The 54,349-nt window shown below is 38.8% G+C and overlaps 7 protein-coding genes and 1 non-coding gene across 10 annotated transcripts; 3 read left to right on the top strand and 5 right to left on the bottom strand.

Annotated features, from left to right (window-relative positions):
- Positions 1-1,027: 1,027 nt before the first annotated feature.
- Positions 1,028-8,457, bottom strand: wee1 (WEE1 G2 checkpoint kinase). Its single transcript, XM_042496042.2, has 10 exons — positions 7,477-8,457; positions 6,208-6,422; positions 5,688-5,754; positions 4,654-4,826; positions 4,163-4,431; positions 3,877-3,966; positions 3,661-3,746; positions 3,391-3,561; positions 2,872-3,017; positions 1,028-2,188 (listed from the first exon to the last, which is right to left on the bottom strand). Exons 1-10 carry the CDS (start codon positions 7,963-7,965, stop codon positions 2,032-2,034), a joined length of 1,863 nt encoding a protein of 620 aa, XP_042351976.1. The 5' UTR covers positions 7,966-8,457; the 3' UTR covers positions 1,028-2,031.
- An 896-nt stretch (positions 8,458-9,353) lies between these two features.
- Positions 9,354-22,666, bottom strand: znf143b (zinc finger protein 143b). Of its 2 annotated transcripts, XM_042496497.2 has the most exons (15): positions 22,226-22,666; positions 20,129-20,244; positions 18,564-18,752; positions 18,327-18,407; positions 17,535-17,731; positions 16,736-16,804; positions 15,874-15,990; positions 15,340-15,415; positions 14,916-15,041; positions 13,743-13,922; positions 13,369-13,596; positions 12,977-13,125; positions 11,874-12,026; positions 11,316-11,444; positions 9,354-9,726 (listed from the first exon to the last, which is right to left on the bottom strand). In XM_042496497.2, exons 2-15 carry the CDS (start codon positions 20,232-20,234, stop codon positions 9,643-9,645), a joined length of 1,884 nt encoding a protein of 627 aa, XP_042352431.1. In that variant the 5' UTR covers positions 20,235-20,244; positions 22,226-22,666; the 3' UTR covers positions 9,354-9,642. The 2 variants fall into 2 exon arrangements, with proteins under 2 accessions (XP_042352431.1, XP_087936340.1); XM_088080214.1 differs by lacking the exon at positions 20,129-20,244.
- Positions 22,667-23,807: 1,141 nt separating this feature from the next.
- LOC121950482 (nuclear receptor-interacting protein 3-like) lies at positions 23,808-29,013 on the top strand. Its single transcript, XM_088080215.1, has 7 exons — positions 23,808-24,778; positions 26,109-26,273; positions 26,501-26,583; positions 26,673-26,812; positions 26,959-27,011; positions 27,235-27,323; positions 28,065-29,013. Exons 1-7 carry the CDS (start codon positions 24,611-24,613, stop codon positions 28,087-28,089), a joined length of 723 nt encoding a protein of 240 aa, XP_087936341.1. The 5' UTR covers positions 23,808-24,610; the 3' UTR covers positions 28,090-29,013.
- Positions 29,014-29,688: 675 nt separating this feature from the next.
- On the top strand, positions 29,689-34,801 carry LOC148189184 (uncharacterized). The gene is made up of 7 exons (XM_088080216.1): positions 29,689-30,236; positions 30,330-30,692; positions 31,312-31,424; positions 31,582-31,717; positions 32,551-32,782; positions 33,467-33,994; positions 34,583-34,801. The coding sequence occupies exons 1-7, from the start codon at positions 30,030-30,032 to the stop codon at positions 34,798-34,800; spliced, it is 1,797 nt and encodes a 598-aa protein (XP_087936342.1). The 5' UTR covers positions 29,689-30,029; the 3' UTR covers position 34,801.
- A 30-nt stretch (positions 34,802-34,831) lies between these two features.
- On the bottom strand, positions 34,832-37,944 carry akip1 (A-kinase interacting protein 1). The gene is made up of 5 exons (XM_042496557.2): positions 37,757-37,944; positions 36,604-36,795; positions 36,440-36,514; positions 36,220-36,360; positions 34,832-35,260 (listed from the first exon to the last, which is right to left on the bottom strand). The coding sequence occupies exons 2-5, from the start codon at positions 36,760-36,762 to the stop codon at positions 35,114-35,116; spliced, it is 522 nt and encodes a 173-aa protein (XP_042352491.2). The 5' UTR covers positions 36,763-36,795; positions 37,757-37,944; the 3' UTR covers positions 34,832-35,113.
- An 857-nt stretch (positions 37,945-38,801) lies between these two features.
- On the bottom strand, positions 38,802-43,641 carry rpl27a (ribosomal protein L27a). Its single transcript, XM_042496048.2, has 5 exons — positions 43,557-43,641; positions 42,828-42,891; positions 42,660-42,735; positions 40,090-40,264; positions 38,802-38,977 (listed from the first exon to the last, which is right to left on the bottom strand). The coding sequence occupies exons 1-5, from the start codon at positions 43,557-43,559 to the stop codon at positions 38,849-38,851; spliced, it is 447 nt and encodes a 148-aa protein (XP_042351982.2). The 5' UTR covers positions 43,560-43,641; the 3' UTR covers positions 38,802-38,848.
- On the bottom strand, positions 40,746-40,874 carry LOC121950819 (small nucleolar RNA SNORA3/SNORA45 family). The gene has a single exon (XR_006106349.1). It is a non-coding gene; the product is annotated as a small nucleolar RNA SNORA3/SNORA45 family (small nucleolar RNA).
- Positions 43,642-44,634: 993 nt separating the features above from the next.
- Positions 44,635-52,006, top strand: LOC121950126 (uncharacterized). 2 transcript variants are annotated; one of them, XM_042496044.2, is made up of 9 exons: positions 44,636-45,440; positions 45,731-45,919; positions 46,088-46,218; positions 46,709-46,886; positions 46,975-47,555; positions 47,683-47,806; positions 48,537-48,611; positions 48,986-49,138; positions 50,551-52,005. In XM_042496044.2, exons 2-9 carry the CDS (start codon positions 45,854-45,856, stop codon positions 50,752-50,754), a joined length of 1,512 nt encoding a protein of 503 aa, XP_042351978.2. In that variant the 5' UTR covers positions 44,636-45,440; positions 45,731-45,853; the 3' UTR covers positions 50,755-52,005. The 2 variants fall into 2 exon arrangements, with proteins under 2 accessions (XP_087935560.1, XP_042351978.2); XM_088079434.1 differs by lacking the exon at positions 48,537-48,611 and having other exon boundaries at positions 44,635-45,440; positions 50,551-52,006.
- Positions 52,007-54,349: the final 2,343 nt, after the last annotated feature.

The following is a 54,349-nucleotide window of genomic DNA, read 5'->3' on the forward strand; positions in this document are numbered from 1 at the left end:
CCTATCAGATAGAGAATTTCGAAACCACAAACAGCTAACATAGTCAAAACCAGAGGAGTCTTGTAAGAGCATTGCATTGTCAGCTGTGTCAATGGACATTTTTTCAATATTTCCGTATCATACTATACAATGACTTTTTTTTCATTTTCAAATAATACTATAGTGGGATGTGAAAATGTAAAAAAAAAAATATAAAATATAAAAGTCACCCCTAACCCATATCTCAGATTTTTTATTTCATATGATATGAGAATTTCTTATATTTTCACAGCATACTATACCATGATATTATTTCATGACATTTCACATCATATTATGCTATGACTTTTTCCAATCAAACTTTCCACATCATACTATACTGTCATTTTACATCATACTGCACTATGACATTTTTATGGCATACTATACTGACATATTTTTTTGAGATTTTAATGCCATATTATATGCCTTTTTTTCTTTCACATTTTCACGTCATAATTTAGTATGACATTCTATTCCCTCAAACTTTTCTTTTTTACATTTTTATGATATCCTTGTGGCATAATATATAAGGACATTTTAATGGAATTTTTCAGGCCATATCATAATATGCCATTTTTTATGGCATAATGTGTTACGATACAATTATATGTAAAATATAATATTTTACAATATTCTCATGGCATAAAAGACTTGTATAGCTTGGTGAGACTTTTCATCACATAATATAGTAATACATTTTTATATTTATCTTGGGATGTATTATTGCATTGTTTGAGGCATACTATACAATGACATTTTTAACATTTTTTCCTATCACAAAAACTGATGACTGTACTTTTTTATACAATGCTAAATAGGGATAATTTATTTTCCCACATCACTTGAGCCTTAGCTTGTAGAAAACCATTTCAAAACCTGTTTTAGATGGGGGACAGTAATGTATTGTGACTGTTCTGACTAAAGCTCTTGATATACTGTAATCTGACAGATTTCCAGTGTTTGACAAGTAAGCTCCTTCAAGACATAATCACACAGGTAACTGAAAAAGGGGTAGGTGGTGAGAATTTATTAAAAGAAAACATGTACAAGTTTCAACAACACAAAGGTTGTTTTAGGTTAGAAGTTACAAGAACAAAAAGATGAGAAAAACATTTTTAAACAGTAACTGAAGATGGGCATCATGGGGAAAAACACAACACGTGAGAACCTCAAGAACAGGACAATGATTGTTCTAATGCTACAGGCAGGGTTGGCAGCACCAATCAACAGGGGAATTCAAAAACACCATGGATCAGTTCTGATCTCACAAATAATGAGTTAGCTCACTGGTTTTGGTACTTCAAACAAAACGGATGACTTTCCTCAAGTGACATGATCCATTCTCCGTCCAAACAGAAGAATTAACATTAAATGGGGGACATGGACACCTGTTCCTTGAAAATAAGAGCCAATGACCTCTAGAGCAATCCAACCTGAAATGGGCCAAACCCTGATACACACAAAACATCAATAGCAGCAGAGTTTTTCTTTTTTTCTTACAAAAATGTGGCAAGTTCCAGATGTTGCCTGCAAAGTGCTCCATTACAAACACAGAAATCGTCAGTTCTCAGACCCTCTGGTACCCAGCATCAGGCTTTTGACAGGCAGTAAGGTGCACATGGCAAGTACATTCACACTGAACAGAGCTTCACTGCGGCTTTGATCCGCTGCCAACCGGCTTCGGCTTTGTCGAAGGAAGTGCAAGGACAGAAACGGAGAGAGAGCCTGACGTATATGCAAAACTTAAGGAATGATAGAGTGTAAAAAGGTACAGTAGCTACCTTTCAGGACTGAGTTTATTTTCCAAAGAAAAATCCATTGGAAAAAAGGGGCTGAACTATGTTGGCAAAGAAAGTCTTTTTCGGATGAGTTCAACAGTCTATACGTTCGACCACCACTGACAGGGTTCTCTCCAAAGCAAAACTAAAGAGGCCGTTTCATCCGAACGGGTTTTGATTGAAAGGTCCATGAGCCTTTGTGTGTCATTTTCTGTCAGTGTGGATTAAAGTCTCAGTAGATGGTGAGGCTGACTGACCTGTTCATCTTCTTGCCGATAAGTCTGGATGTTCTGGGGTTTGACTGGACTGTGGAGCGGGTCAAGATCCTGTCAGTGGTCAAAACCTTCTCCTCTGCTGCAGCTCGAGCTTGCTGGGCCTTCTTTAGCTCCCTGAGAAAGATAAAGATGTTAGTAAATCATGAGACAAGTTGGCTTGAGTCCGTTTCTCTGAATTTAATCTGCAGTCGGGGAACAACTAATGATTGTTTTTTTTTCATTGTACATTAAATATTGATTATTTTCTCAACAGAGAAATGTATAATCAACTTACAAGAGTCCAAGGAAACATCTTCAAATGTCTTATGTTGCAACAACAGTCAGAAGCCCAAAGAAATTCAGTTACAGTAATAGAGGACCAAACAAATCAGAAAGTATTCACATTGGAGAAATTGAAACCGGAGAATTAGTGTTTTTCTTGAATCAAAATGATCAATAGTCAAAAATAATAGCAGATTATTGTTATGTTAAACAACTTATCTGATCATTGCAGCTCTAATCTGCAGATTATTTTTTCTATCAACTGTCAGATCTATAAAATGCCAGAAATGTAAAAAACAAACATCGTAAACACCAAAAGCACAGGGCCAGATATTTAGACATCACATTAAAAAAGAAAGCAAGATAATTAACCAAAGCAATCATTTTCGTTGATTAAAAAAATTCAGTTTAAAACTAAAAAAAAAACAAACAAACAAAAAAAAAACAACAGTACAGATAATTTGATTGATTTGGTTTTACTATCCAATAATAGTAATGATTGCTTTAAAGGTTTTTCTGTGTTGTTGAATACTTACTTTTGAAGCAGTGCGTTCTTGAACTTTTCTGCGTTGAGCTCGACTCGCAGCTGGTCGGCGCTCATTCTAGCAGCAGTGAGGAGCACCGGGTGTTTGATGAGGTCAGAAGTTGATGGTCGTCTACTCGGATCAGGGTGGATCATCAGCTGTAAGAAACGACAAAATATAAGATTATCTCATAAACAAAAAGGAAAAGCTGCTTAAAATGACTTTTTTTGACTTTGCTCTGAACTTATGATGTCTTTGTTTAAATACTAACTTGAGCCACAATTTTAAACTTAAAATGATGAAAATGTCTTATAGATACCTCAACCAAAAAAGGGATTCATTTGCCCCAAGATGAGTACAGCAAAAATAAATAAAAACAAAAATCACAGCTGTAATGTTAAGAGCTAATCTAATGAATTTAAAATATGCAGCATTATGGACATGCATACATCATTTAGCAAAGGACAAAATATTTCTGCTTTTATTTGACAGAAACAAAGACATGGAAAAAACAAACATATTGTCCATTACCTTGAGTAGACTGAGAAACTCAGGAGAAAGCACTTGTGGGATGGCAGAGAGTTTTCCCTGTCGGATATCATGCCATTTGTCTCCGTTGGTGGGAAGAGGCTCAGCTCCTGAGGCACTGACAACAGTCAGAGCAAGAGCAAAGATGTCCGCCTTTGTCAAATTACTGTAGTCCTACACGAGAAAATCAGACCAATGAGGGGAAACGTTAACACCTGTGTGAGGCTCTTATTATTCAAAAGTAGAGGCAGTTAATGACGCAAGATGATAAACCTCTTGTAAGACTTCATTGGCCAGGTATCTGCTGTCACCTTCCTCCACTTGTGGATTGTTTGCACGTGTCACATGACCAAGATCACCTGGAGAGGAAACAAATGCATAATCAAGCCAAGCCATGCATCTACAATTTAGAAAATATTTGTAAAAACAAAAAGAAAAAACAATGACATAACAAAATGATCACAAAAGACGACAGTAGAAACAGCCTACCTATTTTGTAGACAATGCTGGTGGTAAGTCCTTCATCTTCGTCACAGTCATCACAGCTTGTTACAGACTTTCGTGAAATAAAAATGTTGCCTGGGACAAAGACGGTAACATTTCTATTAGTTTATGACCAGAAACAATTACTGCAAAGACTCTTATCTGCTGTAAAACTGCAAACATAGATCAACAATCAAGTCTGTTATCTGTAGAATTTCTTCAGAAGCAGTAGCTAAAGCCCCAAATCATTGGTACTTCCATTGGTACAATTTAAACATCCCAAAGTACTCACTGGGCTTGATGTCCATGTGCACCAGAGACATAGAGTGGATATACTTGAGTCCTCGTGTGACTTGCAGCAGCAGATCTTTCAGCTCTAGCTCTGATAGGTAGCTGAGCCGCCTGTAGTTCTCCGTGATGACGTCAGATAGCGTGCCGCCGTTGCAGTATTCGTTCTGGATGAGCATGTGGTCGTCCTCAGCCCAGGCAGAGTAGTAGCGCACCACGTGGGGATGTTGGCCCAGCACGGCATGGGCATACACCTCCCGCAGGGCATTCTGTCTGTGGAGGAGGGGAACAGACCATTTTAATTAAGCCACGTCTGGGGGAGTTTTGTAGTTGGAATGAGGGACAAAATGTTGCCTTTACTGTAACAAAAGACACTTTGGACTTTAGGGACTTGTTAACTTCAGTTAACAAGTCCCTAAAATCAAAAACAATCACATAATCTTCTTTAAGTGTTTTCTTTTTTTTTTTCTTCAGATTGCTGTATAGTCAACTTACTCATCAACTGATCCTGCCAGAGGTTTCTTTGATCTCTTGATGGCATAAATGCAGCCATCAAGTCTTTTCACACACTTGAACACAGCCCCAAACTCCCCACATCCGATCTTCTCCAGCTCGAGGAACTCTGAGGTGTACCTGGACATCATGTTGCTCTCCATCATGGTGATCCTCTAAAGGAAAAAGAAACATTAATAAAAAAAAAATGTAAAAAAATTCAGTTGCTGAGCATGGCCTCTGAACCTGCGCACTGGTTTTAAATCGGTTTGCATAAAAGTGTACGGAAAAGAATTTTACTAACTATTAATGTGTACCATCTCTGTGTAGTCTGACTGTAACTCATTTGTTATGATGCTTACTCCATACATCCACTTGTGCTTTACTAATGTCTTGTTTACATTAAATACTCCTTACTGAATTTATCTGGATAGCAAAACAAAGTAGAGCTGAAATAATTTGTCAAAAAGTATTTGCTCAACAAGATACCAAATATTTGCTTTTTTTCTGTAAATTTTTGCTGCTTCTGTCTCTTTTATAGCAAAGTTAATTAAATATGTTTGAGTTTGGGACCTTTGCATAGCATTTTTTTGAAATTGTACAAACATAAATAAACATTTTTTTACATTCCTTCTGAGTTTTTTCATTTCAAACAGTAACGTTGTACCTACTTTTAAACAGCATTTCTTAAATATACATCTTTAATGTAATTTCTAAAAGTCTACGTTTTTGTTCCTTATCCATGCAGCAAAACACATTTCTTGTATAAAAAAAAAGATAACAACCCAATAATAATAATGATAATAATTTCATGACATCTTTATGATGACAGGCTTTATGATCAATAAACTAAAAAACAGTCGACCAACAGATGAATAAATAATGCAAATGGTATTAGTTGCAGCCCTAAAGCAAGATTTGGGATGAAACTTCTTGCAAAAAATTGCACAAAGAGTCTAGAAATAAACAAAATGTTCTGTCCATATGCGAATCACTACACATAATTAATGCAAATCAGATGAGCAAGTCTTAGTTACCTTGGATGGCGGCAACACTTCCTCTTCTCCTTCACCATCACTCGCCTCCATGTCTTCTCCACAAGAGCTGTGAAACAGAAGACAATAGAGGTTGTTGGTTAGCATTCTGTGCAGCAGGGGGCAGCACTGGGGGCTTCACAAGCACATGGCAAAGTTCACCAGTAACCAGAAGGTCTTGGTTCACAGCCAAAACCCCCTGGCTTTGGTCAACGGCTGTAACGAATCTGATTATTATAACAATGGGTTTGATCTTTGATCAAGTTAACAGGTAAACTTGTTTTGCACAGCAACTATTAACAGGTTTTGCATTACAGTAATGACAAAGATAAAAAGTTATTTTACAGCAACTAAACAGGAAATGTATAAACTAAATACTGACTGCAGCTTGTCAACTCTCCTGGACATTTTGGAAAAAGTTCTACAACCAGCAGGGATTTTTAGGTACAAGAGAATTTGGGGATTGATCCCTCTCTAAAGATAGAAAGTATTTCTAAAAAAGTTGGACAGATGGACAACATACTCATTCCAGTGTGCTCTCTTCCTGTTGTTTCTTTGCTGTGTGGCAGACTGGATGAGCAGCGAGTCTGGTGTAAAGGGGTTAAAGTTGACCAAAGGGGTCTGCTGTCTCCTGCTGCTGTCTGTGATTGACTTTCCTGAAGGCTCCACATTCTTGAACAGGGCAACTCTCCTGCTGGAAGATCCCGGGCCAGATCCTCTGGCTCTGGACAACAAACTCTGGAAGAAAGAAAAAAGAGACAGATTATCGTTAGTTACATAAGAGCAGCAGAGACAACGAGGTAAAGATTTTAAAAAGCTGACAATCGACTTGATAAAGATTTTGATTTCAAATAAACCTGGTTAAACAATTTCAAAGATTTTCCATGACTTTTAAAAGGACCCATTTCCATGACCGCTCACTACATATAACACAAACAGAACTGTATAGTATGCTCACTCAGAATGTTAGTTTAAAATTGAATTAAACAGCCACCTTTTTTCACTTGTAATTATTAAAACTATGGGCTGTCAATACACTGTCCTGACTTTTCCTAAATGTTCAAGGGTTTTATTAATTCCATAACACTTGACTAAAGAGGTTGTGGGGGTGAGAGGTTGTAACAAAGTTTTAATTTTTGTGCTTAAAAGGCAAAAAACAAAAACAAAAAACAAACATGCCCAGACATGAAACTGCAGGTCACCAAATCATCTGGCTAGCTGACTACAGTGGGAGCATTATGCAACAGTACAGTTGTACATTAAGTGGGTCACTGTGGTTAACCGACACAGCACAACTATCCACTGGAATTCAAAAAGTTGACCCTCTTCCCTTGTGTTTGCTTGCTGCTGCTTATTTTGCTGATTTTCTTTCCAATTAAACACCTGACTGGATCTAAAAAGCATTAAAATCTATGTGAAAACTGTGATTTTACTCTTAAATGTTGCGCTCGAGTGCAGAATGATATGAGCTAATACCTAAAGTTTAAAAGTGTTTAAAACTGCAGCCAAATCAATGTGCAACAGTGATTTTGCTGTAAAATGTTGGGCTCTAAGTTTCTTTCATCACAATCACATAAGCTGATACCTAAAGTTTAAACGTGTTTAAAAAGCAGTCAGGTCAAAGTGCAAACAGCCATTTTACTCGAAAATGTTGTGTTCAAGACTTGTTTGTTGTTGTTTTTTGCAAAATCACATACGATGATACCTCACATTTATGTGCAAAAATTTAAGTAAATTCTGTCCATAATCTCAAATAAACACCGATAAAAGTATTTTATCAATAAATACTAACCTTTGGGGTGTGCGGCGTGTCAAACAGTCTGAGTTTTCTGAAGGTCTTATGTGGAGGTGTGTCGGGGCAGTCTGGGATCGGGGAGCTGGATCCTTCCCCGTCGTCCTGCACATACGACCGCTCCGGTGAACCTCCGTACAGCCGAGACGCCTTCCTCGGTGACGGTGAGCAGTTGGCGAAGAGGACACTGCTCGGTGATCGCAGGTGAGACGGGGAACCAAAACTCTCCTCGTCCCAAAGCTCCACGTCGTCGTCCCCACCGGAATGGTTCAGGGGACTGCTGCCGCCTTCCAGCCGTTTTCCCCCGGTGCCCCGCCGCACTGGCATCGGGGAATCCATCTCCGTGAAGCCAGACTCCCCTCCGGTGCTGTTGTTAACGTCCTCAATGAGTTCGTCTTCCCCGTCGCTGGATGCGAACTGTAGTTTTTGGCGAATTGGTAGACTCTTAGGACAGGGTGATCCGTGTCGATGGCGACTGTAGCTCGACATTTTCAGGATTTAAACCCCGGCGGCGTCGACGGGAAAAACACGCGGTTGGAACCCCCACCACTGTTTGTGGCGTTTGTAATAAAAAAAAACCCAAAAAAACAAGAAGCTAGTCAAAGTCAAACTACCTTATAATAAAGGTATTGGTTCGAATAAAAGTGGCCAAAGGTTTTGTAAAACACTTTAAGGTCCGTTAGCATCCCAGGAAAGTTGTTTGCTAACTCCAACACGCCCCTCCAATGCTGAGAAATGGCACCGTTGGCTAATGTTAGTGTTCTCCGTAAGAGCAACGTCCCGAAGTTGGCGTTAAACTAACAAAAAACACTACAACTACCGGGTCCAGTCGAGTATCAGTGTCCGTATCTACCTTCTTGATGGCTCGCCGACACCGAAACTCATCTTATCGCAATAAAAGCAAACCAATGTTTACAGCAAAGTTTGAATGAGTCAAGAGCTGCCTTCTTCCTATCACGCGCGTGGCAAAGGACTTCCCGCGACCGTTGATCACGTGCCCCCGCACAGCCAATCAGAGCGAGTCTCGAAATTTTGAAAGCTGGGCGTTCCAGAGAGGTTTCGGGAGGAGCTACGTCATCGGTGGCACTGCAACGATCTGGCGCGAACGCGATCCTTTCAAGTCGCTGGAGTCACATAATTACATTAACTTTGAGACAATGCGTCCATTATTAAGACGGCGAGATCAAGAAGCTACCATACATGAAAAGATTAAGGTCCAAACTAAATAAACGCCAATCTGATCAATTTACACAAGACACATTACGTCTACATCAATTATTTTGCAGTAATAAATCTGTTTCGAGTAATTCAAAAGCACAAGTGGTGGAAACTATATTTGCTTAAATACTGCAATGAATAAATGAGTAAAATACCACTTAATGCATAATAAATGATAACGTAATCACTGAATATATAATAGTAAAATGTAGTTTTTAGTCATTAAATTTATGACAGCTGGAGTGTTATTACTGATGCAGTTGATGGATGCAGTTTTCTTTCTTTCTTTATCTTTAAATCATGAAAAATTAAGAGTTCCATCATAAAAACGCACTCAATTGCAAGTAACATCAACATATCAGGCCCCGAATTCACCTGAACAGTGTGGGGGTACATGCCCATAAATGTCCTGAACACAGAAAATAAAAAAATACAGGTGAAGGGCAGAGTCTCTGCAGAAAAGAAAAAGTGATAATTGATGATTGAGAGAGATTACTGATGTATGAGTCCATACATTTTTTAGGAAAATCCTGCATAGTATATCAGGAACTGAATCTATACATGAATCCACACATGTATAAAATTTCTTTCCTGTATGTGCCTAGGGTATGTTGTATGTTCAACACGGATTAAGGTTTTCAAAATCAAGTACAGTCAACTAATCACACACTTTTTCTTTTATTAGAAATAGCATTAGCTGTACACTGCACTGTGCACTGTGCACCATAAACATTAGAAAGCATTTTACCCTCTCCCATCTATTAGGTCGAGGGACAAAATAGCATAGCAGAGCTCCAGTTATCAAAATCCTATTTACACGTAAAAGCTAAATCCTTTTGTGAAAAAGAAACAAAACAGATAAACATGGAGGAAGACCTGTGATTTCTCTTGTTGATGTAGTCCAAATGAGATGGTATTGATCCTAAATCATTGTCCATAATTAGTCCATCAATCATCCAGACCCGGCGACTCCCCTTGCTGTATTCTTGATGCTATTCTGATGGCTTCCTCCAGCGACGGCTGATCACTGAGCTACAGAGAGAAGTAAAACAATGTGCTTAAAACAAACAACATCCTGATAACTACTGTTATCTAAAAACTACTCCTGATTCACTCTGACACCGCTTTAAAAGACAATACCACCTCTGACTGTGACTGCATCTAAAACTTCTGAATTTCATGGATGACTGTGGCAGGACAGTGAAAGGTGGAAAAGGAGGGTTTGCTTTTTATTAACATGACAGAAAGAGCAGAACAAAAGAGTAGTAATATATAAAATTAAAAAATAATTTCACAAATGTCTTTTAAATGTATTTGTTTGTTTGAAGTTGTTGCGTGTCCATCTGTAAACCCGCACATTTTTCATTCTACAATTCTTTTTTTTTTTACCACTGCGTGGTTTTTGTAAATAACAAAATGATCTCTGGTATAATTTTTTCAGACTGGTGCTCAGGCAATGGTCTGGTTCTCCCCTGCCACTTAATTGGATGCTGTCAGACTTATTCAAATAAAGTGCTTTGGGGAAATTAAGTGTTGACTTGTTAGGAATTAATAGCATTTACAGTTGATTTAAGAAATAAAGGGGGGAGAATTGATAGGTGCCTCACTTTTTACAGATCATACTTTTCACTCTTTGGGTATGGGGAGAGGTATCAAGTATTTTGAAGTCAGGAGGCTCAAGTCCAAGTGAAGTCTCAAGTCATTGGTGTTAAAGTCCAAGATGAGTTGCAAGTCTTCTTTGATTTTGTAAAGTCTAAAGTCATCAAACTCGTGACACTGACTCTGATGTATTGAAAATTTATTTAATGTTCCTCCTTTTTTGGTGAAAAGCTTTTGAACTGGTTTTGAAGCAAAAATAAATAAATAAAATGACTTAATTGTCATGATTGCACTGGCTTCCTTTTTGTTTGTTTTATAAAAAGAGTCCCAGTGGTTACCATGAATTTGGATTACATGTAAACTCACACTCCAGTGGTTGTTAGGTTTTGTTTTAGCTTAATACCTTGTCAAATGCACCAGCAGGAAGGCAGCAAAACACCCACACCCCTGAGCCAAAACCCACCTACCAATGATTTTACTTAGTGTTTAGACAAATAGCTCAACAGGGTGGGATCTGGGGAGGGATTATTTTGGGGGGAGGGGTAATTTAAATACCCTCCTGAAACTCCTGTCAGTATCATGTCAACAACAAAACACGGTGCAGTTTTCATTAAAAACAAAAAAGATTAACACAGTCAAGCAGCAAACTGTGGGATGAATACAAAGTTCATGGCCGTGTCCACACATATACACATATCTAAACTTTTTCTGATAAAAAAAAAAATTGTCCACATGACCTTTGTTTTACCAAGTATCTCTGCTAACATTAGAATGCAAAAACAATCCCAAACATTTGCCAGCGTTAGACAGGACCTAAGAATGACCGATGTCTCCAAATTTGGGTGGTGTCTGTCGTGAACTTGCTATCCCAAATAATTAATTTCAAACGTTCCCTACATTTAAACAAAATGGCTAAGATAATGTATCCAGTCGTCTTATTCTATAAAGTGAATTAAAGAAATCACTAATGGATACCCACACAACCACCACACTAATCACTCATATAATGTTGTTCCACTAACCTGCACAGCGATGTGAGTGCCGTTGGAGGTGGCCAGTAATGTAACAGGATGAATGCTGTCCTGCTCTTGGCTGTAGCCCGCCTCCTCTACAGTTTGAAACGTGGCCATGTCGGGTGTCATGATGGCCACCTGAGGGAGACAAAGACAGTGTGAACAAATCAATCGACTGCTTTGGTGTTAAATCACAAATCAATTAGTGTGAGCACACCTGGTACCACGATGAGGGGTCCAGCAGAAACCTGCTGGTCAAACAGCCATTAAAGGCCTAATGTCCAACAACAAAGCTAAAAATGGGCAGACACCTGATGAAGACGATTGTGGTGTGGCTGTCTGCTTCTTAACATTTGAAGTTAACATTTCTGGGTTTATGGACTACATTTATTTTCAAACTTTAGTTACTATGACACAGAAAACTCTTAAAATATTCAGCTAAGTTAATGAAGTAAAGCATTAAAACATGAACACATGAAAGTGCAGTGAAAGCTAGAAAACAATTAAAAAAAATATTCTAAAAACATTTTTGTTCAGCCGGCACGCAAAACTTGGTCAGTTGTTTACCTGTTCATCTGAGCCGTCTGTTGTTACCATAGTAACTGAGTGAGCACCTTGCGTTGCCAATTCGTGGGCTGGGATAGTTATTGTTGTGCCTTCTTGGGTTACCATGGTGATTGTGCCACCCATTGCTTGCAAGTCTGCTTCAGAGATACTGACCTGATGTGAGACACATACAGAGTTAAAAGACTTAAATCTAATGCAGAACAACATGATCATGTTGGGTTTTGACATTTTCTCTTCAAAAATATAGTTTGCTTCATAGTCGCCTTGCCTTAAATCCTTTATTGTTTCAACAGCAGAATACATAATAGGCACAAGAAACCACAGTGTTAGAAAAAAAATTGTACAACATCGGATAGTGACGGAGCAATGGCAGAAGGGTTGACCCAAAAGCTGGGTGGATGGGCTTGCGATGAAATGTCACTTAAGGGGTTAAGTTTTGTTGACAAAAATTAAATGTCACTATAAACAAATATAGGTGATTTTTAAAGGGTATATATATACACACTACAAAACGTGCATGGACATGATGATTAAACAGCTCAAGGGGCTCACTGGTCATTTTATATTCCCCTCTGTAGTATTATTTATCATTTTACTTTGCTTGTTTGCCATTTCTCAAAATTTGTGTCTTTAAAATACTATACAAATAAAGTTTTATTAGTATTGTCAGAGTGCAGGGGCTACTTTTCTGAGTGGGCAACCCCAGAAGTTGTTTCTCTGTTTCCCTTGTCAAAAGGCCTATTGTATTTTTCCACTGGATTTCAGGTTATTGCAGAAAAAAAGCTCTGTGGCAAATAATCGTTTGTGATACTTAAAGTTTTTGTACATTAAGATAATCTTCACAAATGAACACCACTTTATGATGTTTGAAGCCTAAATGCAATCGCCGCAAGTAAAAAAAGCTAACGTAATGTTATAACAAACTACACCACTGTTACCTGACTTTATTGTCCCCCCACTTCCTGAAGTAGTGGGTACATGTTTGCTTTGATGAGGTTTTTTGATAATTTAGCCTTTTAGCCAGCTGGCATGATGTGGCCATTTTACATCTTTGGATCTTTTGTAACGCATTTATTATTTATGATGTCACTGCAATCCGTTACCTGCTGTTGTGTACCATCCTCCTGCGTTACCAAGGCAACATGCTGCTGACAAATCATGTCTGAGGTCTCCACAGGAACCTGCTCCGAACCAGAGTCTTCTGCCTCAACCACCGCTGCTGTGTAGCTGACGTTGGGATCATCAATAGCATCTAAATGGAGATTGACACATATGGTGAGATAATGCTATTCCATGTTATATTGATGTCATACATTTACATTTCATTTATAAATATCAAATTCTTGCATTGACAAAGCTGCAACCAGAGCTGCTTGATAAATTAACAAAACAATTACTGAAATTGTGGTTTGATCTTATCTCATAACATCTTATTGGCCTCAATTAAAATCTGCTTTTTAGAGAAATGCCTCTGTATCATTATATTTTTACTGACCTGTTGGGGGTTCAAAGTAGGCCTCCTGTTCCTCTTCAATGGGTTCTGTATCGTTGTGCGCTGTGCGTTTGTGCATGGCGAGCGTTGAGATCTGCTTGTAGGTTTTCCCACAATGGTTGCAGATGTAAGGTTTGCAGGGTGTATGAACCACATGGTGTTTGTAAAGGCTGGAGTATTCTGTGAAGCGCTTTTCACAGCCAGGCACTGTGCACACATATGGTTTCTCTCCTGCAAAACATTCACACAATTGTGCAAAACTTAATATTTACTACATACTTAACTTAAAGGTCCATACAACTCAAATAGGACACCAGAACACCATTTCATAACTCATTGCAAATTTGTGGAGACAGAGTGTGATGTAAAGGACCCACCAGTGTGTATCCTCATATGATTCTTGTAGTTGGTGGCACTGGCAAATGACCGTCCACAGGTTGGCTCAGAGCAGTAGTATGGCCGCTCCCCGGTGTGTGTTCGGATGTGAACTTTGCGGATGTTGGAGGTGGTAAAGGACCTGCCACAGCCTTCGACTGGACATTTGAAAGGCTTCTCTCCTGCAGACAAGGACAAGGATGTCAAGGTTTAAAAGGACAGTTCACCCCAAAATCAACCAGTGACCAGGACATGATTTCTGGAAAGAGACATTGCTGTTGAGTTTTCAAATGGATTTTCGGGCGTTTTTAGCACAGCGAGCTGAGTGCCATTTAGTTCCGTTATATTTTCAGAGAGGGCAGACATCTCTACAGCCGATATCTCCAACATTCAGTAAATCACACCAAAACAATCTATACTGATAAATACCATAACAGGCAAGTGGAAAAATATGTGTTTTTAGTCCTGGGGTTAACTGTCCTTTTACGGAGTTACCCAGTTTTACATCTCAGTATTTTACCAAAAATATATTGTACTATATCGGTCTATTTAAATTTTTGGTTCAATTCTTGATTTACTAATGCTGTGACCAGTTTTATGTGCTAAAATTAATGATGATGAGTCCTTTTGGACTTAACTATGAGTTGAGTATAAACTCTAAAGGAAATAATCAAATAGGCTTAACATCACACTCACTAGTATATGCCTCCCTATCACATTGAGATTAACTGCAAAAATCCTGCTGTTTTTTTTGTTTTTTGCAAAAAAAAACAGCAGAACCTTGGCATCCTGCTTCTCCTGATGACCATGCGCCAAAAAACCTCTCTAGCATTTTAGTGGCTTTGTGGAGAAATTCAGCTCTACATACTCATCTTCTAAAACCTGGCAACAAATTTTGGATGGTAGGCCCTCCACCCTAATCTGTGTTGTTTAAAAAAGTGGTGGTGCAGGACTCTAGTCTTGTGGTTTTGACCAAAATAACACAGTTTTAGCTGCAAACAATCACTTCTGTATTAAACAAACACCCTTCAGGCCAGGAAGAAGTTATCATTCAGCTCCCAGCGGCAGCAAACAGCAGACAAACCCTGTGCGAGACCTGTAAGTCATAAGACATTTATACACCTTTGCAAGTGAATGTGCACCACAATATATTGGTGCTTGGTATTGTTGGGTACCTGTATGAGTCCTTGTGTGCTTCTGAAGGTCTCCAGAGGTTTTGAAGGACTTGCAGCAGTTCAGCTCTTGACATCGATATGGCTTCTCCCCTGTGTGTGTGCGTGAGTGACTCTTCAGTCCATACCCTTAAAAGTGCCATAAAAACATAAAATGAGAGTCACTGAAAGTCAGTTAAGCCCTTCTACTGATGAATATATTTTAATTTCTGTATTATTGTTTGTTGTAACATAAAAGCACCTCAGACGGATCAGAAGTGTTAATTTGTCATGAAAATATAATAAATATATATTTATAGAGGTGTTCAATCAAAACAGCAGTCAATAAAGAATTCAAAAGTAATTTGTCAATTTTTACATGAAAAATAAATGGCTTAAAAGTCAGTGAGACAGCTCAGAGAAACAACATTTAAGTGTCCGCAGCTACCTGTTGCAAATTTCTTCAAACAGCCGATATAGTCACAGACGTATGGTTTGTCTCCGGTGTGGGAGCGTTCGTGTACCTACAAGACACAAAAACAAAACTGTGTAACAGAGAGGCTGAAAAAGTAAATTAACAACATAGGAAGATACTATGAGAGAATATTGACTTTAAGTAAAAAAAAATGTTGTTCCGTTGTGCTTCTCCCAGATTAAAAACATCTCTCAAATAAGATATTCCTTGTCTCCCTCCGATTAACACAAAGTTATACATGCTTTCATTTTCTCTCGCCTGGACTATTGTAATGCACCTCATGCGGGTATCAGTCAGAGCTCCCTTTACCGACTCCAATTCGTGCAGAAGAATTGCTGCCTTGTTTTTATCTGTTTTTTTGTCTGAAAAGCCCTTTGTAACCTTGTGAAAAGTGCTATATAAATAAAGTTTATTATTATTATTTATGAAACAATCCCACACTTGAGTAAGCACAAGAAAAAAGAATACATATTATTGCACACACAACCACAGAACACCCACACTTACCTTGAGATGGTGGGCAGTGGTGTAAAGTTTTCCACAGCCATCGTATTCACAGCGGAAAGACTTCTCTCCTACATTAGAGCCTCTCCCAGGCCTGTTGTCTTGACCCTGTAACACAATCTGAAAGAAACATGAATTAGACTCCACTGTTCCTTTTGGAGAAGGTTTAAACTACATCTACCACCACGCGGTTGTACGCCTCCGTGCACCAGTAATGTTGCACTTACAATTTACTCTGTCTGTGAAAACATGGAGGCTTCACACACATCTCCCCCCAGCAGCAAAAAATATCTATACAATCAGCACAGTTTCAAGGTGGCCACCCAAGGTTCTTGAGTTATAGCCATGAAAAAATTTTATGAGGTCACTATGACCTTGACCTTTGACCACAAGATTTTGTAGTCAAAGGTCAAGGTGGACAAATTTGAGGAAACTCCCTCAAGGCTATCTTCAGATATGACAATCACGAAAATGAGAAAGATGCAAGGTCACCATTACCTTAACCTTTGACCACCAAAAGCTAATCAGTTTGTAGTTGAGTCCACTCAAATGTTTGTGCCAAATTTGAAGAAACTCCCTTGAGGACTTCTTGAGTTATAGTGTTCACAAGAATGAGACTGACAAGGTCACAATGACCTTCACCTTTGACCACCAAAATCGAATCAGCTCATCACTGAGTCCAAATGAATGTTTGTGTCAAGTTTGAAGAAATTCCCTCAAAGTGTTCTTGAGATAACGATTTCACAAGAATGTGCCAGACGTATGTACGGACAACCCGAAAACATAATGCCTCTGGCCTCAGCTGTTGCCGAGGTGGAGGCATAAAAACATCATGGAGGAAATACTAAAGAAAAGATTCTCTTACCCGCATGTGGACGCCAGTGTCTGCTTCCACTCTGCCAAAGGACCCCAGGGGATTTTCTATATTCTCCACCTGACAGGAAGGAGAAAGGACACTTCTGATTAAAGATGATGCATGGCCAGTCTTGTCTATGTGTATCATTGTGACTTTTTAATGGTCAGGCAGCGCAGCACTACATTGTAATAATAGCAATGTATTTTGTGCAATTTAAGACATGTCTTAGGATTTCTATGAACCTATTTTGAACATCAGTCAAAACAATGCATATCCAAAACTTTTCCAAAACATTCTGTTGATTCCAAACCATTTCCAAACCTGAAAAACAGTTTTTCTTATTTCATAACTTTTCCAGAAATTTCAGGATCGTGGGATCCCTGCGTTGCACATCATACATTCAGAGGAAAATATATCATAATTCAATATACATACATTTAACACATTGTTGACACATTGTTAGGATTAATTTCCTAACTACTATAAACAATAAACAATACAAATTAACATACTGTGTGATGCAAAAGCTGTAAATGGAACATCACAATATTACAAGACAAAAGTAACAGTATCAGTGCAGGAAAAAAAACAGGTAAAAAGATTCAGTTTTATTTACTGTATAGTACAACATAAATATATTACTTCAAAACAAAGTAGGAAAAAATTAATTTAAGTAATTAAAGATATTATGGCAATAAATAAGCAAAACTATGAACTGAGAATTTCAAGCTTGTGCTCTTGATTCTGTCATATATTAAGTTTGCCAGACACATCAATACAATGATGCATTTTTTAATTTTTTTTTTACCTTGGTGGTGTACTGTTCCAGCACACTGATGGTCTCGGGGTCTATGGCTGCGGCCTCAGTCTGCAGGTCTGCGATGGTGCCATCAGCCTGGATGGCCAGGATGGTGTTGGACTGGGGCATGTGCACTGTGTGCTGGATGTAGGCAGTGCTGCCGTCCTCCAGCTGCACCTCCTGCAAGCCGCTCTGGTCGTATGCATCTGCACAGAAACAAGGAGAATGTAGAGAGAGAAACTGGGCTCAGGTCCAGTATGACAACGGAGACGGGGCTTTTTTGCTCAGGGACGATGAAGAGTTTCCTCCACAACTGTAATCCAACTTACTGTTTCTTTGGACTAAATCACTTAGATACAAAAGAGGTTTGCTAATAGTTTAGGCAGATTTTTTTATTTATTACACATTTCTGGATCTGTTTTTTAATTCCCATGAAAAAGTGTCAGAGATTAAGCATATTTCAAAACACTGAATAGGTTTTTAATGTTGGATTCCTTTCTTCTTCTTTTCTACTCATTTTAAGTTAGTAATATATTTTCTGTTGTTAACTGTGTTAAACTGAGGAAAATAAAAATAAAAAATCTGAATTAAATGACATTACAACATCACAAATGACTAGTACAGTGAACTGAATATGACTGGTAAATTATAACATTGTTTGTGTTTGAATGTTGTTTTTATACTGTTTAGGAAATAAAATGACACGCTTTAAAACTGTAAAAGATACTGCTAAAAAAGAGATGACAGGAGCTTCAAGTTCCCTGAGAAAAATCAAGCTCTTAGGGGTTAAACATGTTTTACCTTTGGGTGTGTGAATGTAGGCTGTTGTTCCATCTTCAAGCTGAACTGCTTGCCCATCTTCAAGCTGTAAACTGTCCCCTCCTACAACAACAGAAAACAGAAAAAAAAAACAAAACATATGGCATAACGACATCCCCGAGAGAAATTTCTGCTGAGCCTGAGCTTCTGGATATCTCTACAGTATGTACACAGTAGTTAGATGGCATTATGTCATCGGGATGAAAGGCATATATATACCTCCTTTAGGCACTGACACATGCTGAACGTAAGCAGCAGAGCCGTCCTCCAGCTGGATCACCTGGCCATCCATAATCTGTCCATCTGAAAAGGAAGCTTTGGAGTCATGCTGGATGTATGCAGTGGATCCATCTGCAAGGGTTACAGCCTGCAGGCTCACTGTGTCCATGCTCTCCATCTGATCACCATCTGAGGAAATGATTTGAAAATGACAATGAGTCTTCCCCACATAATGTTAATCTATGTGTGGCTGTAGCTGAAGCTGACGGGGAAGGGATCTGCAAACTTCCTCCTTTTTTGTTTGTTTTTGGGTTTGTCCCTTTGCATCATTTTGTATCTCCTCTCTAAATTCTGGGGATCCATGAGCCCTGTGCTGGCGGAGATCTTAATAATTTCTTTTTTCCTCAGCAACACTTTGTGGAGTTTGATTAGCAAGGTTGATGACTGATCAGTTGGTCCTATCAACGCTGATCAGGTGGATGGATGAGAGGAGCAGCTGCTGCAGAAGCAAGTGAAAATGACCTTTTAGAACCAGCGCAATGGTTGAGTTTTACTTTCACGGGGCCTGGTATTTTACTGCTCCGTCTGTGCCCAGAGTACGCTCTGCACCCCAAGAATGTGGTGCAATGAACAACTAACAGTATTGTTAGTTGTTAGTTACTAATATTATAACAGTGCTTCTCATGAACAATCCAACTCTACTCTGTTCTTTTCTATTTCTTTCTAATGCCTCATATTGTTTATAGTCCAGTAGATACTCATAATGTATACTGTGTTCTTATTACATGTATTATGCATCTGTTCTTGTACTGCTTTTGTGAAACTTAATTTTTTTCTGCTTGGGATCAATAAAGTTTGGGTGTGTTAGGAATCGCATAGTTTTGGTAGGATCTGCAGCTGCCCATACAAAGTACATACTGTTGCATGCTGTCTGCACACAATTGAGACACAGTACTTCTTCATGACACTGCACCCAGAATGTTGACCCTCTTACTCATGTATGTTGCCATGGAGATAAAATAAATCGTCCTTCGCCAAGCTTGCCAGAGATGGAGGTCACCCCGGGGATCTCTGCTATTGTGTCTTTGCAACATAATATGGATTCAGATATCTTATATTACTAAAATTAGCCTACATATGCATTTCTCTATCATTGCTTTGTTCGTGTTTTTGTTGTTGGTAATCACTTAAACAATTAATATTCCTAAAATAACCATTCAACTAGTCATCAGTCACTTGAATGCGCTGTCATCCGTCATCGCGGCTTCTGTCAGCTGTCAATCAGCTGTCTTCTGTTTGCGGCATAGTCGATGTGACTGGCATGCTGAATCTGACATACTAGGTACTGAGACAACCAAATTTTTTTTCTGGTATACATTATAGCATGATAGTATGGGTATTCGAACGCACAGTGTGTTTTATTTATGCAGCAGCAGTGCAGCAGAACATCAGATATGATAAAAGAAACTGAAATAAAATAACAAAATAATTGTTCCAGTTGTCCACCTGAAGCTGTGTTTTAGTCTTTTGTTACAACGATGACATGTTTAGGGTTTGGAGCTCACCTGCCACAGTCACAGCCTCTGTCAGACAGAGGGTGACCGGCTGCCCGTCTGCATCGTGAAACTCTGCCATTCCCTGCGAGTCCCGGTTTATCTGGGCCAAGAGCATGCTTTAGCTGCTGCAGTGGAGACACACGCAGAGGACACATTTAAAACTTAAGCTGGTGTCTACTTTTCAGTACAACACACAGAAAGACACTGACACAAGCCCAAATGATGGTGATAAGACAGCTAGCGGTGTGATGATGACGTGCAATGACTCAAAACATAAGCACAATTTGGAACTGGAATTGAATTGTGAGGTCCAAAAAAGTTCCCACCCCTTACAAATATACACGCTAAGCCTCAAGTTTTGGGAGGGTGGTTGCCTTGTTCACCTCGTTGAAATAAGGATAGTTATACACAAATCGCATAGATGCAAGGCTATCAAAAAACCTGCAGGATCGAAACGTTGTCTTCAATAAACTTTTGTGGCGTGGCGCAAGTGTGCAGGTGTTTCCTTTTTGCCTAGCTTACCTCTTCATACAGCATATAAGAGTTAGCAGCATTTATTAATGTCATAAATGCTACTTGCCAAAAAAGTGTGTTATTTTATAAGAAAATTAGTGCTCATAACCTGAATAAATTCATGTTTGCAGTTGTGGGGGAAGTATTCAGATCTTTCATTTGGGTAAAAATACTAGAGCTACACAATGAAAATACAAATACTAACAAGTACAGGTCAGCATTGAAAATCTTTAAGTCAGTAGTGTAAGTATAATTAGGAAAAGGCATTTCAAATATTAAAGTAAAATCAGTAGATTAATAAAATGTCCCCTGTGACTATTAAATTATGAAAGTAGATATATTATATCATTAATGAAACTTGTATATTTAACTAGTATTAATTTTCAGCACTGCATTGATTGCACTTCTGTCTGTCCTGGAGGAGGGATCCCTTCTCAGTTACTCTTCCTGAAGTTTCTAACATTTTTTGTTGTTGTTTTGGAAAATTGAAATTCAAATGAAACTGCTATTGGTACAGCCCTTTTAGGCATGTTTTGTGATTGGGCTTGATTAACTTCACCTGACTAATCTCTAAGGCCTTTTGGATTGCCTTTGTGTATGAAATGTGCTATATAAATAAATGTGTCTTGCCTATTATTACTAATACATTGAGCAGGATTTTACTCCTGTAGTTGCTTGAGGTGGGGCTCATTTGTACATGTTCTGTGGAAAACTGTACATTAATTCAGCTGTAAAATACTAAATAAGTTTTTTGTAAATTTTTGTGCATCAATGGAGTAAAACGTACAATATTTCCATCTGCGATGTAGTGATGTAACGTTGGAAGTATAATGTGACATGAAATGAAAATATTCAAGTAATATATAAGTGCCTAAAATGTGCACTCAAGTGCAATACTTTAGTAATTGTACTTAATTTCATTCCACCACTTCATATTTCATCTTCTGTCAGCCCTGTTGTTTTTGGCGCTTGTTATTTTGAATATAGCATTTGGAGGCTAGCTAGCTACGATGTTAGCACAACTATGACTTGACACATCTGTGACTCTGTAACGAAGCATTATTAATAGTAATCACTAGAGTGATGAAACGGCTCTGTTGTTAAGGCTGATAGTGCTCGGTTAGCACACTGACAGCCTGTTTGAAAGCTGATACAATATGTCATAACGCAGTGACGGCTGGTTAGCCTCAATACTGACAGCATTGCTAACTACGCCAACCAGAGCTGTCACGTATTTTTTTTTTAGCGGTTTAGTAACAAACTCTTTCAAGCAGATCAATACGTTAATGAGAATACGACTGTTAAAAGTTAATATCAGGAGATGACTCTGTGACAGCTGAAGGGCTAGCTAGCTGTCTCCATGAAGCTCCCAGTCGAGCTCCTAAAAACTAGCGACGCAGTTCGGACACAACAAGAAGCTAATTAACGATAACATAAGCATTTTGACTCGGTGGATGTCAATTTTGTTTCATGTTAAAACAGTATTTCCCGTCCTTCTTTGAAATTCTAGCCTCAGCCTGTCACTCCCTCTCCCTCGGAGGAGATGGCTGTGGGAATAATGCATACTGGGTAAAAACCAATTTATATACTAACCTCTGAAAATTTCCAACAATTCCTCCTGTTCGACCACCATGCACCAGTGCAGGAAACGCTCCGCCGTGTCCACACACCAGGAACATGTATGACAGTGGAATCCTCCGGCCGATGCTCCCGCCTACTCGCATTTTAGACGCAATGATTGGTCGACGCGTTCATAGCTCCCACTCTGATTCGTCAACCATGTTCCAATCGAGGCCGCGTGTTGCAGTTATTCAGTGTCCTGGGCCCCTGGCAGACGCCATTCCGCGTCGGTTTTCGTATTGTCTCGGGCTTTTCGCTGAAAATGCGCTGCGTCGTTGTGGAAAATAAATATTTAAGCTTCAGCATAAAACGACAGTCAACCAAGACTGTGGACTACAAGCCACGGTGTGCCACAGGAGGTGGTTAGATTTGTACCTCGGTAGCATAAACAGCGATGTGTGGGGAGTTTTTTCGGCATCCATGTTGAAAACAAGGTCGTGTGGGTAAAAAAGGGGGAATGTGGGCAATGCAGTGAAGAGAGGGATGAAATGTCCAGCTGACACCCGACAGTACAAACTACACACAGCATCACATCTGAACAGCAAACACAAAGCATCTTCTGTTATCCAAAGCCCGATTTCAACTTAAACTTGAATATTGTTGTAGTCTATAGAAAATATATCCAGACAATAATAGCCTTCACATGCCAAGAAAACACGCCTAATAATACAATTCTCAAAAATGGCATAACAACAACCTAGTAATAACAAATTAAGCCAGTTTTAGTAGGGACGGCTTCGAATAGCCTACATTAAGACAAATTTTGAAATATATCCTAGGAATAGGCTAATTGACTAAGAGGCTGTTAGTTATTCATGCGAGGGCAGGAGGTGGTGCAAAACGGGGGAAGGCACTTAACATACTTTTTTAAGCACTGGGGAGTGAGTTGTGTATTTTGATTTTGCTTAGAGGATGAACTTTCAACTTGAAATGGACGTGTTCTATTTATTTAACCCTTTGAAACCTGAGCATATTGGCCTGACTTCTTTGGGAAGCATGAGAATAAGGCAATGAGCAACAAAAGAAGAAATGACCCAAACACTTATTGGTGTCCTTATTGAAACTTATTGAAATTAGTCCAAAGTAGGCTGCAGGAAAATTACCCGAAAAGTAGTAAATAACAAAAAAAAAAAAGAAAAGAAAAAAAGAAAAATGGAATTAATGTAGAAAAATGCTAAAAAAAATTCAATTCCTTAACACTATGAATATAGTTTCTCCTTGTTTTTTATTTTTCCCCAGAAGTTTCCCTAGCTTTTTAAAAAATAATTTTCTAAATCTAGTATACTATCTTGCATTTCACAGAACATCAAGTTTCTCCTTGCCTTTTCTCCCTATGTCTTTGTGATATATATATATATATATATATATATATATATATATATATATATATAGAGAGAGAGAGAGAGAGAGAGAGAGATACACACACACACACACACACACACACACACACACACATATATATATATATATATATATATATATATATATATATAAAGATGTGTACACATATATATTTATTTATTTTTCTATTTATTCTAAGAGTCACGATTCAATTAGATGACGTATTTTTTTCCAGGTTAAAACTGCCACGAGACACAGACACAGGCAGGATGATACCATCAAAATAAAAGCTCTCATTAATAGCCCGCTTTCTTTGTATTGAACGGCTTCGGTTTGAATTACACAGTTCCACAAAAACAAGGCGTTTGAACAAGAAAGCACTGCAGTCCGTATCCATGCACTAAAAGTACGGAACAGTTTATAGCCATTTAAATTTACATTTTAAAAATCGTCGAAAGTCTCATTAAGTTATTTATTTGTGTCATATGCTTTCTGTTTACTCTTTTCCCCCAGCGTATTTATTTTTTGTCTTTGCACCAGTTGTTGCTTTGAGTCTTCAGATATGTTTGTCTTCTTTTGAATTTTATTCTCGACATGTTTTTGATTATATAAACCACACAAAAATCAATGCCCAAAATACATTTTATTTTTCTGTGGCTGTAGAATATTTCTTCGTGTTTAAAACCCATTATGTTTAATCAATAAAATTTTAAATATTATAATGACATACGCTAATATTTTTGAATTACTTAAATATAATTAAAATATAGCTATATATATAATTTTTATTTGCCATTTTAATTCGAGTTTTATTTTGAAGATTTAGACCAGAAGTCGTGTTTTTACCTGTGTGACTTGACTACCTGCACTGCTCATGATGGGGGTGTCTCCTCTTCCTCACTAACTCATCATCATCATCATCAGGAATTCCTCGCCACAGACTCAGTTGTGTGTCCAGATTCAGATCAGCAGGTTCAGAGACACAGCCCGCTCAGTCTGACTCTGATAGCCGCCGTCATGTTCACCGGGATGCGGACAGAGAGCCGGGGGGACCCGGTGGTCCTGGATGCTGCGGCTCTGAGGCAGCAGAGGAGACTGAAACAGGCGATCCAGTTCCTCCACAAAGACTCAGCTGATCTGCTGCCTCTGGATGGCCTGAAGAAGCTCGGGACATCCAAACAGGGGGTGAGCATCATTATGACAGGTCGTAGTTATTATATAACTATTATGTTACACTGTGTTAATGCATTTCACCTTAAAGGACTGTACTATAGTACTATATCATACTACAGGCTATACTACTGTAGGGCCTACTTTACTTAACCCTTTGAAACCTCAGCAAACTGGCTTTATTTCTTTCAAAAACATGGGAGAAAGTTACATGTTACAAGAAAATGACCTGATGTATACACACACAAACAAACACATATATATGTATATGTATGCATATATTGCATAAACAAACAAATAAAACCAGTTTACTGGTTTAAATTGTTGTAAAAGGTATGTGGATGCAGTACAAGGAAATTTATGTCATTCCAGGTTTCAAAAGGTTAAGTTAATCTATTTTATTTAATAAAGGCTATACACTTACTTCATGATATTAGTCATATAATTTGCTGTTGGCATATAGACTATTAGCGACTGCTGCATCACATAACTTTTCTCTTGTTATTTGGCTTTTATTGCCCTTAGTGGTTTCCATTTTAACTTCCATTCTATTTTAGTTTTATACAACTTCTTACTATTAATCTTGTTTATTTGATCTATTTATCTTTATTTATATTTGCCAATTTTACCCTATTGTTGGCTATCTTAAATTCGTACATTTTTGGGCTTATGTCTAAACCAAATTCGGGGCTTTATCACAGTAGGATAAAATATTGCAAATCATGATGATAGGGGAGTCACTCTTATATTTTGTTGATTTGATTATATTTAGTTGTACCCTATAGAGTAATGGAAATGTATAGCCTACAAAATAAAGCTATAAAGAGGAAGTTAGTTGTCAAAAAAATCATATTTCATTAAAATGAAAAATAGATTATTATTGCAGTTACAAAAGATTAAAAATATGACAAATAAACTCTCACAATAAGAAAGTGAGTTAAGCATTTCTCGTGTGAAGGAGGTCATTCTTAGTAAAATACAATCCATTATTCTTTTTGCAACTTCAATAAAATATTCCTAAAATCCTGTAAAAATTTTAAATGAAGTGTGTGTCCCTTTTTTTTTTGGCTTGTTTCAGTCTGAATGTTTCTTTAAATGTTGTCTTGAATATTTATATTGACATTACCGATATTGTCACCCAAAAATGTAAGCCTAATTATGTGATGATTTGATAATACCTCTTACTGCTTATTAATAAAACTCAACATATTTTTAATTTATCTACATGCATTATACGGCAGCGTTATTTCGGATTATTGATTTGTTTTTAAGCTCCAGCTCCACGGGGATGAAACAAGACCTTTGCCACCTATTCTAACTGCATTTGTATGTATTTGTATTGCAGCAGCCACATCATATTCTCCAGAAGCGCCTGTTGGAGGCGAAGTTGTCCAGAGGACAGATGACCATGTGTGGAGTGACACCAAACACCAAGCTCCTTCTGAGCTGCACTCATTTCAGTTCGCATGAGGATGAGGAGGGGGAAGATTTCATCTTCGTACCCTGCAAGGTCAGTGAGTATATACATTAAGAATATTAAGATTACTTTTAAAATATATTCCATTGTAATTATTTCTTCAGAATTGTTACCACACATGTTAGCTGGACATTTGTATAAGTATCTCCAATCAGAATACATTTTAATACATAAAGAACTGCTGTGAAGTTTTTGCACAAATTATGTTTGTTTCTCGTCTGTTGCTGCAGTGCTTATATTTTTGTATTTATTGTTTACAGTGTTTAGGACAGGAGGTAAATGTACTCATTGACACTGGCTGCAAACTGAACCTGATGTCCTCACTAACTGTAAAGAGATTAGGGTGAGATGGTCATTATCTCTCTATTTGACTTACATTAGGTCACTTTCTGTGCTCAGTTACTAAGTTTTTTTTTGTTGTTTCTCTCAAAGTTTGAAAGATCTGGTTGAGGAGAACAAAGAGGAGACGGACGGCTTTCCATTTCAGAGGAAGATTTGTATTGACGCACACATCAGAGGACTCAGCCTGACCATCGGACAACTAAGAATAATGTGCTCCTTTGCCATAGTAGGTAAGAAAGAAGAATATTAATATTAAATATTTATATTAAAGACAAAAAGTAAAAATAAATTACATTTATTTTTGTATCTGTAGCCACTGAATTTAAGATACTATTATAATATTTTTGCCTGCTAATTGCATTTTATTTATTTGCAGAAAGTAACAGACCCCTGATGTCTCTTGGCAACAAGACATTAATGTCACTCAAGGTAAATCATCTGCTCAGACTAAATCAATCATCCAATCACAGGAGGAACCCTCAAAGGTCATTAGCAACATTGTGATGTAAATTAATTAAGATATTACACTTAAATACACTTATTAATAGGCAAAATTACTTTTGTTAATATTATATTCTTATAACTAGAGAGGCTAAATAAGGACAAATATGGTATCTATCTGCGTGATGTTGGTATATCATCTTTTTTGTAGTGTGTAATTGACACTGAAAAGCAGATGTTGGTGTTTGGGACGACCGTCAGAGAGCAACTTCAGTTTTCCAAAAAGCCATTTAATGAAAGGTAAGATTTTATGACCTTTAACAGAGTGGTAGTTGAGATCCCTATTTTTGGTAGAGCCCGACTTATACTTAAAGGGGCCCTACTATGCTCATTTTCTGGATCATATTTGTATTTTGGGGGTCTAATAGAATATGTTTACATGCTTTAATTTTCAATAAACACATCATGTGTCTCACACTTCCCTCTGCTGCAGCACCTGTCTGTCTGAAACAGTCTGAGCTAATGTCCCGCCTCCAGTAAGCCCAGTCTGCTCTGATTGGTCAGCTGGCGCTCTTTATGCACATCTGTTCTATTTGTTACATTGTGATGTCACCAAGTTATGGACGTAAACATTGAAACTCAAATGAGCTGTTTCAGCCAGACAATGCAACATAAAACTAGACAACAAAAGCACATCACACACAAAATACACCATACAAAGCTACACACAATAGTGCCTCACAAGTGATTGCTTGTCAAATTAAAAACAAGTTTAAAGCCCAGATTTCAAGGTCAGTGAGTACAGAGCTGAGCAGCTTTTAACCATCTTTTTAAGGTGGTTTTAAAAGTCCTGATAGAGCTGCGGCTCTTCACATCGTCAGGAAGTGTTTCAGTGTTTTGATGCTTTTACAGAAAAAGCTGACTGCTGTGCAACAGCATTGCATGTTACAGTCTCATACAGAGGACAATCTAGAGGATCTAATCAACCTTACTAAGCGAGTATATACAATGTCACATTCTTCTCTTCTCTTTGCACAACAGCTCCTCTGGCTTCACAGACCTGTGACTTTCCTGCCTCCCCAACAACAACGACGACAACAACAACAACAACAACAACAACCCAGTGACCAAAAGCAATACAATTATTTACTGTTACAGCTAGATGCCTAAGGAGCTTCAGATTTCTCTCCTCATAAAGTCTCACTTACTGCCTATTTGTTTGCTGCATTCATGAATCAGATCATCTTTTCTGACTTGACGTCCACAGCAGCTGCTATCACAGACTCTTCCTCATGTAGCAATGAGTTCACGTAGCCTTAGTGATCCTGTTTTTGCTGTCACTACAGTAGAATGTGTTGTACAGCTAGAAAATCACTTATTAATAGAGCTTGTAGTGCTACAGACTATAAGACTGTAAGATTATAGACTTTAAGATTCTGATAGAATTGTGATTAGTAGTTCTTGTCTCTTATAGATAAGTATTATTCTGCCAAACATGTAACAGTATTATTCCACATCTATAGCTGGAAATCTTGGAGAAAAAAAGGTTGGAGGGTTTTTATTTATTATTATTTATGTGTATATTAAGTGTAGCTGATAAATGTAGCACAATCTATTGCCTACAAAATGGTTTATCTACTGTGTTTTATAATATTGTAAATGTATTTTATAGTAAAAAAAACATGTATTTGCATTCAGGTCACTGCCTTTTAATGTTTACAGAAATGATAGTGACACTGGGATGTTTTATCCTGTAATGGTACTCAAGTGCAGCACTGGAATATCAAATAAAATCCCAAATTATGTGAAAGTTATTCTGAATTTTTGCTTACTTTTAGATCATTTTACATAACCAGGCCTATTTTATATGAGAGCCATTAATAAAACTGGGCCAGCCAAAGGTAGTGTGGCATACTTAAAGCTGTTAATAAGATGTACCACAGAAGAGGGATCAAGCAGGGATCATTTCTCACCCCTGCCTGCACAGGATATGGATGGAGAGCAGCTCTAATTGCTTGGCTGACCTATGACGGCACCATAGCAACTGTAACATGACAATAATGTTTGGTAAAGCTTCTCAGTCAGCTGATTGGCGGGTAAACAGCCCCTCCAATGGCCGTGAAGAAGACTGACTGAACATTTCTCCATGGAAACCAACATCAACAGTGAAGTGAGGCTGACGTCTGCAGCTGACTGAAGGTAACGTACCAGCTCAATTTATCATGTGTTTTAACTGCAGTTCACAAAGAGAGAACGTGTGTATTTCTGCTTCCTTTACAGAACATACACATGATTATTGTGTTTCCTGTTATTATCAGTCAAAGAAGTAGAGCTTCAGCTAAATTTATAAAGTATTAAACTACTGAAGTACTTGCTGGACAGGATGGTCCCCTTTAGATAGTCATATTATTATAAATATTACTATTACAGATGCTTTAATCAACAACATATTTCCACCAAGATATTTAGAGCTTAGAAGAATCAGTTCTGTTACTTTTACTGTAATAATTTAAGTTTTTTGATAAAAGAAGTAAAAATATTTCAACAGAGCAGATTGGAATATTTTAGAAAAATGTGTGTAATGCTAAAACTGTAAGTTCACATGCAAGTGAGTTTAGTTTTTAACTTAATTTGCAAAAAAAAAACAAGTTTGTTTATTTGTAACATTTCAGTATGAAATTTGACAGCGGACCAAAATATTTCAGATGGTCACAAGAGAGGCCATTATGTCCAATCCTTAATTTTAAACCCTTTGTTTGTAATTTTTACATGTATATATAACTTTAATGGTTTAATTTCCTTTAAAATATCCAGAGTTGAAAATACTGTACATAAGTACAGCAAATGGAAACTATAAATGAATGAATAAAGTGAATTTTTGGACTACTTGTTTTCAGCAGTTAATTATTGTTTCATGTTTTTATCTCTATTTCTCTTTTTTCTGTGTTTCACATTATGCCAAAAGTAAAATAAATCTGTGTCCCTTCCTAACATTGCAGTGTGGGGATGACATCCAAGCAGATGGCAGCCTCTGAGGCTGCGCTGGTTCCTCTCTTTCTGGGCAAACAGAGATGCAATGTCACTTTTGTGGTGGAAAGCTCAGAGAACATGAGAGCTGCTCTGGGGTCAGTGAAGCGCCTGCTGATCCAGACCCTGCTGATGAAGGCCTCACTCAGGAACTCTCTCTTTAACATCATGACATTCTCAGGCAAGGTGAGGCAAGAATGACAGCTCATGGCAACACAAACATCAGAGATATTGCCACACAGGTAGAAGACAAGGAGATTTTCTCTCCTTTCTCTACAGATGACGTGCTGGTCCCCCCACATGCTCCCCTGTGCCCCTGACACAGTGTACATGGCTCTGTCCTGGATCCACTCCATCAGCTGCAGCCCTGGCAGGGACCTCTTGGCTGCTTTGAGTGTGGCCCTCTCTGACCCCGCCTGTCACACCATCCACCTGCTCTGCATGGACGTCCCCGACCAGCCAGAGGCGGTGCTGGCGGCCCTGCCTGCTCTGTCAGCCGGGAGGCCTGTAAACATCTTCTATCTGCAGGACTCAGGTGTTCAGCTGGACAGGGATGTCAGAGGCTACCTGCAATGTTTGAGCCGTGTCACAAGAGGGAGCTGTTATGTGATTCCAGTTGGTTTGAGAGGCATGCTGGAGAAGGTATGGCTGACTTTACTAGGTACCTGACAGGACTGGTTATAAATTTGTGCATGTAAACACATAAACACATGGATGCATTTTCACAGTGCATGTTTTTTTCAACATTTTTGGGGACACTGAATACATTTTCAGCATCAAGCACTTCATCTACAAGCCTAGTGAGACCATTCTGATCATGTGAGCTCAATATTATTTCTCTCAACATTGTTTCACTCTCTGTATCAGTCTGGACTCACTGCGGCTCCAAACACTGTCAGTGAGTGGGAGAAGTCGCCTTGACAGACAAACATCCTCAGCCAGTCCTGATGTTAGCACTGGCTTCTACTACACAAATATGTTGTCACACAGTCTAAAAAAAAAAAAAAAAAAAAAAAATGTGTATATATATTTAACCTTTGTATTTGAAGTGTACATCGCCAATCCCCATGAGGTTTTTCGCAAACAGATTTATGCTAACCAATGAAAACAGTTTAGTTACCAATTTGATTAAAGCAGCGATATTTTATATATGCTTTATATGTAGTATTGTTATATTTACTGGTTTGCAGTGAAGGTTTATGTCATAAATAACAGTCACCATCACATTTCTGGGACTGGGTGTTTCCATGCATGTTGTCAGGGGGTTCCTCTGGTGGAGAACCAATCATCAGTGCCAACAATCTCTCCAGTCAAGTGTTTCTGTCCATCCACTTCAGTCCCAATTCCCCATGACACACCTTCACCTCTGCTCAGGTTGGTTTCCATGGTTGCAAAGTATCCTGTTTTTTGTATTGTACACGTGACAGAAACCCATTTGCAGGCTATAACATTGAAGTTACTGTAGGCTGCTGTGGATAAAATGACATACCTGTGTTGCGCATGTGTTTCTTGACTTCCTGTGGTCTCTCAGGTGCAGTCTGGGTAATCCATGCATGCTGTCCGGTCAAACTCTGGGCGCTCTAGAATTCTTTCCAGGATGCCGAGTGCTGGCCAGGCGGGAGGTGGACGGCTTCTACTACTTGGGAACTGTAATACAGCAAGTACAGGTGAAATATTATCATAAACAGGCAACAACGATTTGTTAGTTGTTAGCTCTGCTCTCACACAGTGACTTTACATAAAAAAATGACCATGATGTTTATTATAAGAATACACTGAATTTAACCTTTAAGACTGATGAGGGGTGTTTAGATAAGGCAATGCAAGATAACACTTACAACCTAAAACAAATCACCCAGAGGGGTAATTGAATTACAGAGTAAAATGTTTATGGCAAAGTCATTATCTGACCTAAATTTAGATCATATGTAACACTTACCATATAAATACATTTGCCATACCTCATGAATGACCAAACTAAAGACAGAAAGCTGTAGTACAGGTCTGGATTCATCATGTGATAGTGAAATGTCTACTGAGGGTCGGAAACCTTAGTTGCTGCAAAGAATTTAAAATATTCAGTATAATGACTTCATTTAAAGGGACAGTTCACCTCAAAAAAAAAAAAAAAGAGACATACATTCTTCCTCTTAGTGCTACTTATCAGTGTAGATTGTTTTGGTGTGAGCTGCCGAATGTTGGAGATATCAGCTGTAGAGATCATATCCATAGACCTTGTTCTGAGGAGTTTCATGTAGGAACTATTTTCTCTCTTCCGAAATTCCCCCAGCAACTGAACCAATGTGCAGAAGGAAGTGTGCGTCTACTGCTAGCTCACCTAGCAACGCTGAGCTAGCTAACTTTAAAGCTCAGCCAAGAAGCACGGCATTAATGTTTACAAACCCAAAAATGTGTCCATATCATTACAGACTGCTGCATATTCTGCCCAGCAAAACAGACACATCACAGTGTATGCTAACATCTTTTTGTCCAAACTCAGGGCCGTGGAGGAGTTTGGGTTGTGGAGTTTGACCATCCAGGAGGAGCCATTATGGGGATCGCATCCTCCCAGAGGCAGCTGGTTTGCTCCCTGGACATGGTAAACCACACCAGAGCACACACACGCTGTCTGGTACCTGGTGATACTGTCCTGTCGCCATGGGAACAAGATTTGAGGCGATATGGGCCAGGGAGAGTGATGGGAGCTGCAGAACACAGGGATGGTTTTGGAGGTAAATAGTTAAATAGTGTTTTTGTTTATACTTTTACAGGCGTATTCAGTGGCGTGGATGATGGGAAATAGAGACAGGTACAACAGATGCAGAATAAATGCCAGACATTATAAAGAAAAATGTAAACTACATTTTAATTTACCCGTTGAACTTTTTATCAGTTTGCTATCAACAAACAAATCACCTTATCATTATCGCCTTATTTGTTTCACATTTTCATTCATATTAAACTTTAATTAAATTACATTTTAATTGTTACATGATACAAGATATATTATTTCACGTACATTCACATTTTAATTTATATATTAAAGTTTGAGTCAGTTTACTTATAGTTATTTAGCTTTAGTTATTTTTGTGTTATTTTTATATTTCTCACCTTACTTTAAGTGCATTTGTTGCTGGATTTACATTTTCCTAAATATTTAATTTTAAATTAAACTTATGTTGTTACACTTTTTTGAATGAATATCGACAATATAATGTACTTATTAACATTTAAATCTCTTATATTTCTCATTTTAATTTAAGCGCACTACCTGCTGGTGTCGTATTTTTTCCTTGTGACTTAATTTAAGTAGTTCTAAATTGAAGGTGATAAATCATTTATTAGTAGTAGTTTATTGTTAACACAATGGATTAATGTTTCCTCTCTCAGTAAATCCCTCTTGTTTGACACTGCAGTTGATGGTGTTGGGGGCCTGCGGGTGCTGATGTGGAACAGCTGTGTGTCGCTGGTTCCCTGCAGCCTGGTTTTGCCCATTTCCTCTTCTCAACATGACAGAATAGTCAGGATGCTCCAAATCCCTACATCAGCCTCCAGTCATTCCTGCAACTGGCTTTGTGCTCGCAGCTCCTCTTGCACTCCCTGGCTGTTCTGCTCTGACGGCAGTCAGTCTTCATCCTGCAGCTGCTCAGTCTCAAACCACCATCCATGCTTATTTAGACCCCGCTGTAGGTCCAGCTTTGGAGGAATGGATGGATTTGAGAGGACGGAGCACAATAAAAAAATGGACCTCAATGATACAGATGTGAGGAGGAGTGACCCTGAGGTGCCTTGCTCCTCCTCCTCCTCCTCCTCCTCCTCCTCCTCGTCTTCTTCATCTCTTTGTGAGGATAAGAGCAGAGCAGTGAAGCTGAGAAGTAAACAGCAGCGTCCTCCCTGGAGGTATTGGAGACGAACTGGGCCAGAGCCACAACACAGACAGCCAGGTGGGAAACACAGGCGACTTAACTGATGCACTTATAGATTCCTACAAAAAAAATACACGCTCAACGCTGCAGAGTAACGCGTAATTAAATTCAATTTACATGGGAGGCTGCGTTGTCAATATCTCCACTTTGGTTTAAGTATTAAAGGTTTAAACCTGTGTTGTTTGGGTCAAAGTTTCATGATCACTTAAATGCCAGAAGCTGCACCTGGGGGTTTAGATTTAAAGGGATAGTTCACCCCAAAACTAAAAATACATATTCTTCCTCTTGACTTGTAATGCTATTTTATCATTCTTGATTTTTTTGTTGCGAGTTGCTGAGTGATGGAGATATCAGCCGCAGAGATCAGTCTGCAGAAATTCCACTTAACACCCTTGTGAATTGAAAGAGTTGTGGATTTGGACAGTGCTTGCAGACTTCCTGGAAATGCAGCTGCAAAGTCAGCGATTGCAGTGAAGTCTGGACATTTTCACTTAGCCAAATGGTAGTGAGAGTCGATTATCACAAATGCAAGAAGTCATGTTCTGTCAAGATAAGTTTTCCCCCATGAAATCTGGTCATGTTTGATTTATTTGTTTTGATCTGCAGGTAGTGCAGTGCCGAGGAGAACATCACAACCTGTAAGATTCAGCTTCCCCGTCCCACAGATAAGTGCCTCACCCAATCACAGCTCTTTGTTTCAGTCACTTCCTGGCACTAAAGGAAGACGACCGACCATCAGAGATGCTTTTGGAACTACCAGCCTCAAACCTCGACCTCCGGCAGGACTGCGACCTTTCTCTGGCAACCCTACCGTTTACACATAAAATGTCAGTGCACAGATAAAACCTCACTATATAAATGAATAAAAAATACTTTATTTTTATACACTGATGCAGCGGTTACAATGTTGTAAAGAGCAATACATGATGTCCTAGGACACGCAATCTACAGAATAAAATACTCAATGGCAATAAAAATATGGCTTCTTAATGTGCAGCAGATAAAAATTATCATAGCAAAACAAAATGTAAACTCTTTAAAGCAGAAATCGTTTTGAAAACAGGCAATAAACACACAAACAGCATTAGCAATGGTCGGTTTTGTTATTGAAGGTTAAAGTGTGGGTCAGGTGACGGGTCACAGATTGAACGTGAGGTTGACAGTCTCTCCAGCTTTGACGCTGACCAGCTGAGTCTGCTGATTTAACTCCGGCACGCTTGCAGTGATAGCATATGTTCCCGGTGACAGCTCGATGAAGAAATCTTCACTTGCTGACACAGGATCCTGAAGAAAATGAAGTTTAATCTTTTATTGTTTTCTAATAAAAAAAATTCCAAGCAGCAACCAACACAGCTTGAGGAGGGATGAGTGGAAGTAATGTGAATTTCCCTTAAAAAAATTACGTTACAGAGGCTGGCACCAAGAAATCTGTTATCCTGTAGAGCAGCAACCAGGGGGGCTGAAAAATGAAGCCAATGTGGAAGTGCCAAATACTGCAGGTCATCAAATGGTTGTTTGAGGCTGACTCCAAGAATGATTTAATCCCCATAGATCTCTGTGTTATTGTGCTGGACTTAACAGCAGAAATAAACATGTTTCGCACTGAAATCTGTTTTGGTCTCTACGCTGTTTCTTCACAACAACGGTACGAGATGAATTTTTATGAATCACCCATTAAATTGTTATTAAGGCTTAAAGTTATTTTGTTGATTAATGACTCACTTGAATCAAAGTATTGATAATAATGTCATTCCCACTGGAAATCAACACGTTTTTTCAGCTTTTTGCAGTTTTTAGTTTATTTGTTTTGATTCTGCATGGCTAAGTTCAAACAGGTTTTACAGACCCTGTGCAGTCATTTGAGGCACACAAGCGGAGCGTTTTTATCCCCTGCTGCAAAACAGTGGCAGAGCTGAAGCAAGCAAGTGGCTGGTGAAGAACATTTAATATTTAGAAAGCTAAATTGCCATATATTTTTTTCTAAGGACTTGGAGGTCCAATTTAATCTAAAATGCCAGTAAACGCTGAAATTGCACAAGTTAAATAGCATGTCCATTTTTCTCTTTCCGCTATGGGAAAATGTTTGCCAAGACATTAGCCATATTAACCTATTAAACTGTCATGGCTTGTGAATTTGACTTTGTTTTCGAGAGCTCTTTCTGCTTTGTAACAATAATATAAAAATTATTTTAAAAGATGGAAGCTTCATATGACGCCAAGAAAAAGCAGCAGAAAAATCTTACCTTCTTGTGCGGGGTCCTTGCATGTTTTTTGGCTGACTGTGCAGATGTTCTCATCCCAACAGTTGGCCGTGAGTGGAACCTGGACACATGGCTCCTCTCAGTGTCAGTGGGCTCAGTGCAGCGACCAGACTCATAATACCTCTGCAGCGTAGAGAATATTCACGTTATTCCTCAGGTCTGTAGCTTAAAGCATAAAGTTGCAGGCTACAAAATCACTGACCTTGCACTGGTGGGTCGTCTGTGCCATGAACCCTGCGATGGTTCCAAAGACATCATCAAGCTCTGTGCGTGTTCTCTGGAAAAAAGGATAAAATTTGAGACAAATCAAGTCAAGATCTAAATTTAATTGACGTTAGGGCAAAAATACAGAAGACATGCAGGCACCTTGGCAGGGATTTGTGTGTCTTCATCTGTAGTGGTTGTATTCTGGGATGCTCTGGTGCTCGCCCAGTCCACACCCCGCCTGGAGGCCCGCTCCAGCACCTCCAGACCCAGACTGGCAGAGCGCCGCAGAGAAGACTCCAGCCAGGCTTGGCTTGCCATGAACAGGTAGAGTTTATCTCATATGCTCGTCACCTGAGTGGAAGAATAAGCAGAGACCTCAGCCACTTTCCCTTACCTCACAGTACACAGATATGCTTGATTTTTTTCAAAACATACTTGTCTTTTTTACTAATTTGATATCGAGCTGAAGTGATTCCTTAACCGACAAAAATTGGGCAAGGAAGTATAATTTATATATCAGAGTAGGGATGGTTGGGATTTGACTTACAATTGAGCTACAAATATTTTTATATTATATATATTTTTTTATATTTTAAAGGCCACAATAATCGTTTTATTAAGAAAATAAAGGGCTAATTAACCCTTTGAAATGTAAATAAAGTGGCGAGAAATCTTTCAATAACACAAGAAGACGGCAATTAGCAACTTCAAGAAATGATGCTCTCAAAATAACGTTGAAGAAAAATGTGCTAAAACAACAATAAAAAACAAACAAGGAAATGACTTGAAAGATGATAAAAACATGACATCCTTTTAAATACTTATCTGATACTAAAAATAGTGGCATCCCTATTTGAAAAAAACAAAACAAAAATTGAAATCCAGTTTAATATCAGTAAAATATTCACAATACAGTCGATAAAATATGATTGTTTCATTCACAAAAACCTGATCAGCATCTTAAAACTAGCTGAATTTGTCTAATCCCCGGTGGCTTGGTAGCAAATCACCAAACACTAATACGCAAACAGTTATATTATAACAGTGCAATAAGTGAATTCAGCACTAACAACGCATGCGTGAAGATTAACCCCCCCTCCCCCCTCCTCCGAGCCAAACTGGAAAGCGGCAGGTTTGTTACTTTTATCGGTTCTTACTTTCCCTTTCAAACAGCCTCCCGCTGACTTCTCAACTAAAACACCGAAACGTGACACAGTTCCGCGGTGAACTGTCACACTCTGTTCGACGTGATTCACGGCTCCACGCGCTGTGGCAACAAATCTGCGATGAGATTATTTACGAGTTTAGTTACCTGTTACACTCACGGGGAGCTGATCGGGTCAGAAGTAAGACGCACATTAAAACAGGCTTTCAGGTACAACGGCGCGTCTTCTTTCAGCACGTAGTCCTCACATTTTACAAATTCAACTTGCAAACTCTCTCATTAGCCGAGACAGCGTTGTTTTCAAGTGACAGCACAGGAAATCCTGCACGTTAAGCCCCGCCCCCAACGTTAAGAGCCTAAATATCTAGGTCACTTGGGGAAAAGCCTCCAAGTATACCATGCAGTCATTTTACATTAAAATAAAAAAAAACATTATACTGATTTCTTGGTGGCCACCCCAGACACTTCTACACTAGGGGTTATTAAATAATAAATGCATACAAATATACTAAATATAATGATATCACTTTCCCCCCTGTAATCTTGGTATAATTCATAGGAAATCACTCCTCTCAAAATAGACAATTTGGAAAGGTAGGTCTGTGCATTTACTAGCTTAACTGCTCAAAGACAAGCTATGATGAGGTGTCACAAGAAGATACCTTTTCTATTTTTGATATGCCACAAGCCAACAAGTTTGAGTACCACTGCTAATGATTTTATTTTATAAGTCTAGTGGCTTCCTGGCTGAGCCAAAATGCATAATATAGCCCTTCCTTTCCCTGTTTGTCATCACTGTAAATCAAGATACATTGCCATCACTTTTCAGTGTCCCAAAAGTTAAATCGAGGTCTTTTCAAATACTTTGAGGGCTGCAGTAACCCTGAGGTGACTCAAAAGTATTATCATGGGACAAGTTACAGTGCAGCTAAAGTAGCTTGAGTTGCCCAATAAGACAGTTGTTCTGTTATACAAAAATTAAACATTTTACTACTATTATTTATTGCATAAATTATTTTAACTTTACTACGCAGGATTTTCATTGTAGCAAAATGCAATTTGACTGTCAATATCAAATTTGCAGATCAACATGCAGGCAAAAAACACTGCCACTGTTTTGAAAGAGCAGAAGCTCAAGCACATACTATAACTGCCATATATGAAATCATTTAAATCAGACATGACAGACATGTTTCCATTTATACAGTTTATTTTTGCAAAAACACACTGACAGGAACATTATGCCATCAGCACACAGGCTCCTCCCACTGCCTTGATCTTCTCCTCGGCCCTCCGGCTGAAGAACTTGGCCTTGACGATCACAGGCTGCTTGGGCAGTTTGCCTTTGCCCAAGACTTTGTAGTAGCCCTGCGAAAAAAAAGAAAAAAAAACACATCATTAATGCAACCTAAAGAGGAAAACAAAGTCCATAATACTTTGGGTCAACTACGATCAAGAGAAGCATGTCAGGAATTCAATGTCCAATAAAATGCTGTTAACAGCAGTGTTACATTAGAATCATTTAATCATTTAATCCAATTATATAAGCACAATACAAATATAGTCATGAAAAGTCTCCAACTAACACAACACATCTACAAGTACATACAAATCGTCATCCGATAAAATGTTCAGCAATTCATTTTCAAACATCTGAATTATGTTGGTGGAATATTTGCTTTTTTATTCTTTTGCAATATTTTACTTTCACATGAGGACAATATGCAGGCAACACAGTGGGGAGAAAGAGTTTGTACATGTTTCAAATTTCACCATTCCATTTTTTTTTGGGCACAACTTTCCCTTTCTGTCAGGCATGATAGTGAAGGGTCTAACAATTCTCTAAATCAACACTTTGGTCCGGACCCTGTATTTTTCAGCTTTTAAGTTCATACCTCATTTTTTGGAGGTGGGGGTGTACATATTTTTAAAAAAAGGAGTCAACATTTCCTGGGTTTTATTAAATCAACCACATGGACACGAAAGAACACAGATGTAGATTAACTTTATAAATTAACTTCACAGAAAAAGCAAAAATGTTCTCACACTGCTGACTGGACCGTGCCTGAGGTTTGGTCTGATGTACAGTAATTTAATCAAATTCAGTGCCACCTTTGCTATATTCACTGTAGCTGGAAAGTTCACCAGAACCACACCAGCTACTGTTTTTTCTACAGCTGTTTAAAACATTGAAACTGTGTTGTGTCTGTATCTTGGGTCTTAAAGGATTTCTCTTCCACGGTTTAAAACACTTACTTAAAAATGTTCCTTTAAGTCTTTTGAGATACGCTGATATTTTCAGTCTTAAGAAAAACTTGCACAAAGGCGAGTGTGAGGGAAACACATCAGCCTGTTAGAAGTGCATACTCCCAGACATTCAGGTTCTAACTGACCCCAACTCCCTCCGCCGTTGTTTTTATAGCGATGAGGGCTGGTGACAAAATCTTATGTCAATAATGAAAATATCGACCAATACTTACAGCGCGCACAGCATCGATGATGGGTGCGGGTCCGTCGGGCTTCTTGCCATAGTTGAGCCTGGTCTGCTCGCTCACCAGCGTCCACAGCTTGTCCAGGTTGATGGTGGGGCAGTGGGCTGTGTTTCTCTTCAGGTGGTAATGTCTCATACCCACCTTACCGAAGTACCCCGGATGGCTGAGGAGACACACGGGGAGGAGAGACAAGGGTCAATTGAATATCCAGAGTTGGAAATATACAATGACTCAAGGACATAACCTGAAAAACTGCTGTCTTGGTAACTTTATATATGTTAAGTTATACATTATGTGAAGCTGTAAATCTCTCTGGACATGACGATAATGTTCTGCACATGTTTTAGACTCACAGACAATGTTTTTTAAAACCAAAAACTCTGAGATTAATCCAAGTATCAAATTTCCCCTTAAAATTTGCACAACATTTACTGCATAATTACACCAGATTAAAAACATACTTGGTATCAATATGCAACCACGAGACCAATATTAATATTTGCATGTTTCGGTAACATAATCCCATCATATTCAAAATTCCAAGATGTGCACATTTTAGACAGAACCCCATCGCATTTTAAAGTCTGCATCACATTTCTGAAAACAATTTGATGTGACCTCAGTATCAGGATCAGGGTGAAACAGCTTGTGGCTGCCCATGTGGCTGACTGGCCTACACAGAGCCAGTCGGTGAATAGGACCAGCCTTCACTCTAAGAGGACTCTAGCACACCAAGACAATGATTTGTGTCAAGATGAGACTCTAGTCTCTATAACGGCATTGTTCACAACTACCGACTGAACAGACACTGTAGCACCAGGCTACAGAGCAGATACATGTCAGAAAGCATTGCACAACAATTTAAGTGACAGATATGTTCAAGTTGATTGATAAACGTATAATTGCTGGTTGAAGGGATGTCCCGATCAACTGTCCGCCCTCGATCCATGCATCAACAGATGTGTTGATGCTGAGTTTTAGTTATAACATTGGCAAAGGGAGTGGGAAAAGCACTGCTACAAAGCTGAAAACAGAGCTGTTTTAGAGATACATGGTTCTCAGGGGACAGCCACAATACACACGACCATCTTCTCGAATATGATGGACTGCTGCAGATTAACTAACCAACAGGATATAAAGGAGTTAAATGAGCACAACTTTAAACATCTACAGCAGCAAAATGCAACATGCACAATGCAATAGGAAGATTCATCCAGGAGCATCAAATATATTAAGAAAACACTGACAGGGAATACTTTCCTGCATTTTGACTTCTTTTACTTTAAGTCGGTTCCTTTAAAAGTACATTTTACTAGTGATGCTTGCATAGACACATTTACTTAAGTATGACTTTGAACTATTGATACTTTCACTAAAGTAAAGTAAAGGATCTGAATACTTTCTCCACCACTGCCTTGTACCTGTGGCACACACTGCAGCTCATTTTGCTGGCATTGCTGTCAGTCTCTTTATCCCTTATCTGAAAGGCACTGCTCCTCTGTAAATTTACTTTTAACCGAACTTCCACCGCGTTGATTGAGGCTACTTAAGCCAAGTTCCACAACATAGTATCTACTGATAATCTGTCCCGATATGATGCGTCTAGTACATTAAAGTTATTAAAATCAATCCAATGAATATGACTGATGATTGAAAAGCTCTGCAATGCATTAAGAAAAAACTCACTGTGACCAAACAATTCAAGTTTTGTATTTACTTCATACAAAATAACATGTTATAATAGACCAAACTCTCTTGAATCTTTTTGGCCTTGTCCGTGTCTCAATGGAATTTTTCCATCCCTCCAAGAGTCTTCATTTTCATCATCTGCGCATCTTTTGACCGGATTACGCTACACTAACAAATCACTCTGCTTTTAGCGCTGAGGGCTAAGTTGCACTTAAGGTGAGTGTGGTTGCTGTCTCCATCCCTCTCTCTCTCTTCCGGGCAGGGCAGTTAAACGCCATGTGCCACAGACGACATGAGAATGCAAGAGAGTCTCACATGGAGTTGAAATGAAACGAGGACTCAGAACTTAAGTAAATAACCAACGTTCTCAGTCAGTGTTTTGTTGTTGTTTATGGTGTGTGTGGTGTTTCCCGGTGGCCAGGGTACAGCCCCGGCTCTTGCACACACAGTGCTCAGTAGACTGGAGGAGAGACGGGGAGATGGCGGTGGTTGCACTTATTGCGTTGATGTGCATAAAAGCTTTGCAAGTAAAAACACCTACGTGAGAGCTAATGTAAACATAGGATCTGATCACAACAGGCTTTTAATCGCCAATCCCTATCTGTCCCAACTTTGAGACATCTCTAGCCATTTGCAAATCAAGTATTGCTCTCTAGCTATTTTCCCCAAATCTATAAACAAACTTTGCATCGCCTTTAGCGACAGAAATGTTTACATGACAGTACACGGCACATATATTTTGTTCAGATAGCATATTTTGGCACATATACAGATCTGAAACAAATTACTGCCAACGCATTGGCGTGCTATCAAGAAAACACCCAAAATTTTGCTTCAACACACCATCAGACATGTCATGCAGCACTTACTATTTGTCGAAGTTGATTCTGTGGTGATGCATACCACCAGCATTACCACGACCTCCAGGATGCTTTCTGTGCTTGCCTGTTGGTGGACAAGTAAGAGTTAACCATGAGCGACAAACATATGAAGTGATGCAACTACTACAATCACCTTTACCAAGAGACTGAACTCACCAATGCGACCATGTCCGTGGCTGACATGTCCTCGGAGCTTCCTGGTCTTGGTCTTCTTGGTTGGCTGTTGATGTAGATTTTTGATATCGATTAAAACGAGTAAACGTACAACAATCAATGTCCTGTCACAACCATGGGAGCTAGCCGGCTGACTAAATTAGCCGCACAACCTTACGCAACGTGGATTTATTAACAACCCTCGCAGCCGATCAACTGTGAACAGCAAATATTTCACACAACATATGTCCGCAAGTCCTCGGTACATCTAAAAACGGAAAAACACTACATGCTTGAACCCATCGCTCACTGCATTCATGCTGACTAGAATCCTGTGAAGCTAATGCTAACTCAACCGGCAGACTGCTGTCGCTTTGCACGTTCAGCAGACTGGACGTCGAGCAAGTTATTCCCCAAAACTGACATTGTTAAATCAGACTACCTTTATCACGTTTATGTAGACAACAGAGGTTTATAATCGTGGTTGAAACACGCGAGTACAGACGGAATATGCTAGCTGACGGCTACAGCCAACGGCCCAGCTCTCACACAGCAAAGCGCTCACAAATTCACATAATGTTAGTTACCCCCGATTAAAAACGCCAAGTAAGAGACCGCGGGTGTTGGGTGTACTATAAACCGCTATCGAATGATGGTTTGCTGTCCGAATGACCAAGGATGGGCACAGATTTAACTACATTTCAAAGCACAGGGTTTCATGATAGCACCTACCATCTTGGAGGCTAGTTGAAAGAGGAACGGGATTTGTAAACCTCGCGGTTTTGTGCGAGATTTGGGCACAGATAACAAAGTGCAAAGAAACTCACAGCGACGCCCAGTGATGGAGGATAGAAATGACTGTTTTGGTGAATATTCAGCCACCTAACATAGAGGGATGTACATTTACTCAAATACTGTACTAATGCTTTACTTCAGTACTTACGAAAATTGCATCATTTATCACAGCCAGAAACTGTGAAAAATGGTCATTCATCCCTACCATGCAGCTCCAGCATTCAGCTGATTTTTAAAATGTTTAAATAGGGTAAGATGTCCCTCTTGAAAACTCTTATTTTTTACTGCCGCAGACCACAGACTTTGGATCGTGGCTCTTATTTCCACACATTTGACAAAAGAGGTGAAAATACAGTGCTTTTGTGCCTTATTGTAGGTGAGTTGTTGAAATGAGATATGTGGTGCTGTTATTGTGGATCCAAATGTAATGTCACTTACTTTCACCCCCCCACCCCTTTTTTTTTACCTCTGTGTTTATTTCATGAATATGCTCTCCGTGTGAACAGGTTAATGCAATCTTACTGTATCTACCTGTACAAATAAAATTTCATGAATAAATTAATTTATCAAAGCTGCAGTGATGACTTTGCACACATGTTGGCCTCATGAGCAAACATTCACATAATCACAAACCTCCCTCTTATCAAACACAAACCAGTAAGACTTTATTCACTTGAAGTAAAACTATGATTAGTGTTGCACATAACGAAAGATGCATCATTCTAAAGTCACCGTGCACTATGATTACGAATACGCTTATGTGGCTTTTATGAGGATTTACAGTAGAAACCAAGTCTGCTGTGATAGAAACAAGTTGGGACTGCTGCATTTTCTGCATCATCAGGCACGTTCACATCACTTAGCGGATGAGTTAATTCAGTAACTGTCAGTGATGACTTATGTAGGCTTTGAATTTGTAGTCAAATCATAAGTCAACAGAACAGCCCAGGGTATCTTCTGCCAGGGTGCAGGGAGTGAACTCCGTTGTCTTAAAACCTGTGGGTAAGATAACTACTTTCAGACCGAGAAAAGTTTGTGTGTGTGCATCAAAGACTTTCGGCACTTGTTAATATCTGATTTCATGAAGCCTTTGAGGGAATATCTTTGCTGTAGCCTAAATTACTGAGTTCTTCTTCATGTAACGTTAAATGATGTGCTCTGTATAGTAGGATAGGATGTAGGCTGTGATAGGATAGGTGTAGGATATATTATACCATGTTTGGAATCTATTTTATGGAGTATGTAGGTCTAGGTTATGAAAATAGTAACATGAATAAGATGAATGCATCATCAGATTATCGGGTGACTCTACATCAGACAGAGCTGAAGTTGATTTACATACAGTTGGTCTGTTATTCAAAGCTTGAGTCAACTTTACACCCTGTGACTAGTAACCTCTCAGTACCTCCAACTGAAGAAATGATAAACTTCAGCACCTGAGCCTCGATCAAATTCAACTTCATCAAACTTCATCAAAAGTTAAGTACTGTTTTTTTTTTTAAAATGATTCACTAATTCATGTTCTTCATTTCATGCTTGATGCTTCATTGCTGCAGTTTTTTCTACAGGCTCTGTGCACTTAAGTCCCCGGTGATGTTGAAAGACAAATAATAGCATCACATGATTAGCTCAGTAGTTGATAGGAAAAACTGCTGTGAGGAGCTGAAATATCAGGAGGCTGAGGCTGGATTAGCTCTCCACCAATCAAATCACCTGTGTCCCCCTTGATACTGGACAACAGTGCCATTCTGCTCATCCTTCGCTCACAATCACCTGGTTTTCTCAAGCAGACATCTTGCGACTGCTTGTATTCACACTCAGGTAAGGTACAACTATGATCCAACTTTATTTTGATTACTATAAATTGTTAATGTTGTGTTACTAATCATCATGTGCATAATATCTTGTTTCTCTGTATTCGTTTAACTTGAGATATTACATTTTTTGCACAACTGACTTGTCCAATCAATCTTAAAATGATTCATCTGTGTCTTCTTTGGTGGTTTCCTTTTTGTTTTCATTCTTGTATTTTGCCGTCAAACATTGAGCACACAGGAGATTTCAAACTAGCAGCTTCTTCTGTGTTTTCTCATCTGTTTTTTCACCCCCAGAGGCCCAGTCCGCCTGGAGGGGTGGCACACTTGCCTCACAGGCGCCATAGCAACTTTCCCCAAAGAAGGGCCACCCTGTTGCCACGGGTAGCCAGGTGTACAGTACAGCTGACACTTGAGGCCATGTCATCTGAGACTGTTTCAAATCCCATAACCACAACAGAGGAGCCGAGCCTCCCAGCAGAACATGTAATACAGACACAGACAGTGATATAAAATCACAATTGAGCAGAGGGTTATCACATCAGCTGCATGAGTCTTAAAATGCTAAGGAAGAGGAGGAAAATTAAAGCATAATTAATACTTTATTCATATTCTGGTTTAATGAAAATGACGGCGCTATCTCTTTTTAAACAGCTCTGCAATATGCAATTCTGTGAGACAGAAAAGGAGTCAAGTCAATCCTGCCACGGAAAGACAAGAGCACCCTCTCCATCTGAAAAACGACAACCTGGAAAAGATGTTGCAGCTTTATTGAAAAGAATAAGGTAAAATAAAGGACAGCATGCAGCACATGCTCTTGTAACAGCACACTGGGAAAATAACTTTAAAGGCAGGAAATAGTCTTCTTTGCTTTCAGTTGAGAATTGGATACAGATTGGTTACAGCTTGCTGGGCTCTGTTTATAGGAACCTCTGATTGCTAACTTGATTAGTAGGATGCACAGATAGATGTGTTTATTTTGCAATAGGTGTCTGCATATACTAATGTGTTCACAGATTGTCTGAGTGTGTTTTTGGGCATTATACTGACAGTTTATGCAGGCCTTCAAGGATATGCATGATCCATATGTTTGTGCAGACAACCAATGTACTATCATACGTTTTTGGACTAAATCTGCCTAGAAATGACAATTTATGGTTTTAGAAGGAGCCACGTGCCAGAAGCTCTAGCTTCATAAAGAAAGAAGATTAAAATTTATGAAAGAACAATGTCTACAGACGTTTCCACTGATCAAGATTTAATTTATTCCTACAGAATTCACCCAGAGGCCCAAAGGATTCTGGGTAACTCCTGCATACCCGTAGTGACCCTGGAGCGTCTGAACTTCTGGTCTGTATCATCTCTGCAGCCTGTGGTTTGTCTGGTACGACTGCCAATGCAAACACAAGCCGAGCTCCATGGCGATACCGTCTGTTTGGATCAGCCTCAACAAGTAAGGAGACAAAGGTGTACATACAACTTAACTTAACTTTCACTGAAAATTAGCTCATTTTTATAATCTTTTTTGTCTCTGTTCACAGAATGGATTCAGTCAACATGAGGCAAACAGTTTGGAGGTAAGAAAAGCGTCGCCTCAGTTTGGTCTCAGCCAACCAGAAACAGCCCCGACCTCCTGGACTGAACCGATCTGTCCAGACAGCTCGCCCTCTGAAGAACCAGAGCAGGACTCAGGCTTCGACTGTGACTCTAATCCAGATCAGCCGTACATCCTGTTGGATTCTGAATCTGAAGAATGGGACCCGGATGGGAAAACTGAGACATTTTATTTGGATCCAGATCGAGAGCAGACCGTGGTGGTCGAGCTGGTTCCCGAACTGGAATCAGATCGAGCAGATCGACCCCTGGAGCTGGAAGATGAAATCAAATGTGAAGAAGTTCAAATGAACAATATTGAAGATACAAGACCTGATCTTCGCAGCTCACGAGATGAGGAGGGGGACTGGTCCGTGCAGAAGCCTGGACCTGTATCAGGGACTGAGGAGATGGAGAGTGAAGATTTCTGTGCTGTTTGTCTGAATGGAGGAGATCTGCTCTGCTGTGACCGCTGCCCTAAAGTTTACCATTTGGCTTGTCATATACCTCCACTCATCAGCTTTCCACTGTAAGTGCCTACGCTTACCTCTCAGCTATAGATACAATCAGCGCACTCACTGTGAGTTGGGCCAATTGTTCCCAACTCTTTCTAAATTCATTTTTATGAATTAATGAAGGTACTGTGTGTCCCGCAGAGGTGACTGGGTGTGCACACTGTGCAGAACTGACCGAGAGCCTGTGGAGACATACGCCTGTGAGAGCAAGTACTCCTGTGGAGAAGTCAAAGCTCCGTACACACTGTCCAACCAGGACCAGAGGGTGAGCTGCAGCTGTTTGACCATCATCAGATCTGAAAGTGTTCATTTCTTTATTTTACTTAACCTGGAGGAAAAAAAAGTATAAGCAGCTTCTAGTGGTCAAACAGTCTAACAATCTGCAATTCAAAGTGAGAAAAAGAACAAAGATAGGCGTTTTTATGCTTATGATTTTATGTTTTTATATTGGCGGTAGCTGAGGAGCATTATGTTTTTGGGTCCATCTGCCCATTCTTGTAAACCCGATACCTCAAGAACACTGTGAGAGATATTCTTCAGATTTAGCACAAACATCCACTTGGACTCAAGGATGAACTGATTAGATTTTGGTGGTCAAAGGTCTCTTTAACTTGGTCTGTTTCTTGGTCTGTCTCATTCAATCAATATCTCAAGACCGCCTTGATAGAATTTCTTCAAATGTGGCATAGAAACTTGAATGGATTAAAAATGAACTGATTAGATTTTAGTGGTCAAAGGTCTTCTCAGACATGGATGTAAACTGTAAGTGCAACGTGACTGGTGCGCGGAGGCATACAATCGCATGGCGATATTTCTAGTTTCTTCTAAACCTGCAAAATCACTTGGATTTTTCTTTATAACATTATTTGTTTCCCAGACTTTGACTTTGGAATCAGTCACTGAGTAGATGTACAGATGTTTTTATTGACTGTGTATGTCTGTGTGTGTGTGTGTGTGTCTGTGTGTGTGTGTGTGTGTGTGTGTTTCCTGTGCAGAGGTGTGAAAAGCTGACTCTGCTGTTGTACTGTCACACGCTCAGTGCTCCGTTCCATGAACCCGTCAGCGTCCTGGTCAGTCCAACAGATTGACACTGACATAGATTCAAATTCACCTCATTTCCAGATCAATGGAATGTTTTTTTTCTGATCATCCAAACTTTTTATTTCATTTTATTTTATTTTTTTTTCACCAAGTATCGAATGGAACAAAGCAACCTATTACAAATCTTTAAGCAACTATAAACCTGTAATGCTGGCCTCATTTAAAACAGTACAAAGTGATACCAGTATGTACTGGATGAACAACTTGCCTCAGCAGAGAAAACAATTTGCTGTACTGTACTCTACATATAAAATGTTCCATTTACCTACTTTACCTCATAACAAAATGATAAAATGAAAACAATCCCTCCCACTATGATCTAATTTCTGTGAATGTGCTCCAGGCCCGAAACTACTACCAGATCATCAAGAGGCCCATTGACCTGTCAATGATCCGCAGGAAACTGGATAAGAGCAACACTCTTCACTACTTCACCGCTGAGCAGTTTGTCGATGACGTGCTGCTCATGTTGAAGAACTGCGCTACGTTCAATTACGTAAGTGGGTTTTTATGCTTTAATCTAATTTCGAGAGTAATTGAATTATATCTGCACTGTAACCTGTGGGAATATATTCCATATGTAGCAGAGAACTGGGCCACTTTTTCACTTTTGATCTTATTATGTTGAGACTGTCAGTCAGATTGTTTCCATCCACCAGTTAATGTTAAACCTCAGTTGATTTATTTGATTTTAACATTTAAAGGTGCAGTGTGTAAGATATGACCAAGATTTTAAACAATTTCACCACAGACCACCATTGTAAAAAACATGTCTGTTAAATGGTTGACAGGGCACCTCAAGTGGCAAACAAGATTCATTATAAATCTTTCTATTCTCAGTTTTTGAGCCATGGTTATTTAATTTTTTTTAGAAAGTTCACTGTGAAGAGTAAAGAGATTCAAAAATCTGTGCCGTCATCACAGTGTAAAGCAGGCCAAGCAGGAACGGAGCCGGAGAAACACTACTATATTCAGTTGGCTGCATACCACAAACCCGAAAGCTAGAATTTTTTTCAGCATATGTGCCAAGCAAGCAGCTACATTGGAGTGAATAGGTGTGATCAGGCTCACAAGCCATATTTGGCCAAGGTCCGTGCTCATGATCCAGGCGAGACCAAAAATAAGTCCCAGTTCAGACAATCCTACATCCAAAATCCAAGTTACTGGTGTGGTTAGGTCAGCCAGGCTAAGCTAGGCTGCAGGCTTACAGTTGGCTGCCCCTCCAAATCCATGATGATCTAAAATCATTGTCTCAATCAAGACATTGGTCAAGCCAAAGTATGTCCAGAGTCTGACTGTATGAGGTCTGAAACACAAAGTCTGTATTTTTTAGGTAGGTAGGTAAGTCTGTCAAAAGTTGAGAGGCACAGACACCACAGACAGTGAGTGCAGGATGCAAATTTACGAATATTTTGATGGTGAAGGAATGACCTACCTGACTCTGCCTCTGACTTTCTTAACCTAAACCTAATACACTCCTGCCAAAACCTAACCAACCCAACTAATGAAAGCAACGAGTACCAGCCACTAGCACATTCGGTGCCATAGGCAAACACCTAACAAAACATCCTAGCTGACACACAATAATAAATAAATTAATTATAAACAACAAAAGAATATGATATGTGCAAATGTGCAAATCTTGACTTCTTTTTCGTTTTTTTTGTACTTTGCCTCGGGTATTGCCATTTTATTTTCTTATAGCCCCTTCACCCCGACTTCATGTCAATCTATCAAATAGTTGTTGATATATTCTACATTTCGAACTCTCTATTGGTCCTAGTGTACAGGCCTGTGAAACAAATTGACTTTATTAGGATTGTCCCTGGATAAATAAAATTTTAAACCAGAAAAATAGCCTCTGATTTTTGTGCTTTTCTCTTTACATTCATCTTCCTTACTGTGCAGCCAGACTCAGAGGTGGCCCAGGCCGGTCGAAGCCTGGAGGTGTTTTTCTTGAGCAAACTGAAGGAGGCTTTTCCCGACCAGGTGTTCCCGTCAGCCAGCCAGGACCGAACGGACAGAGCTCGCCTCTCCTGGCTCAGCAGGAAGAGGAAGGAGAACTACAGGAAGAGGAGATACGTGTTCAGTGGGAAGAAATATTACCTGTAAATAACATGCAGAGATGTTTGTTGTTGCCTCAATGCATTTTAATTGATGGAGAACATGTTGAGGTGAAGTTTATTTTGAAAACAATGACGCTCATTTTACACTTTTACTTTTTGTATGAAGGAAAGAAAGGTACGGGGGGCTGATCAGGTTGAGTCATTTTCACATTTCAGATATTTTAACAGAATTTCAGGTAAAACATTGATCCTGGATAAGATTGTTTTGTGATTTAGAATAAAATCATTGAATGCCGATGAATCACATTATTTTTGGTCCTTTGAAACATCTCATGAAATGTGAATCAATCATGTTCCTGTTGTTTAACACATGTTTGAAAACCATTAACATTTAGAAAGGTTTATGTATAAATATACTGTATGTTTGTTAATTTGTGTGATGTGACTTACATTGCACTTCAGTATAACTCTGCTAAAGTTAAATCAGGGACTCGAAGCGCACGCTGTCTTTGATACAGGTATAATAGTATACATGCCAATATGAGCATGGAGTAAACCTTGCCCCTGGTTTTCTACTTTTTCATAATATACAAGCTCTCGGTCACTATTACTGTTTCACAAGGTTTGTAAATGACATGTAACCTTGAGCATAAAATGAATAGATTTTTCACAAAAAGAGAAACAAAACTGATGCATTTGGTTAGTAAAGTTCTTACTTGCTGAAAACTTACTGAACTTAAAACCAGAAATTAAAACTTCAAAATGTACTAATTTTTAACAAGTTATAATAGTAAATAATAATAAAATTGAATAAAAACACAAAACAAAACAAAACCTTTTAAACATCAGGATAAGCAGAGAGACAGGGTAATGTCTTTGTTTTCCTTGTTTAACCCTTTGAAACCTGGGCAAATTGGCTTGATTCCTTTTCAAATCATGGGAAGATGGCAGTGAGCAATTTAAAGAAATGAACCAAACATTTTCAAGAAATTAGCAAAAAGTTACAGGAACATGTGCAAAAAACTGAGAAAATATAAACAAAACAAAGAAAAAATTAAGCAATTGACCTGAAAAAGGTGCTTAAAAACCATAATAGTTCTGTGAATTAATTATAAATATGTCATTGTGGGAATTAGAAATATAGTTTTATGGACATTTCTTCCCTAGCTCTTTAAAAAACATTTATCAAAATTTACTTATTTTGTGCAATATACAGGAAAATTCACGCCAAGTCGCTCGTTGCCTTTACTTGCATGTTTTTGAGAGAAAACAAACAAATTTGCTCAGGGTTCAAAGGTTGTTAAATACTTGTGTCTGAGCACAGCACAAGAACACTGATGTCAATCCAGGTTTCAAAGGGTTAAGTGGTTTGGACAAGAACTGTCAAAAAACTGCTTTGAGATTAATCGTTTGTTATTGTTGGTGATTCTCCGATCTCTTCCTGGTCCACTGCTCAACTCTCCCACCAGCAGGGGGCATGATTGCATCAAGTCTGTAAAGGTTTTGGCCTTTTTTGTTTGTTTTGGGGCCATATCTTTTAAATACACTTTCAAAGGTTTGAAAATTACAGTGAGAACTTTATTCCCTCATATAAATTATACTTGTCTAGGTTGTTTCTTCTTGGTTTGGAAATAGACCCTCTCTTTCTCTTTGCATTCTGCTGGTTTCTGCTCACTGTCAGCAGATTTGGAGATCACAGGGTTTGTTTGATGTGAATTCTGTCTTTTAGTCTTGCTCAGAAAGACAAAATATGACAGAGCAGTTGAGAATAAATCACATTAAAGCTTGATCACGTCTTTCATTTCTTTGCTGTTCTATTGTAGCTACTAGTGTTGTGTGTTTTTATATCATCGTGCATTTAGACGAATGGGCATGTCTCAATGCAGACACAGAATTTTAGACAAACTGCTGAAATCTTTATGGCTTTGACTCTCTAAAACACTCAGAATATAACTTCCTCACTGGCTGGAGGCCACTGATGATGAACTCTATCATCCTGTCGGACAATAACGTCTCAATGACATCATGCAGAACTATGCCATTAAAACACTGGAAGCCTTAAATAAAATGCTTCATGCCATGAACTGATTATCTCGCCATGATTTAGTGGGGACAGTTTCACAAGGAGTCAAACACCTGCACACAGCTTTTAATTTTTTTTTAGGTTTTTTTTTTATCCCGAATCTGCTGTAGTTTATTTAGTTGTGTCACCCTTAACATAAAAACATAATAATAAGTTAAAGTGACACTTGTGTCTTGACACCTTTGTGCATTAAGCCTTTGCCTGTCAGAGCCACTCAGTAATCAATCAATACTAACATGAAAGATATCTTGTTAAGTATAAATATAGTAAAGATAAATAAAGTATAAATTATCTCATTAAAACAAGAAGCTTTATAACTACAGATTAAACAATTATCATGTTGAGGTGACACCTGTAGAAATCCACAGGATCCTCACATCATCGAACATTTTTTATTCAACTCAGTATCCGATTCATCATTTAAAGATGGACATGTCACTTTTCTTCCACGTTTTCTTTGGTTTTACCTCCAAATGAATCTACTCACAAACCTCTGCTGTCTATATTTATCCTGATGTGGATTCATCTGTTTTGTTTCTCCTGGACGTGGCTGCAGTCCTCGGTGGTCTACTCACTGTGTGTTGTTGCTGTCAGTTTCTGATTACAGTTTTCAATTTTCAGCTCTTAAACATTTTCAGGACATTTTGTTCTTCCAAGATTCAGCATAATTTGTCAAAGAGGAAAGAACTCGAAGTGACTGCTCTGAGATAGTTCATGCATTTGAGCCAGAGAGCTCATATTTCGAACATTTTTTTCAAAATGCTCCTCCATGTAATATAATCTATCAAGAAACCATGAGTGCTTTTACTCCGTGAACCCAATAAAATACTTTCAAATGGACAAAATCTTTTGCAACCACTGATAAAAAACCCCACTCTGTGCCGGCCTCCAACTCTTTGATCTGTGTGTACATCCACCGGGATTTAAAAAAAAAAGAGTTGGACATTGAATGTAGACAGAGAAAGATTAGAGGGAGCTTTCAGGCGAGCCAGCAGCCCTGTGGCTAATGTTAAGATAAAATGGAGGATATTGACCGTGAGATGTTTTCAAAGGGAGGTTTATTCCCCCCTTGTGTCTTTTAAACCCACTTCATTCAGTCTAGTAAACCTCGGTCACATGTCTGCCCCCTTTCTTTTTTCTCCCTGTGTTGTAATGTGCAGATGTTTCATTGAAGAACATCAAAAGGATATCTCATGCAGCTCCGTGCTCACTGTCTGACGCTGAGTGAATCACACAAAAAGAGATAAGATCTACACTGTAAAAAGAAACTCTTTGTTTTAACTCAAATAAGTTAGTGTTATAAATTTTAAGTTGACTGAATTTGAACAGACAAGTGGAATCATTACAAAATTACCTCAACTTCTCTTCTCAAATTCAGTCAACTTAAAGCCCAAAATACAAACCTTTTCAAGTTAACCCTTTGAAACCTGAGCAAAAAGACTTGGTTACTTTAAAAAAAAAAACATAGGAAGAATATACTAATTATTGAAACACACACACACACACACACACACACACACACACACACACACACACACACACAGGAATCGAGAGATAA

Source organism: Plectropomus leopardus, chromosome 7 (genome assembly GCF_026936395.1).
Source record: "Plectropomus leopardus strain MGB_pleo_1.0 chromosome 7, ASM2693639v1, whole genome shotgun sequence".
Lineage (NCBI taxonomy): Eukaryota > Metazoa > Chordata > Actinopteri > Perciformes > Serranidae > Plectropomus > Plectropomus leopardus.

What these genes read in the sequence shown, in the direction of transcription:
- akip1 (XM_042496557.2), bottom strand. Translation starts at nt 36,762, where the DNA reads ATGGCAAGCCAAGCCTGGCTGGAGTCTTCTCTGCGGCGCTCTGCCAGT. An exon ending in ACACACAAATCCCTGCCAAG is followed by an intron (nt 36,515 to 36,603) that starts GTGCCTGCATGT and finishes CCTTTTTTCCAG; the next exon opens with AGAACACGCACAGAGCTTGA. An exon ending in AGACGACCCACCAGTGCAAG is followed by an intron (nt 36,361 to 36,439) that starts GTCAGTGATTTT and finishes TCTACGCTGCAG; the next exon opens with AGGTATTATGAGTCTGGTCG.
- LOC121950482 (XM_088080215.1), top strand. Translation starts at nt 24,611, where the DNA reads ATGTTCACCGGGATGCGGACAGAGAGCCGGGGGGACCCGGTGGTCCTG. An exon ending in TCATCTTCGTACCCTGCAAG is followed by an intron (nt 26,274 to 26,500) that starts GTCAGTGAGTAT and finishes TATTGTTTACAG; the next exon opens with TGTTTAGGACAGGAGGTAAA. An exon ending in GTGCTCCTTTGCCATAGTAG is followed by an intron (nt 26,813 to 26,958) that starts GTAAGAAAGAAG and finishes ATTTATTTGCAG; the next exon opens with AAAGTAACAGACCCCTGATG.
- LOC148189184 (XM_088080216.1), top strand. Translation starts at nt 30,030, where the DNA reads ATGACATCCAAGCAGATGGCAGCCTCTGAGGCTGCGCTGGTTCCTCTC. An exon ending in TCATGACATTCTCAGGCAAG is followed by an intron (nt 30,237 to 30,329) that starts GTGAGGCAAGAA and finishes CTTTCTCTACAG; the next exon opens with ATGACGTGCTGGTCCCCCCA. An exon ending in ACACAGGGATGGTTTTGGAG is followed by an intron (nt 32,783 to 33,466) that starts GTAAATAGTTAA and finishes TTGACACTGCAG; the next exon opens with TTGATGGTGTTGGGGGCCTG.
- wee1 (XM_042496042.2), bottom strand. Translation starts at nt 7,965, where the DNA reads ATGTCGAGCTACAGTCGCCATCGACACGGATCACCCTGTCCTAAGAGT. An exon ending in CCAATGAAGTCTTACAAGAG is followed by an intron (nt 3,562 to 3,660) that starts GTTTATCATCTT and finishes TTTCTCGTGTAG; the next exon opens with GACTACAGTAATTTGACAAA. An exon ending in AGTTTCTCAGTCTACTCAAG is followed by an intron (nt 3,018 to 3,390) that starts GTAATGGACAAT and finishes CGTTTCTTACAG; the next exon opens with CTGATGATCCACCCTGATCC.
- rpl27a (XM_042496048.2), bottom strand. An exon ending in AGAATCAACTTCGACAAATA is followed by an intron (nt 40,265 to 42,659) that starts GTAAGTGCTGCA and finishes GTGTCTCCTCAG; the next exon opens with CCATCCGGGGTACTTCGGTA. An exon ending in TCATCGATGCTGTGCGCGCT is followed by an intron (nt 38,978 to 40,089) that starts GTAAGTATTGGT and finishes TTTTTTTCGCAG; the next exon opens with GGCTACTACAAAGTCTTGGG.
- LOC121950126 (XM_042496044.2), top strand. Translation starts at nt 45,854, where the DNA reads ATGTCATCTGAGACTGTTTCAAATCCCATAACCACAACAGAGGAGCCG. An exon ending in TGTCCAACCAGGACCAGAGG is followed by an intron (nt 47,807 to 48,536) that starts GTGAGCTGCAGC and finishes TTTCCTGTGCAG; the next exon opens with AGGTGTGAAAAGCTGACTCT. An exon ending in ATGAACCCGTCAGCGTCCTG is followed by an intron (nt 48,612 to 48,985) that starts GTCAGTCCAACA and finishes AATGTGCTCCAG; the next exon opens with GCCCGAAACTACTACCAGAT.
- znf143b (XM_042496497.2), bottom strand. Translation starts at nt 20,234, where the DNA reads ATGCTCTTGGCCCAGATAAACCGGGACTCGCAGGGAATGGCAGAGTTT. An exon ending in TGTGTCAGTGCCTAAAGGAG is followed by an intron (nt 18,408 to 18,563) that starts GTATATATATGC and finishes CTGTTGTTGTAG; the next exon opens with GAGGGGACAGTTTACAGCTT. An exon ending in TGGAACAGTACACCACCAAG is followed by an intron (nt 16,805 to 17,534) that starts GTAAAAAAAAAA and finishes CCTTCCTGTCAG; the next exon opens with GTGGAGAATATAGAAAATCC.